General features: G+C 31.9%; 2 protein-coding genes across 7 annotated transcripts; both read right to left on the bottom strand.

Annotated features, from left to right (window-relative positions):
* Positions 1–45583: 45583 nt before the first annotated feature.
* Positions 45584–52299, bottom strand: LOC115959505 (inactive disease resistance protein RPS4-like). Of its 6 annotated transcripts, none has more exons than XR_004084890.1 (4): positions 51122–52299; positions 48301–48466; positions 47266–47583; positions 45584–46038 (listed from the first exon to the last, which is right to left on the bottom strand). XR_004084890.1 is itself a non-coding variant. In XM_031077926.1 (2 exons), the coding sequence occupies exon 1, from the start codon at positions 51905–51907 to the stop codon at positions 51137–51139; it is 771 nt and encodes a 256-aa protein (XP_030933786.1). In that variant the 5' UTR covers positions 51908–52299; the 3' UTR covers positions 45584–46038; positions 51122–51136. The 6 variants fall into 6 exon arrangements, 2 of the variants coding, with proteins under 2 accessions (XP_030933786.1, XP_030933784.1); XR_004084891.1 differs by having other exon boundaries at positions 47266–47505; XR_004084893.1 differs by lacking the exon at positions 47266–47583.
* A 752-nt stretch (positions 52300–53051) lies between these two features.
* On the bottom strand, positions 53052–63685 carry LOC115961073 (TMV resistance protein N-like). The gene is made up of 4 exons (XM_031080117.1): positions 63596–63685; positions 58574–59086; positions 53476–54568; positions 53052–53339 (listed from the first exon to the last, which is right to left on the bottom strand). Exons 2-4 carry the CDS (start codon positions 59074–59076, stop codon positions 53052–53054), a joined length of 1884 nt encoding a protein of 627 aa, XP_030935977.1. The 5' UTR covers positions 59077–59086; positions 63596–63685.
* Between the last annotated feature and the right edge of the window lie 8404 nt (positions 63686–72089).

Here is a 72089-nt window from a genome sequence, read left to right as displayed (position 1 = left end):
CCCAAACCATTTTACCAAAAAAAAAAAAAAAAAAAAAAAAACCTAATGACAAAATACCTATAGGGTTGGGAGTACATGTCTAAGATTTACAAAACCAACCATCAATTACAAAAAAGGACCAAGGCACAACATAAGCTCACAAAACCAGTCATTGAAAAATAAATAAATAAATAAAGGCTAAGAGCACTAAATTCAACTCACAACATCAGTAATATGTGGGGAAAAAATGTGTTGGCTGGGAGCACAAATTAATGAGAGAGAGAGAGAGAGAGAGAGAGAGAGAGAGAGAGAGAGAGAACTTCGTTTCGATATTACTCAGTAATTGATTCTCGTGTAATCAAGTAATGTTTGAATAAATAGAAGTGATATGGTTGGTTTTGTTTACACGGCATCAAGTACATTTTAAAAAAATTGAGAAATGATATGACCATAACATTTTCACATTTTTAAAACAAATCTTAAGTGGCATGTTGTTATTATTGTGGCAAAAAAGTAATCTTGGTGTTAGATTCAAATTTAAAATAATAACAACTAATTACCTATGATTTGTCGTGAAATGTTGTAAAAATGTTGTGGACATAATCTCTCTTTAAAAAATACATGCAAAAAATTATTATGTGCTCTACATACTGAAATGAGTTTGTTTTAGTATTACTGTTGAATTTTTTTATTATTAAATATCATGATTTATATATATATATATATATATTATATCAAATTATCAATCATCTAACAAAATTTAAAAAAAAAAATAGAATTACTTTTGAAAAAATTGGAAAAGAAATTGCATGATTTAAAAAAAATTATTTTAATCATCTGACATAATTTTCTTAAAAAATTAATTATAAAAGTTAAATTAATAAATTTTGTCTATTTTATTTTGTCAAGAAACTAAGATTTGGGTGACCAAAAAAACACATATTAAACCAAGTAATCGATAATTATCTCATCTGGGTAACCAAAATATATCAAACCTGAGCTTTCACGAAATAGCTAAAAGCAGATTCCAGTGTGAGAGTGAGAGAGACTAGAGACTGAGAGTGATGAATGTGCGAAACATGGCTGTGGTAGATTTAGACGAGACTTTATTTCTTAGAAATCAAGTATCCTGAAAAAAAAAAAAAAAAAATCTATTGGCCATGTAACCCAACCTTATGGGCCTGACGATAAATCTAATATGAGTTGAAACAGGCCAGTTTGGGAATTTAGATTCATGGTTCATTAATTGTTTAATCTCTTTAAACAAAAATTTGTATTTTGTATTTTATTTTCTGAATAAGATATTTCCTTAAGAATATTTTTTTCATTAAATTTTAAATCAAAATTTATTCATTGCTTTCAAATTGGTTAATTTGTTATAAAATAATTGATGGATTACGTTACAAAAAATAATTAATCCATTTCTATATAAAATGGTTGATAACTTTTTTCTTTTTATTGAAAACAATAACTATCCCTTATTAGATGTAACAAGTTTGGTATTTATATATGGACTACTATATATCATGTAGATAAAAACCTTTATCATAGAAAATTTTTTTTTTTTTGGCCACAAATTTAAATCATGCAAACTTAATAATTTTATATTATGTGTTAGCATCTTCTTTGCTTCTACTTCTTCTTCTCCTCAAAAATATTATGTATCATCTTTAAAGAATGCCAACAATATTGATCTTATGGAAAATGTTACCTAAAATATTGAGAAATTTTTATTTTTTTATTTTATATATTGCAATCTACTAAAAATTATTTTTAAATATTTAAACCTTTCTATTTTGTATATCACTAACATGTTTTACAACCACCACTTGTTGTAACTTAATTCTTAATAATATAAAGTTTTTTTGGCAAATTTTTTTTTTAAAAAAATTGTCACAAAAGAGGAGTTTATGTAAAGTTTTTTGCAAAAAAAAAAAAAATAATAAAAAAGATCTTTTACATTTCCTTGGAAATTCATTTTCTTAAAAAAAAAAAATTTGATATACCATTTATTGAACCACTTCCTACATTAAAAATATTTAAGGCTCATTATTACTTCCGTTAAGATATTATAGTTGCCTTAATTAATTGACACTAATTAGAGAAATGCCTTCTATATTTCCTTGAAAATTCAGAAGAAAAAAAAAATTAAAACCTTTGACATACCACTTACGTAACTATATTAATAACCATTTAAGACATCTATGATATCTATTTCTTTTCTTTTTTTTCTTTTTCTTTTGAGAAGGATATCCATTTCTTATTGATAACCATAAAAATTACTGTTCTTTGTTGAGTAAATGCTTTGAATATTATATAGGAAAAATTGGAAATAAAAAGGACAATGACATGGCTACTAGTGTGACTCATCTGGACCATAATAATAATAATTAGTCGCTAACCCGTGCGATGCACGGGATTGTTTTAAATTAAATGTTAACATGTTCAAGTTTAAACATTTCTCTAATTTCAATTATTAAGAGCTAAAAAGTCCCCAATATAAGATCGTCCCTAAATCATCAAATTATTGTAGCAATATTACTATTTAAACCAAAAAAAAAAAAATCAGCAATACAAAAAAAATTCACTCAACTAAATCAAAAACTTTCATCCAACCAAATCAAGACACTCCTCCATTTTCATACACAGCCAAGTCTACCTTAGGCTTGAACTCAAAATGATTTCATTTCTTTAAGTGCTACACAAAATTAAATTTGCTTGTCTCAATATTATTTTACAATATAAAATTATTATGATAGTTGATTAAAATAATTAAAATAAAATCTAATGTCTGGGAAATTTTTTGAAATAGAATTTTAAATTTCTTAAAACTTAGTTAATAGAGTTTCTATTTTAACTAAAAGTGAAGATAACCATAGGCCGGATTTTTATTTTATACCATAGGATGTTATAGTTAGCTTCGTATCATGTATAATACGTTAGTTCATTATGATAGTTCCAAATAATATCCTAATACCTATTGTAAGGACACGATTCCTGCGCGGCCCAGTGACATTTTTGGGTTCACGCGGGAGAGATCCCTCACAATACGATTTGTAGAGAGTGGGCTTGAAAAGCTTGGGCTTGGTCATGGGGCGATGGTCCGGTCTGGATTTCAGAAGGGTCCCTGTGGAAAATGGACTGGGCCTAAACGTTTAAAGCCCCACCATGTTGCAACTTCTGAGATTGGGCTCCTCGGACTTGATCCGAGGACCCTTGTGGTCCTTTCCGGCTGTCCAACGGAGGACTTTCTCTGTTCTGTGCATGGATCGTTCCGGCGATCTTATTCATGAAGTCTCTCTTTTCTCTTTTTCCCCCCCTTTGCTAGATTCACTTACTTCTCCTTTTATACTAGTGTGCGTTCGCTGTCCTTCGTCCACGTGTAGGGTCAGTCTTTACAAATACTGACATTTGTCCCATCAGTCTAATCCCGGAATTGTTGGGGATGACTTGATAAAGCTGCAGAGTACGGCTCTGTCAGGCGCTGGGCCTTATCCAGAAGGGTAGTTAGGGTAATCGCCCCAAGGTATCTTGGATTCCCTTACGAATTTATCCCTTCATTCTGGGGGGATTAGGGGCCTGCCGAGGACTAAACTGTCCTCGGCTGCCTCCCAAAATTGGTCTGTGCTCTGCGTCATAGAGCTTGGGCCACAGTTCTCCTCGGATTGGGCTCTCGGACTCTCTAAGGGCAAATGGGCTTTGGCCCATAACTCATTGGGCCCCACACCTATCTATATGAGTTTTCTTTTTAATGATGCCATAAAGGATGGAGTCTAATAGAAGTAATTTAAGATCCAACATATCCAATAATTTGTTTTTAAAAAAAATTTAATTTCAAGTCTTTTAATTATAAATTTTTTTAATCATAAAATAAACTCTATCTAAACTCTAAAGAAAAGCATTTGAAATGATCACATCATTGATACCAAATTATGATGGTTGCAAATAACAATATTATTATTCATGATTAAGAGATGAACAATGAAACTGTGAATTAACAATTTAACAATTCAAATACCAAGTTTAAACTAAAACAACACATATACAGAAGACTTCAAATAAAACTTTAAAATACAACCCTAGGTACCTGTCCATTCACTTATAGTAAAAGTAACAAAAGTTACAAAGAACAATATGCCAAGCACAAAGTATTCTCATATCAAGTCATCGACAGAAACCTTAAGCTAAGAAATCACTTTGCACATACCCATCTTTTGCAAGGTCATACACAACCTCCTTCACTCTTCAAATCATAAGGAACCAAATATCGAACTACATAAACTAATAAGGACAATAGTCTAATGTCCACCATAACAATGTGCAACTTAAGGCTGCTCTACTTTCTCCACCACTTCTGCAGCTTCTAAAACACCAAAAATACCCAACTTATTAAAATGAAGTTGTTTAATGAAATATCTTTTAAATTAAATCATTAAAACAATAAAAAAATTATTGAAAAAGATAATGACTTTGTGATAAAAAAAATCAAACATTTAAAAAACTCAAACTTTTGCACTCACCAAGGGCCATCAAATCCTTATGTTTCGACTTAGCGTGTCACATCTTCATTGAGCATTATCTTTGTGAAAAAGTTCAAATCATGAGTCCAAGGTTGAGGTCGATCTAATAATAGCCTAAATAAACTGCTTTGTGAACTTGAAGATACCAAACAAAGAAACAAACTCAATCATTATCAAAACAATTAAACAACCAAAAAGAGGCAACAATTTCATTCAAATGAGTAAACAACCTTTTAAAATCATAGCAGATGAAGAGGAATAGTTCTAAATCAAAACCTTAATTAAAACAAAATCTAACCCAATCACCTAAATCAAATCCAACAGATCAAAATACCAAAAACTAAATCCTATTAAACCCCCAAATTTAAAATAAAATTTTACTTTTTAAGCCTCTATATGTTTTGATGAAGATTCAGTCTTTCAAAGATGGAAAACTCATAGCTTGTGTATAATTATCTTATGGGCAAAATCTAATATAACAAAACAATAACTAACTAACATTGACATCCAAAAATCTATTATGTATCTAGAACCTTATTCAAAAGTTTTGAATTAAAAGAATACAATTTAAAAATATTAGTAAACCAAAGTGCCAAATTTGACCTAAAAACCACAATTTCACTCCCACTAACAAATAAAGATATCTAGTAAGGAGGAAATCCTAAAATTAAAGTAAAAAATTGCTAACTATTCTTTAAAGCCCATGTAGAATTTGATCTTCTATGATGTTTCCCAAGATTCTACTAAAAAGAATAGACAGGAAAAAGGATGCTTGGTCATGTCGCTATAATCTTTGGTTTTAATGCCTTTAAATCATGTTACTTGTTGATCTTTAGCAATGTATTATTCTTACCGTTAAAATTAATACCTTTAAACCATGTTACTTGCTAGTATCACAGTTCACATTTTGTATATTTAAGTAGGATGGAAAGCTAATGCAGTTGAATTTTATTCTTTATTTAACCAAAGTTAGAACAACATGATTTTTATTACTCATTTTATGATTCATATGGTTACAGAAACTAAAGCCACAAACTGAGAATCATGGCCAACCTATTTTAATAAAGAAATAAATATAGTGAATTAAAATAATTACCTATTTAGGTTTGAAAATTTTCAATAACTTCACTAAAAAATCGTCAAATATCAAAGGAATCAGCTGTGCCCATAATGAAGCCATTCTTGAAAAGGAGCAACTCTTCTGCTAATGCCTTGTTGTGATCTTTATCCATGCCAAACTATCTGATATAAGTTTGAGAATATACAAAAATAAGCATATAAATGAAAGAAAAAAAAATTTACCACTAATTTTTTCAATAGAGGCTTACATAATTGCATTATCGACTCGCTCCTTCATCTATCTTAAAGTTTTTAGCAAGCCAATCGACTATTCTCTATTAAAAATTACAGAATGTAATATATATATATATATATATATATATATATTTTTTTTTCCTTAAGTGATGAGATATTTGAATAATAAATTTGAAACTTATAAAGTTTAGTTGTATATTAGGCAAATATAATACACTACAACAGAAGTTAAAATATAGTTTACCTTAAAAAATATTAATTAAACACATAGAAAATAATAAAATAATATATTTGTAGAGATTAAAAGATATAAAATACTTTTAGAAATCTTTTTTTAAAAATAAACAATATTTGAAATAATTGTTATTTTTTATATATTACATCTTTGCATAATATTTATATTCTCATGCATCGCGTGGGCTTGCGACTAGTTTGATTAAATTGCGTGAGGATTACCTCTAGAAAAATTGAATTTAAATTTGAATGTAATCCATTATGTCCAAATTCACCATGCTCTGTAGTAGGCCATGAAACTGGACTTGGTTCTCCTAAATTAGAAGAACCAAAATTATTCTCATTTCTATTATTCCTCATTTTTCTTGTAAGGACTGGCACGTACTCCCATTGTGGTCGCCAATTTGTTTTGAGAATACAAACTATCTTGTAAACTATAATTGTTCACACAAAAGAACTATTTGCGAGACAAGACTTCGCACCCAAAAAAAAATTACAATTAGCTTCAACAAATCCTTACAGTTTAATGGAACTTAAATATAAAGTTGTACAAGGATACTAAAATTACCTTTGCTCATTTCCAAAGTCGATCAATGTAGCTATCGCACATGTAAAGTTCAATAAGCTCATTTGATTGGAAATTTAATGGCAAAGATTTTGAAGGGTACCCACTCCACTGAAGAAATCTTAAGCTATTAGGAAGATGTTTGGGTTCATGGAGAAGTTGAACATTATTAATTATGAGTAATTTAAGATGATGAATCTTTGAAAAAGATTCAGATTTCAATTTGCCTCTTTCGATTCATGCAACTTTTAGTACTATGCCTTGAATTACTTTTGTTCCCTACGAAATATGAACAAAAGGGGTTAGTGAATTGCAAAATGTATTATTGCAAAGCTACTTAAGCTGAAATTTATTGTATTTTCTAAATATACACTTGACTTGCTCTTTCAGATATAAAGTTTTGTTAAAAAATTCACGGTACTTTATCTTTCAGATATAAAGTTTTGTTAAATACATAGACGGTACTTTATCTTTCAGATATAAAGTTTTGTTAAGAAATTCACGGTACTTTATCTTTAAGATATAAAGTTTTGTTAAATACATAGACGGTATTTTATCTTTCTGATATAAAGTTTTGTTAAGAAATTCACGGTACTTTATCTTTGAGATATAAAGTTTGGTTAAAAAAATACACGGTACTTTATCTTTAAGATATAAAGTTTTGTTAAAAACATAGACGGTACTTTTATCTTTCAGATATAAAGTTTTGTTAAAAAATACACGGTACTTTATCTTTCAGATATAAAGTTTTGTTTAAAAAAATAGCTGACCCGTTTGTTAGGTTTTTTGGGGGTAATTATCATATCATATGGGCCGAATCACAGTTGTGGATGGAACAAACTCAACAAAGCACTCATTTTATAATAATGTAACTTACATTCAACACTTTTATTTTCTTTTTTTAAATAAATTGGATTCAATTAAAACTTTCATTCAACACTTTTATTGTTTAAACTAGTTATGGCAACACGTGCTTACCATGAAAAAAGAACAATGATTATGGTCAATTTAAGATTTTATTTGTATCACAAAAAATATATATAAATCATTTATTTTTTAAAGTACATAAAAATTTACATTAATTAAAAGAGACATTAATTTTAAGAATTTTGATAATTATATTGTAAAAGTTAATCTCATTCATATAAGAATTTCGATCAACCACAAAGATAAAGCACTCATTCTCATGTTGATTCAAATTTCCAATTCAAAGTTTGCAGTATTAGATAAAATGCAACAAAAAAAGAAAAAAAAAGTTGTCTCGAATGAAATATATTAATATTTGTTTTGAATTTCCTATATCAACTAGATCTTCTTTTATCTTTACTAACATCTCTTTTATCTTGTATTTTTATGTTTTTGTGTTTTTGGAGAAGGGAGACATAAAAGTGTAACAAAATTACATATCTAGTCATGTTTTTAACAGATGTGGGTTACAAAACTTTAACTAAGATAATCTCAGGTGAATAAAGTGTCAAATCATAAGTCACAGATAAGCAACTTAAATTTCAGTTAAACCATAAGTGGGTAAATTATATTTTTCCCTTAAAATAATGCAAAGTTTTAATATGCTAACATAATAACACATGTCAAGGTTTTTACAGCAATAATACATAATCATACAATCCACTAATAATAACAATAATAATACAAACCACAAATTTTATAGAATCCGTTTAACAAAACAATAAAACAATGTCCCAATGTATCAAACAATCCATTAAAATAAAATGAATATAGAAAATTTATACAATAGTTATTTTGTAATTATAAAAAATAATAATAATGGCACTTAAATAAGTATATTCGTGGTTGGCAACCAACCAACATTAAAAAATAAAATAAAATAAAAAAAGTAAAACCGCTTATATCAATTTATGAAATAAATATTTTTCTTTGAATTTATAATACATTAAATAATCTATATATATATATATATATATTAATAGGTAAAATATGGAGAAAATCCAATTAGATTCTGTTAGGACATATGTGATTCACTTGTTAGGAAACATATGTCACTATTTTATGTAATTGGTTTATCCTTTTACAAAACGCACTTTACTTGTATTTGGGTAAATCTAAGATGTGTTTAATACTTCAATAAACGAAGTTTCAAGATCAAGTTTTGAAGACATCCAAGTTTGTCTAAGATTCAAGCTGAAGAAGTGCTTTTCATTAAAGCAAGCTCGACAGATCCATCGAGCTTAAGAAGTTGTTTCAATCCTGTGGCTCGACAGCATCTCGACATACATCATCTTGAATTTCGGCCGGTATTTACCGAAATGTTCCGAAACATCCGAAATAGACCAAAAATGACCTGAAATTTTTTCAAAGTAAAATAGGAACACCCTGGACAAAATTCCTGGAATCGCCACTAGCTGTGTGGTGTTGAAGAAGAAAATGATGATGAAGATGCGACTTTTTGAGTGGTAATGTAAGCCCTTAGAAATATTTTTGACAAATCTAGATCTACAATCAAGATAACATACACACACACATTCAACTAAAATTGAAAGAAAAATTAATGAAGAAGAGAATGATTTGACGTGGATTTTTCATTTCAAGGAGGGAGTGAAAGGAGAGAAATAAAAGAGATGGAACTGAAATTGTGGAAGTGATTGAAAAACTCAAAAAATATAGGAAAAGAAATGCTGGATTCAGATCCTATTACATAATTGCCTTTTTAATAAAGGAATGGCCACTATTATTTATGTGTTTGTGAAAGATAGAAGAGAGGGGGATTCACATTCTCTGTTTTCAGTCAACAACACTCATTTATTTAAATGGCCCTTTCTTTCCAGGAATTTCCCTGGCAAGACAGCGACTGAAACTTATTTTTTAACTCTAATGATAAACTCTTCCCCATGTATTGTTTGGCTGTTTAGAGGGCTGAACATTTACATGCTCTCCTTCTAGGCATCTTCTAGTCAAAACTCTAAAGGCGGACTCGAAGTTATCAAATCCATAAGGAAAAAAGAAAACAAAATGAAAAAAAATAAAAGCCGGATTCAGTTTATCTTTATGTAATTTGCATGTTAAAAAAGAAAGAGAAAAAAAGACTCTATTTGCATGTAATTTGTGTAAACGATACCATTCTACTAATAAATTTAAGAATGGGCATTGGGTATTGGAATCAAAGAGACATAGACAACAATATATATATATATATATATATTTTCTTTTTTTTAATTTTTGAGAAGGATTCAACAAATTAATTGTTTAAACAAAGTGAGTGTGAAAGTGAGAAAACAAAGACAAATAATTATTCAACTATGTTAAATGAAATGGAAGATAATTACGAGAGACTAAAATAACAGCTTGACTGTTTGTCGTCATCAACATATATAATAAGGAATTTTTCTCTAAATAGCAAATGTAATCTTAAAATTTTACAGGTTTCTATTTCTTTCTAAATTCTTTTTAATGTATGTTTTTTATGTATATAATAAAGTTATATTTATTTTTTGAATCATATTTTAAAGTTATGTTAAATTTTCTATAATAAATTTTTTTTGGAGCATAAAATTTCCTATAATATCTTAAGATTTCTAATAGCAGTTTCTCAAAAAAAAAGAAAAAAGAAAAAAAAAGTTTTCTAATAGCAAGTTTTTAGGGGCAATAGGCTTGTAAAAAAAAAGAAAAAAGAAATCGTGGGACAATAAATTTAGCTTCATACTTATCCGCTGTAAAGTTTGTTAATATTACTTTCTTCAATTTAGACGTTGTCGTATCGTGGAGGGCATAAATACTCTAGTGGAAATTTATTTATTTATTTATAAATACCAGGTTTAGTGTAAAGTTGAAAAGCTAAGTGGAAAATTATGTCATGGAGCGAGGTAAATTGTATGGGCTTTTAGTGCTCTTTTTGATTATTGTGTTGACCTTGCATTGACCCATTTTTCAGTACGATTATCTAATGGGATAAAACTATTTTCAAACATGTGAGAGAATGAGACACGAGATTAGGTAAGGGAAATAAACACAAGATTTTGATTCCTAACACATACCAATCTTCAAACCCCCCATCAAGTCTAAATCACAAAATCTACTGGCAAGACCAATGGCTTCCAACTCCACCATCATTCAAGTTGTAACTCCGTGCTCCTCAATGTCAACAATGGATAACCTCATTGATCCAACTACAAGATCGTGGCGAGTATCCATGATTGATCATGTATTCCTCCCACATGAAGTTGAGGTTATTAAATCCATCCCTTTGGGTAATAGAGCGGTGCAAGACATCCAAATTTGGGCATACAAAAGCACAGGTGAATATTCGGTAAAAAGTGCATATAGGATGATCCAAACGCAACATCTGAGATCTTCTCATAGCCAATCATCCAATCACTCATAAAGCAATAAAGTTTGGAAAGGAATTTGGGCGGCCAAGGTATGTAACAAAATCAAAACTTTCATTTGGAGAGCATGTAGAGATATATTGCCAACTAAAGCTAATCTAGCTAGAAGGAAAATTTTGTTTGATGCTGGATGTGATTGTTGTGAGGATGGGGTGGAGTCAACAGACCATGTCCTACTAAGCTGTACATATTTTGATATGGTTTGGAAGTCCACATGCTTGAGGGAGATCATGACTCATTGCACAAATCTTTCATTTGTGGATGTGGCGGATCAAATAATGCAAAGAAAAAATGACCTAGAGATTGCAATATTTTTCACAACCAGTTGGATGATTTGGAATAAGTGGAATGAGACTCGCTACGGTACTCCACGTTCGGATCCCCCTGTTCTAGCTAGGTCTATTGTTGCCCATGCTTTAGAATACTAGGAAGCTAATTTTGGAGTTTTGTCTTGAGTTTTAGTAAAATAGTCTTGTTTTCTCTTGGGCATTTTTTGATGTAACTTTGATTACAGTTGCAGTTTTTGTTAGGTGGTGAGAAAGCTATGTGGCTATTTCAAATTTAGCATGGTTGTTCTATGTTGCCTTGCTTTTTTATAAACTTATTATTTCTTTGAATAAAATTTTGGCGTTTACTCTCAAAAAAAAAAAAAAAAAAAGTTCTTCCACATGTACTTAAAAATGAGTTTATTTGGCAAAAGTCTAGTGTTAGACGAGACTTTATTTCTTAGTGTGGGTTTGGATACAAGTCCACGTCCATGTTTGGCACTGTAGCGTGTTTTCAGCTTTTTTTTTTTTTTTTTTTTTTTTTTAAAATCAAAATTTATTCCTCTCTTTCAAATTGGTTAATTTGTTATAAAATAATTGATGGATTATGTTACAAAAAATAATTAATCCATTTCTATGTAAAATGGTTGCTAACTTTTTTTTTTTTTTTTTGGAAAACAATAACTATCCCTTATTAGGTGTAACAAGTTTGGTATTTATATATGGACTACTATATATCATGTAGATAAAAACCTTTATCATGGATATATTATTATTGTCTTTGCCACAAATTTAAATCATGCAAACTTAATAATTTTATATTGTGTGTTAGCATCTTTTTTGCTTTTTCTTCTTCTTCTCCTCAAAAATATTATGTATCATCTTTAAAAGGATGCCAACAATATTGATCTTGTCAATTCCCCCCATCCCCCAAACTCCTATAATGCGAACATTGTTAAACTCTATGGCCAAATATGTCTTCAATTCCTTCACTTGAGATTCTATCCCTACAAGGTCTTCGATATCTTCTAACAATGCATAACTCAATTTATGCCATAACTCTCCCACAATGTTTTGGATAAATTTTGACCCGAACGTGCAATAGAGAGATATTTGGTGAGTTTAAGAAAGAAATTTAAGGTTCTATTGTATTGGGTAAAACCAGAAAAATGTAAATATCTTTGCTTAAGACATAATTGAAAGAAATATGAAAATATAAATTAATTGGATCAAGTGAAAATGAAAGAACCATGAACGTGTATCTAGGTATGCCAAAGGATCAAAACAAGAATAATGATAAGAAGTGTATTTTTTTGAACCTTTAAAAGTAAAAAAATATTTTCAGATTGGATTTACTATTTTGGAAATGCCACCCTTTAAGATTGGCCACTTCTTTCAGAGTAGCTCTTCAGGTTTGCACCTTCTCTATGTGATCCTTGAAATTCTCCTCATGTGTAGCAAAGGCTTGGGCAAAACTTCCCATTTGTTTCTGCACATTAGATGGACCCACATCATAAAAAATTGGCAAAACTGTTATTCCTATCTCTTTCATGCATTGAATGATTTTTGCAAGTTCATCCAAGCACCATGTAGAAGATGCATAATTTTTTGAGAGAATGAAAATTGCAAACCAGGATTCTTTTATTACTTTCAAGAGATCTGGTGAAATGGACGTACATCTCTCAAGTTTTTCCTCATCTCTACATGTGACAATGCCCATCTGTTTCAAGGCAGCATATAGATAGTCTATAAAACCATAGCGAGCATCCTCACCTCTAAAACTGAGAAAGGTATCATATTTCCATCGTGGTGTTAAAGAAGAAGATGATGATGAAAATGAAGCTTTTTCAATGTTTATGGATCGGAAGCCATCAGAAAAATACTGGATAACGTGTAAAAATCCTAAGTGGAAGGTTGTTATAGGTTATTATTAGTGGTCAAAAAAGAAATTTCAGTAGTGGCTTCAAATTAGAATTAATAACAACTAACACTTGTGAAAAAGTTGTGAATGGTAGTACTTCTCAACAAAAAGAAAAAGAGTAATACACAAAAAATTTCACAACATTTTTTACAGCTTTGAGTTGACAAACTTTTACTAATTCTTATCTATGTCAACTACTAACACCACTTTTTTATGTACCACTATCAATCTGCCACATCAACATGTGTGAAAAGTTTTGTCAAATTTTTAATGTTGATAGACTTTAAAAAAAAAAATTATGTGGTTCATGTTAATTAGTAATTTTGTATCTAAAATAAGATAAGAGAGTTTAATTAATATTAAAATTTTTTTATTAAAAAAGTCATATTTAAATATATAAAATGCTTCAATTCAATTTTCACCTTAGGCCCCAAATGCATCAAGCCGCCCCTTGTAGAGAAGAGGGAAACAAATTTTTCATGGATATTTTATTTCAAGGAGAGAAATAAAAGACATGGATGTGTGCAAGAAAAGTAAAAAGTTACGTGTTTGAGAATTCCAGCAATTGGTTCTTGTAAAGCTCTAAAACCTCTCTCAAGGTTTTGGGCATGGGCAATGCTTTCAAATATGATCCCAACTTTTTCTTGTATCCGTACACTGCAACTAGTTATTCTTGAATACATTTACTTTTTGTTAGACTGTGAGTTATGCCATTTCACCTCAAAACTAATTGGTGATGAGGAAGATACACTCTAGTTTTTTATGACATTCGAAATCATGCCCTGCGGGCCTGGTTTTAGGGTGGTTGTAGGGAGTCAAATTGTGGTCCTCCCGACAATCCCTCACTCACAATGACACTCCCGCGACTCGAAGCCATGATCTTAGTTCTGGTACATTTATTGGACCGTGAATCATGCCATTTCACCACAAAACCAACTGATAATGAGGAAGACACACTCAAATTTTTTATAACATTCGACGTCATGCCTTGCGAGCCTGTTTTTAGAGGGGTTATAGAGAGTTGAATTGTGGTCCTCCTAATACTCTTGACTTTACTTTTTTGGTTTTTTTAAACGTGTTACATGGGATGAACTTGATTAGTGCAAATTTAGTGCAAAATTAATTATAAATTATTTCATGACTTAAAAAGGACATCAAATTCAATTTTAACAAATGACTGATTAAAAATATATTAGAAAACAAATAAGTTGTATATATTTTAATTAAAATTTTGTAATGCTGATTGGATATTAATTCTATTTTTCATAATATATTTAGTCTTTAATTTTACATATTTTTAATTCTTTTAACTCTAAATTTTTTTGGCTTATGCCTTTTGGCCCCCCTAAACTAGAATTTTTTTTTAGAGGAACCCTAAACTAGAATTCTGATTTCATCCCTAGTATTAAACGATTTTTATTTTTTTATTATTTAACGATCACCACAAGAGGAGAAATTCATACATAAAACAACAGGAAACACAAAAATTCAATAAACAAATTTTCTGTTTCTCACCTTTCCCTCTGCATTCTCATCGATCAAATTAAATTAAACACAAATTACATATATATATATATATATATATATATTTATATTATATATAAAGAGAATTCTGAATTCACATAATGAAAGCATTGCATTAGAGAAGAGAGAGGACCTTGAGGATACGGATCAGATGTCAAGAACAACTTTGTGTGTTCTCTGTTTGAGAAAAGAGAAGATAACGGTGACTAACTTTTAATGAAGTGTGGGTTTTATTCTTGTTAGAAAGTTTAGGAAAGTTCCAGGAAGTGTTCTGATTGACTCTAAAAATATCAAAATTATAATTTTATTTCTTTTCATTCCTAAAATCTCTAAAAAATTACTAAAATAAAAATCAAATTAGTGTCTGACTATTAAACTTATATATTGAGAGTTGTGAAGACGAAATTTTAACAAATCCAGCTATTCTATGCTTTACAATAAGTTTACTAATTAGTTGGTCACTTTGGTTTGGTGGAGCAACCATTAAACATACGACACAACCCCTTACTACTTAGCTCATTGGTAGTTTGGTACTATCAGTTACACAAGAACAATGATGGCAGGAATTAACTTTGAGGTCCTGCAATAGAAACAACTGGTTCTGTTATAAGTGCTTAAGTTAACACCCCTAGTGCTTGACTTGTCTTCTTTCAGAGTAGTGGTCTTAAGTTTTCTAATAGCAAGTTTTTGGGGCAATACTCAATAGGCTTAAAAATAAATAAAATTATTTCGTGCGACAATAGGTTTAGCTTCATGGTTCTCCACTGTAATTTATTTTATTTTATTTTTTAAGTTGAGATAGAATTCTATTCGAAGCCTAATTCAAGTACATGTGTATAAAGCTTTTTTCAGGAGACTTGAATCTCAACTCTTGCCCTCCCCCACACTGTACTTATATTTGTAGAGTGACTATCATGCCAAGGGTGCATTGAAATCATCGATGTAATTTAGATGTCATTGTATCGTGGACTCCAAAAATGCTCAAGGAAAACTTTATTAATTTTTTTTAAAAAACCAACTTAGTGGAAAGTCAACAGTAGAATCTTAATCACCAATAAATATTAAATGCCAGTACTTTCTAAGAAGAAAATTCTACCCTCTTTGATTTTAAAGTAATGCTATAGACAAACTACTTTATAACATTTTTACAAAGTGTTGATGTAGTCAAACTTTAATTGGTTTTTATCTAAACTCTTTATTAATATTATTTTTTTATTTACCAATAATCACTTAGCACATTAGTAGTTTGCAAAAAAAAATTTGTCGAATAATTTGTATCTCTAGCATTATTTTTGATCTTATAATGCTTTACTTTGGCTCACTTCCACTTCCTGGGGAAATTATCTCATGGAATAAGGTAAATTCTATGGACTTTAATTTACACCCTCCAATAAAAATATGACACATCATCATATTACTAAAACATAAATACATATAATCATGCTGGATAACATCTCAATAAACACTGTATTTCAAGTTTTAAATAAAATGTTGATGTGGTAAGATGTATTAAATTTTAAGTAAAAGTCTGATGAGATAATCTTTTATTGGATGATGTAAAATTAAATGACATTTATATTATTCTTACCAAATTTTGACTATTGCTAATATTCTAACTCTTTGATTTTAATGCTTTACTCTGGCTCACTTCCGCTTCCAGGGAAAATTATAAGGAGCGAGGTAAATACACGGTACTTTATCTTAAAGTTTTGTAAAAAAAAATACACGGTACTTTATCTTTGTGATATAAAGTTTTGTTAAAAAAAATACACGCTACTTGATCTTTCTGATCTAAAGTTTTCTTAAAAAAATACACGGTACTTTATATTTAAGATATAAGTTTTCTAAAAAAAATACACGGTACTTTATTTTTGATCTAAAGTTTTGTTCAAAAAATTCACACACGGTATTTGATTAAAAAAATACACGGTACTTGATCTTCCAGATATAAATTTTTGTTAAATATAAAGTTTTCTAAAAAAATACACGGTACTTTATTTTTCAGATCTAAAGTTTTGCCAAAAAAATAGCTCAACAGTTTTTACGTTTTTTTGGGGTAATTATCATATCGTATGGGCCGAATCACAGTTGGGGATGGAACAAACTCAACAAAGCACTGATTTTATAATAATGTAACTTACATTCAACACTATTATTTTTTAAAAATAAATTGGATTCAATTAAAACTTTCATTCAATACTTTTATTGTTTAAAAAATATAAATCGTTTAATTTTTTTTTTGATATAAGATAGAATTCTACTCTAGAATAATCTAAGTGTATATGTGTGTGATGTTCGCTCCTGGAGACTTGAACCCCGGCCCTTGCCCCCCTCACTCCACAAGCACTTATACTTGTGGAGTGACCATCGCACCAAGGAAGTGTGGATTTATATTAATTAAAAGAGACATTAATTTTAAGAATTTTGATAATTATGTTATAAAAAATTAATCTCATTTGTATAAGAATTTCGATTAACTACAAAGTTAATAGGGTAGCTATTTAACATATAAATATCTATTTTACTATAATAGTTTTTTAGTACTTATTTGTTAAAGTTAATATATCCACTCACTAAAAACTTCTAAGAATGATAATGATTATCATCATTTTCCAACAATAAATTTGCTAAGAAAGAAAGAAAAAAAAAGATAACAAAAGGCATGTATCATCGAATTTTCCATTAGATAAATTATAAGTTTCAAAAATCTAAACCTAAAAAATCAATGTTCTTTAGATAAAAATAAAACACCATATATCATCATTTCAACTTTCCAAGAATTACTATTATCTAAAACTCAAAACATGTGAAGAAATTTTTTGAAATGTTAAAATTTAGTGGGAGTATTTTAGACATTACACAATAAAATATGTTAAAAATCATAAGCTTTCATTAGGGTTTAGCTAAGAGAATAACAATATGATATATTTGCTGTGGGGCTAGAGAATTCACAGCCCAGGCCCACTCTACATTAGGGCCCAAGGCCCAAGCCGAGGAGAGCCATTTGCCGGGGACGCGTAATGAAATCCCAAAAGGATCATAAGGATATTGCCGAGGACGACCTCATGCTCAGCACCTCACAAATTGCCTGAAGAAAGGGGCAAACTCAGTATAGGGGCAGGACAAGGGAAAAAGCTGCCAACATCATAATACAAAACCCTGTATCTGACAAGCCCATACTCTAAACCATGCCCTTTCACTTTCCCAACGACCCCTAACCATTCTAGGTATGGGTTGACAGGACAGGTCTGCACCCCAGAAAGTAAAACTTACACGTGGATCCTAAAAGGGGAAACGAACACTAGTATAAAAGGGGAGACCCCTCGGAAGGAAAGGGGGCCCCTGAAAAAGGAAAAAACAGGAAGGATACAAGGCTCCTCGGACGCTGTCCGAGGACTTAAGTCCTACAACCCGTACTAATGGAGGGCTTAGCTAGTCAAGCCAAGTCCGTCTATACATAAGCTCCCATAGAAACTACGACTAAACCGCTTACTTGTGCCCAAGGTCATGCCTTTCAAGCCCACTCTCTATAAATCATATTGTTAGGGCCCTTTACATATGAGCCCAACGTCATCCCTAGGCCGCTAAAAATCGTGCCCCTACATTTGCTATTTTCAAAAATATTAAAGAAAAAATTGCTTGAGTTTAAAGTTTAGGAAGGAATTATAAACTACCCCAAACATAAAAGATGAAAAGTGTTTTTATGCTAAGTTTTTGTTTTTGTTTTTCTGTGTAAAACTGTGTTGTTTTACTTAAAAATGGTGCGCAAAGAAAAATAATACAAAAAGTCAACTCAAGAAAATTGTATGTGAAATAGTAAATTTTGGCTCAACAAAACTGACTAAACAAACAAAAAATTTCTAAAAACACAATATAATGGCACAACATTTTTATAATACCTTTATAATTTTGTTATATTTTATTTTGACTTTTAAAGAATTAACAGTTCAATAGTTTTGAAAATATTGTGACGAAAGCAAGATGTCTTAATATTTTCACAAAACAAATGCTATGTCCAAGACATTTTCACAACAAATTATAAGTAATAGGTTGTTACAGATTGTTATTGGTAGGCAAAAAAGTTGTTTCGTTGGTAAGTTTAAATTAGAACCAAAGAAAGTTTACCACCTATAATTTGTTATGAAAGTATTGTGAAATATATTGTGGATATAGCAGTTCTTTTTTCACAATAACGTTATTTTTAGTTATGGTTGGTTCTAGTATGATATTTTATCATTTAATTTCTTTCTGTAAGGAATTAACATGTATACCTCAACAATTGTGGAAATATTGTGCCAATCAATTTGTTGTTTAATATTTTATTATAATGTGAAACGGCGCAAATTGGACAAACCAAAAATAATGTAGCAAATCTATTGTAGCTTTACGCATTCACAAAAAAAAAAAAAAAAAAAAAAAAAAAAAAAAAAGAAAAGCGGCCAGCAAAACAATGAAAATTGAACAAGCCAAAACTATTGTAATGAAGTTACAGTAGCTTTTCCCCTTCACTCTTTTTATATATAGATTACTAAATTTGACTAAACCAAAAAAAAAAAAAAGGTCTAAATACAACAAAATATTACAACGTTTTCACAATGCCTCTATTTTCAGCCGTAGTGGATCTTAGTCTAATATTTTATTATTTTATTTTGACCTATAAAGAATTTACACCCCAGTAGTTGTAAAAATACTGTGATAATAACAAAAAGTCATGACATTTTCACAATACAATACCTTTATTTTTGGTTGTGCTAGATCTTGGTATGATATTTTATTATTTTATTTTGACCCATAAGGAAGTGACACATGCCTCATTACTTTTTCACAATATCTCTATGTATATATTGTACTTACAATATAAATTTATATTGTAGACACAACAATTGGCAAATTTTGTAAACATTTGCAAAATTTGTACAATATTTACACTTTTTTTTGCAAATGTGTATAATATTGCCCCTTTCTATATGTCTACAATGTAAGCCTACATTGCAAGTACGCAGTAAACATATAAAGATCCTTAAAAAAACAAAAATAAAGCTCAAACCAACTGCGTATCTGAAGGAAAAAAAAAAAAAAAAGAAGAAGAAGAAGAAGAAGAAGAAGAAGAAGAAGAAGAAAGAAAGAAAGAAAGAAAGAAAAGAAAAGAAAATGTGCAGCTCACCAATTGAATAAACCAAAAACACTATTCATGAGCCTATTAGCTCTTTTTATATAGTTAATATAAATAAATTGGATTCAATTAAACTTTTTCTCAAAATTTGATGCACTCAAATGATTAATAACTAGCCTAATCACATGCATGATGAGTCTCTCTTTTTTTTTTTTTTTTTTTGGGATTGTAGAGAGGGAAAATTCCCGACTTATCATAAGTTGACATGTCACACTATCAAGTCCACAAAATACAGCCAATTACAAAACACCACGTATTGCTGCTAGGTTTTGCCATCACTATTTAGAAACCAACAGAAATTTGCCAAATGTCATGCAAAAAAACAATCACACATCAGCGCATGTAAGCGATGACATAAGCAGTCTGGCACATGTAAACGATGACACAAGCAATCCAGCACATGTAAGTGATGACTTAAACGAACCAATCAGGCTGTGACATGTATCACTAATCAGACTCTGCCATGTGTCGCTCACCCACCCCCAAACTCCTATAAATAGAAGCCTTCCTAAGGCATTTAAAGGGGAGACCAAGATTTAGAAGTACAAAAGCTCTACAAGAATCAAACCTCAAAGCCTTCAAGAACTTCAACCCCAAAATCGAAAAACATTCGAAGCAGAATCATCCAAATTATCTGCCAAGATCCTAAAGTTTGCGGAAATCAAGTTCAAAAGCCTCCGGAAACATCAACAAATTACAAATCAGTGAAGCTCTATGGATCCAAGCTTCTAAAGCCCTGAAGAACTTCCACCATAAACCTTCGAAGACGAAGAACATACGAAGAACACAAAGAATGTGAAGAACAAAGGATTTCTTACAAGCTTATAGCCAGAGATTCATTCTAATTCCATTTCAGCAATCTTCAATCCATCCCTTAAACAAATTGTAGGATATTTTGTGTTCAAGTCAAAATTACATTACCACAAATCCAATCAATAAAGTCTTGCAAGGAGATCGAATCAGAGGATCACTCTTTTGTAATTTTAGAGAATTGTATCACATAATCATCAATACAAAATTCGCATTTGTGAAACTATATTACTTGTTTGATTTATTTCGAACTAGAAATTTAGTCCTCTACAAATTCTAGCACGCCCAGTGGGACCTCTTTGCCTCTCATCTCTTTCTCCTTCAAAAGAAAAGAAATTTGACATCATTTTGCTACTAGCTTCAATGGCCTCTAGCAAGAATGTTCGAAAATCAGTAGTTGATGCTTCTAGTGCTGATGATTATGTCGGCCCAATCACTTGCAGTCGATCCAAGGCTCTTGATCGACTTCAACCCCAACCAACCAAAGAAGGCAAGCTTCATGCTACCATCTCTCTAGAATTTTTTGCAAATAGGAAAGCTATCGCTAAGGATTCATCTGTCTCAAAAGATTTGGAGATCAGTAATGAATCATCCCCAACAAAGACCTTTTCTATCAACTCTTCACCCGTGATGAGAAACTTAAGGAGTGAAGTACCTTTGATTTATCCTGTTTCATCATTTTCTCCATCATATATAGAGGTCATGCCAGTGATGATGACTAACACCTCTACCATGGAAGAAAAGATGGCTGAAATGGAACAAAGTGTCATCCTTCTTACAAAAGCACTTGAAGAAAAGGGCGTCAAGATTGCAACCCTAATGAACAAGCTGGAGGTACAAGATTCGGGTGAATCAAGTCTTGGCCTTGAGCATCCGCCTGGCTTTACCTTGAAAGGAGAAAACGCTAGGGTTGATAAAGGAAAAGGAGGTGAAGTCACTTCTCAACATGGACATTCCACCTCAATGGCCTTGATATCTGTCCAACAACTGCAAGACACAATAACAAATACCATTCGAGCAAAATATGGAGGTTCTTCTACAAGTTCTCTCATATATTCAAAACCCTACACAAAGCACATCGATAACATGAGAATGCCAAATGGGTATCAACCCCCCAAGTTCTTGCAATTTGATGGCAAAGGAAACCCTAAGCAACACATTACTCACTTTGTAGAAACTTGTGAGAATGCAAGGACTCAAGGAGGCCTCTTTGTAAAGCAGTTTGTTCGTTCACTAAAGGGGAATGCCTTTAATTGGTATATAGACTTAGAACCCGAGTCAATCGATAGTTGGGAACAACTTGAAGGGAGTTTCTTAATCGATTCTACAGCACATGGCGCACGGTAGGCATGATGGAGCTTACCAATATTAAATAGTGGAAGGATGAGCTCGTCGTTGATTATATCAATCGGTGGCATTCTTTGAGTCTAGATTGCAAGGATAGGCTTTCTGAAATATCTGCTCTAGAGATGTGCATCCAAGGTATGCATTGGGGACTTCTTTACATCCTTAAAGGGATAAAGCCCCGAATATTTGAAGAGTTAGCAACTTGTGTGCATGATATGGAATTGAGTATCTCTAGCCATGGAAATACGAAACCTCCCATACCTGAGGAAAGGAAAGAAAGACGGGAAATAAAGAAAATTGACAGGAATGCAAAAAGTAATATCAAAGACTCAATGAATGTCAACCCTGCCCTAGTCAAAATTTCAAGAAGAAATGTGAAGGCTAATGAGAAGAGGCCCGAGGGAGGCCAACAGTGTGAGACGCGTCACTCATCACTTAAGGAATGGGAACAAAAGGTGTATCCTTTCCTAGATGCCGACATGCCCGAAATGCTAGAACAACTGCTTAAGTTGAAATTAATTGAATTTCCAGAATGCAAATGACCTAAAGAGATGAGAAAAGTTGATGACCCGAACTATTGTAAGTATCATCGCATCATAAGCCATCCAATCCAAAAATGTTTTGTTCTTAAAGAACTCATCATGAAGCTAGCTAAGGAAAGGAAAATCAACTTGGATTTTAATGATGTTGCTCAGTCAAACCTTGCAAAATTTGCCTGTGGGTTACCTAGTTGCATGTCTCCAACTACTAAGCAGGGGGCAAATACCGCGCTCATCCAGTCTGGTTCTCTAGAACCTGTTCAAGCTCAGCTCTTACAAAAAGCATCTGATCATAATTCAAATGATGATAAAAGGTCAACAATGGATGAGGAAGAGGGCTGGACGATGGTTGCTCGTAGGAGATGGAAGAAGAAACGAGCATTCCCTCTTCATTTGATCACCCAAGAGTCTGGAAGAGCACAAAACCAAATTCAGCCTTGGTTAAAAAGAAGGAGTGATAAGAGGCAAGGGAGATTGGGAACAAAAGTGTATAAAGATTCAGCACAAACCTAAAAACCTCGAAAGCTCATTACATTGGAAAAATTCTTCCCCAGAAAATTCTTTCAAAATGACTCAGCAGAGGTCGTTCACACAGTCTCTCGTTACGAAATTCATGACAAAAAAGAGGAAGTTGATTATAGTGGTCCAAATGAGACTTTGACGTCTTTAAAGGAACTCCAATCTCAAGTTGATAAAGTTGAACCCTCGCAATCCTCCACCTCACCAAAAGAAGTGCTCACCCAAGCTCTTGAAAAGCCAGAGATATACACCCCTCATACCAACATGCTTCAACAAACATAGGGATGTTATGCATGCTTTCTGGACTTAACTTTCACTGATGAGGATCTGTTGTTAGGCTCTAATCCCCACAATCATCCACTTTATGTCTCTGGTTATGCTCGTGAACAAAAGATCGAGTGTATTCTCATTGACAAAGGTTAGTTGTTGTTGTTGTTTTTATTTAATTTTTATTGATAGGAATATGGGGTAGTGGGAACTAGGTGGTTTTTTTTTTTTTTTTTTTTTTTTTAATTTTTAATTTTTAATCTATATACTATCTAGTGAGGAGTTTTTGACCTTGTAGTTTTATTTATTTATTTATTTAAATTCTTGTTTATTTATGGTTTAATCTTTTTAATTTTTTTTTTTTAGAAATAAGGATAATTTATCAATAAAGACAAGATAAAAGGAATATGTTAACTATAAACATGGACATGATATATATGATCTAGATCGTTTGCATTGCATCACCATCCTTGCAAAAAAAAAATATATATATATATATATATATATATATTAATGGCTATCATATAATTGGATAGAGGAAAATTTTTCTATAATTTTTAGGGTATGACCATTATAAGTAAGTATTATGATCATAATCATGTGTTTTAAAATATTTTAGTGTCTATCACTCCCTCACTGAGTATAAATAAAATGATAAGATTAAAATAATTGAAATAAAAAATTTTCATCAGAGTGGATATCATGTCCTAGGTATACCATAGAAGATGTATTATTTGATTCACTTTAGCATATCTTTGAGAGAAAAGATTCAAAGAAAAGAAGAAGAAAAAAAACTTTGTAAAAGGAAAATCATTCCATCAATGATAATTGGAAAAAAAAAAAAACACGTTTAGTCCTAGTTTTGGTTGTAAATTAGGTTGTGTTTGATTCGGCAGTAATTGATCTTTGGAAAATGTTTTACATCATTGATGGTGTTTGGCATCTTAGGAAATTATGGTCAAACTAAAAATACATTTAGTTGACCGTAAAATACCCCCCTCAAAGTGGAAAATGTTTTACGCTTTGAAATTACGTTCAAACCATTTCCACTCCACACAAAAATCCTCTTTTCACTCACACTTTCATCATTCACACCATGCCCAAGCCAAAGGAAGGAGAGAGGCATCATCGGTGAAGCCCGGAACTAGCTATCGACCCACAGCTTCGCTGTTGTGCCTGCAAGCCCCGCCGCCGGTGAAGGTAGTTTGGGCACTTCTCTCTTTCTCCCCCGACCCATCCCTCTTCCTCCCCTGACCCACCTCCACTGATGCATCCATTTTCCTCCACCAACCCACCTCCACCTCCACCAACCCATCCCTCTTCCTACCCTAACCCACCTCCACTGACCCATCCCTTTTCCACCACTGACCCATCTTCCTCATTTCTTTTCCCTCGAGACCCACATCCCCTAATTGAGATCTTGAGATCTGGGTTTTAATGGGGTTGTTCCCATTTCTAGTGTAGTGTTTTTCTAGTTTTGTTTTCATAATTTGCTTGAGGTAATAACAATGATTTTTTCTTGGGTTGCAATTGATTTGTTTTTGTATGTCAAAAATTGATAACTATAACTGATCCATAGATTTTATCAATCAATCCATTGAAAATTTATAATACAATTGTATTATAGGTATTTTTTGACATTTTCTCTGGAAAATGTTTTACATTGGAGAACCAAACATCGGAAATACTTTTTTGGCGAATTTCCTAGAACACAACCAAACAGATGAAAATGTTTTCCTTTTCGTAAATTATTTTACACTCAGAAATTATTTTACATGTTGCCAAACACAACCTTAGTTGTTGTTAAGTTATGATTTTTCTCATAACATTAGTGTTGGCTTATTCCATGACAAAAAGTGTTGTAATTGCATAAATTTATTTCCTTGTATTTTTGTGGGATTTTATTGTATTGGGTTTAGTATTAAGTTGATGAAGACTCAAGCTTAAATGAAGATTAGTGCATTTCATGATTAGCTAGCAAGAAGTTCACGAAAAGGGTTCCCGCGAAAAGGGCATGTGAGAAGCACATGACTGGAAGCTGAAGAGTCGTGTCAGGTTGTCAATTTTACGAGTATTTCGTGGGTAAGGCCTTCTTGCGAGATACATGCGAGACTTTCTGCCTGGAGGAATTTTGAGTGTGACTTTCTTACCTTTCACCCCCTCATTACCCACAAATTATAAGCATGCCATTTAAAGAGAAAAACCCTAGATAGGTTTTCTACAACACACACCCATCCTTTAGAGAGAGAGAGCTACTCATCCTTAATGAGAAATCATTCTAGCCTCTTCTCCTTCCCTCTCCTGTTGTCATACCTTGAGAGGAGATTTGTACCCAAATACAACCCACACCTTTTCAAAGTGTAGAGAGTTTTTTGGAGCTTGGGAAGCTTTGGGAATTTACCAAAAGAAGCCGATGAGGCTTGGTGGATGCAATTGGGAGTATTACGAGATCTGGAAAGCTAGACAAGACAGGGTTCCGAGAAGCCTTGTTGGAGTAGGAGCTTGGAGAGCTTCGGTACATTGGATAGATTAGGCTTGGAGGGTCTCTTGCTATTCATGTATCCCAACTTATTGTCTAGTGGATGAATTTCTTGCTTGGAGGATGGCGAAAAGGTTTTTTGCCGAGTTCTTCGGTTTCCTCTACAATAACACATCGGCGTATTATCTTGTGTTTGCATTCTCTCTTCCCTTACTCTTGTACTTTACTTTTATTGTTTATTGTACCTGTTTATGCATTAGATTAGTATCGGTTGATTGTGCTTTATTTACTCTTATTTCCGGGCTTAGATAAGTTAGAGTAAAAGCAATCTAGCCGTAATTTTTAATTGGGGGTCTAAACAAGCTCTTATGTTTTAACACATAATCGAGCTTTCAATTGGTATCAGAGCGAGTACACTTGTTGTGGTTTAAATACCTAAGTGTGATCCTTGACCCTTATGTGTTTTGCCATGGATAGTGCTTTGTATGCTTCTATGGTTGTTGATGATTGTAGCATGCCATGTGTTTGTGAAAATGCCTCTATGAGTGTTTATCCTCATGATTGTGATGCCATGTTACATGAATCTTTGGGTGTTGTTGATATTCCTAACATCAAACTCTTGAAGAAAGAGACTAAGAAGTTTCATAAGAATTTGAGCAAGTTTCATTGTGAAAAGATGATTTGATTGCTAAGCTCAATGAATCCAACAAATTGGTTGAGAAATATAAAAAACTTGCTGAAATTTCTCTTAAAAAGCTGAAAGAGTTTGAATGTTTGATTATGGACTTGGATGCTAAACTTGTTTTGTCTAACAAACTTGTTGATGATCTTAAATATGAAAATGAATCTCTTAAGATGTATGCTAAGTGTTTGATTGCTGAACCTGTTGCTAAAAAGGAAGATAATATATGTTGCAATCATGTTGTGGTGCTCGATTTTGTGCCCAATGTGAATTCTACCTCTAAAGACAAATTGGTGTACATTCCTCCACACAAAAGAAACCAAAAAGTGGAGAGAAAGGGTCTTAAGCCTAAGCCTCTGTTTAGGTCCCATCTTAGGGAATTGATTGGATCTAAGTTTGTTCCTAATTGCCACCATTGCAGTGTGATCGGTTACATAACACCTCAATGCCCTATGTTGAAGAAAGAACAAAATCATAGTGCTAGATCCCTCCCTAAAAGCCTAGTGGACTTAAACCCATTGCTTGTCACCATTATGGTGCCTTCGGTCATCTTAGACCTCATTGCTCTAAGTTTCAAGTTCTTAAAAGAATCAAAAGAAAAGAAAAACTTGAGCTTCTTGGAAGTTGTGCTATGAAAGCTAAACTGGTTTTGGGGGAAATGGTAAGTTTTTGGAAAAAGTTTTTGATGTTCTTACCTCCTTGTCGATGTGCATCTCTGGTTCTTATTTTTCCAACCCTCGTCTCACTTCTCATGAGACACTCATTCCAAACAATTGTTTCATTTGGATAAGGAAGGGTTCGTATGGTTGAGCTTTTGCTCTTTTGGTCCTTGATCTAATTCTTTCAATCTTTGTAGGACCCTTCATGCATTAGATGCTTCATTGTCATGCATTTGTGCATCATGCATCTCTTTATGTGCATTGTTTTTGCTGTTTTTGCATTTGATCTTACTTTTATGCTTTTGTTTTTGTGTGTGTAAAAAATCCAAAACCACATAAAAAGTGAAAAATTTAAAAAGTTTGATCATATATGTTTGAGCACATATCTCATGTGAGTTTGACATAGTACCTTCATACTAATGGCATAGTGCATTTACGAGCTGAGCATGTTATATATGCACATTTATCTTTGTGGGAAAAATCTTGAAATTTAAGTGTGACTGTTGCAAATCAATTTTCAAGCTTGTCATGAATGATTGGTCAATAGTCTTGTTGATTTTGATACTTGCATAGACTTGTGCCTATATATCTTCCCACATTTTGTTTTGTTTTTGCTTAAAGAGCTCAAGAAATGTAAATCTCAAAATGAAAGAGATAATGTAAATCTCAAAATGAAAAGAGATAATGAGCTGCAAAAGCCGTCACACATACTAGTATTTGACTAGGAAAAAGAGAGAGTGACTTGTATTGAAGTGTATGGTGCTCAAAAAGCCCAAGGCTTATTCTCAATATTGAAATATAAAAAATTTCAAGCATCGATCTTAAAATGAGATGTATTGTTCATTATGATCAAATGTTATGATTTGTAAAGAAGCCAAATGAAAAGTTTCAACGATGTGTAATCATTTTCTTGTAGGAGGTCTTATATGTTCATTTCTATAATTGTGATATACTACTTGACTTAGTACTAGTTGTGTATGACTTGATTGAATTGATCAATGAAACTTCATTCTAGACTAAGGACAATTCCACATTTGATACACACACACAACACACAAGCATAATGCATAATGTATGAGTTGTATTTATATATTAAAGTTATATTTATTTTTAAAAATATATTCTAAAGTTATGTTAAATACTCTATAATAACTTAAGTTATGTAATAGCAAGTTTTTATTTATTTAATACTTTACTTTGGCTCACTTCCACTTCCAAGGAAAATTATTATCTAATGGAGCGAGGTAAAATTCTATGGGTTTTCGGTTCTCTTTTTTTATTTTTGTGTTAACCTTGCATTAACCCAGTTTTTAGAAAGATTAACTAATGTGGCAACTATTTTCAAACATGTGAGAGAGTGAGACACATGTATGTGTATATTTTAATGAATCAAAATCTTCTCGTGGTGATATCATATGTGATGAACTTAATTAGTGCAATAGGCAAATAATTTACTCCCCATTAAAAAAATAGAAGAGAAGAAAGTGTAAGTTCGTGGTAACTAGTATAAAGTTTTGATTACACTTTTTTTTTTTTGTTGGAAATTTGATGACAATTACTCTACCCTTTCTATGTGGTACTAGTCGAAAAGAAGGAAAAGAGTAACTTTTTAGTGGTTAGCTATAAAGTCCTGTTTATATTGCTTTTTGACCAACCATAGAGTTCTATGGAGGAAGTTTGGGTCCAATGTCCAGTTGCACTGGACCCGTTGAGATTATAACACATGTTCACTTTTGAACATATGTCACCATCTTAACAGGTCCAGTGCACTACATGCACTAGACCTAAGTCTCACCCAAGTTTTATTCATATTGCTTTCTTTTTATCTATTAAGAATCAATATTTGAGCTTGATGAGAGAGTGTAATTAAGCCTGTGTGTATTTAACAGTTAGTTTGTTTCTAGAAAAAAAGAAAAAAAGAATCAGCTTGCCATTGTGATGAGTTACTCATTAATGCTTTAGTGGAATCTATAAAATTTATGACCAATAATGTACCCACTAATTAATTTAGTATAAGCAGTGAGTAAAGTAGCTGAAGAAAAGGGTACAAGCACAGCTAATTATGCACTTCAGATCGTTGATAAGGACATAGCTGTAACTTTGTTTACACTCGGTTTCTGTTGTGCTTTTTTTTTTTTTTTTCTTTTTTGTTTAAATTAATTTCATTTGGGTTTCTTAGTATTGCTGATTTTTGTTTTTTGGGTCTCTATTTGATAAAGTATGAAACTTTGTTTTGTCAAAAGCGGAGGGTGCAATCAAAATATAGAAGTATACAGATAGGGTGGCCTAGAAATTACGAAACTGAAAATGAAGAGATCAAAAAATAATGAGTAAAAAAAAAAAAATGTAAGAGCTAGGAGCAAGCAAACTTTGTAATCAAGAACAAGATCATTGATGTCAGAGCTGCTTTGACATTAACTAAAGAATGTTTACCCTTTCAAAATAATGAATTATGCCTTTTTAAAGTGAATAATGGGATCACTCTGTAAATAATGTGATTGTTCTTTGAAAAACTGAACATGCTAATTAATGTAAGGGTGCACAAAAAAACCAGGCTGGTAATAATAGCAACTTAATCTGTTCCGTGCCTTCTCATTGAATTGTTTGTTGATTTTTCAATCTTTAGAACAAGACTTTTAAGATTTTTATGAGACAAAAAGTAAAAATGTTACCAGATATATAGGATTGTATTAGGTTTAATTCTCTGCAGGGTATGTGTATAGTTGTGTTGTTTGTCGATTTTGGATCTTTGTGAGTGATGATGCCATTAATCTTGCCCTTTTGTATAAAGGTAATACCTTTCATTATGACAGTGTGTAACACATGATGAAGATATTTTCTATTTGCTTTATGTGCAAAGCAATGTTTACCTGTGAGATTTGTGAACTAAATTTTTTATATTTAACTTGTATTGCTAGTAATAAATTTATTTAGAGATATTTTTTTAAACAATTAATTATTTTTTAATTATGTTGGCCCAAAAAAAATTTAAGGTGGTCACAAATATTTTTTAAGGATAAAAAATCATAATATTTTTAAAATTTATATATAATAATTACTTTTTTTCCAAGCTAACCAGTAGTACCAAAAAGAAGGAAAATAACTTTTATTTAGAGAAGTTGAAAAATTAAAAAATTAATTAAATTTTTTTAAATGACACAATATGATTTTAATATATTTTTTAATTATATATATAGCTCTTTTTTAATGGCAAAACAATGTTAACTCCATCGTGCCATTAAATTATAAAACTGTGTTGTTTAATGTAAAGAGCCATTAAATTCAAAGACAGGAAGTGGGCTTTCTGTGTTTTAAAGAAAGCAGCATTATAAACAACAACTAGGACTATTCTAGTAATAAATTTAAGAATGGGCATTGGGTATTGCCATATTGAAATCAAAGAGAGAGTCAACAAATCAATTGTTAAAATAGAGTAAGTAGCTGTGAAAGTGAGAAAATTATTCAACTATGTTAAACGAAATAGAAGATAATTATGAGAGACTAAAATGACAGCCTCACCATTTGTCATCATCAACATATATAACTAGTCGCTAACCCGTGCGATGCATGGAATATATTTCACTTTGCTTAAAATAAAATTTAAAATGAAAAAACATCATAACTTATCAAAATAAACATAAAATATACAATATTCATCGCAAAATGTTATTTGAGAATAAAATTACTATCAAAATGATATAAAGAAAAATTTCATGTCCAAACAACTCATCAAGGTGGAATTTGGTTATTACTAAGATCTTATATGTAATTTACCAAAAAGATATCATGTTAGTTTTGATCTTCATTCTCTTTTTGCATATTAGTTATTACTTTTAACTTCTATGTAAAATTTTGCTTTAACTCAATTGTTATCTTGAGATAAAACTATAGTTATCTCATCTTTACTACTAGTACTCATCCCATGTCTATTGCCATTGTAACCGTAAAACATAAAATCATACCTATTGAAGAAGAAATTCAAAGTAGTTCATTTGGCATTACACCAACAACATTCAAGGCAAAATCCTTCCTGTGAAGGGAAAAAAAAAATCAATCAACCATGAAAACAAAGATTCATAAACTGAAGAAGCTCAAGATAATTTTAGAACTTGTCAAGATATATAACCACATACCAAAAATTTTAAGAACCAAAAGGGGATTATCATAAGAAATAAATGTGCCTTACTTTGTATATGAATTTAATTTGTGGAAAATATATAACCACATACCAAAATTTAAGAACCAAAGGGGGGTTATCATAAGAAATAATTGTGCTTTAGAGTTTGTAGAGATTTATTGGAAATTCAACGGTGATTTATGAATGGCACACTTGATTATCAAAATCAAATTCCTAACTTCAAATTAAAGGGTTGCATGTTCTCTAACTCAAATTCCTATATCACAACTGCAAATAATTATATAAAACTGATACAAACCATGTATAGACAATCAATAGGCTTTGTTGTTGGTCTTTAGCACTAAGATTTGAATCGCATTGTTATCATAACTGCTTTCTAGGGCTTCACATATACTTCTTTCGGATCCTCTACAACATTTGAAGCAATGCAAAAGTTAAACAAATAAAAAAGAAAAAGAAAGTAGTAGAGATTGCAAACAGAGAAGAGAGAGTATCAAGTTTTTGTTGGGTTTTTGTTTCCAACTGTAATTCTCAATAAAAGCGTGAGAGGAGTGGGTTTTGTAGTATGTGAGGAGTAGGTTTTGCAGCCATACAGTTTTAGTCAGATGAAACTTTATATTTTTAAATCAGATTTTATTTTTTTATTTTTTATTTTTAGGATTAAGGAAAAAAGAGAGAGAGACTCATGTTAGGATTCTCTCACTATTTAGTTTAAAAAATTAAATTTTTTTATAAACTAAAATGATGATGTGGAAAATTGTGGGAGCTTCAGAAGCTTCGGTTTTATATATATTACTAGTCGCTAACCCGTGCGATGCACGGGAAAACTATTGGAAAATAATAAAGCATGCATATATTAAAAGACAATTTAAGTTTATGTGTGCTTGCAAGGGATACATACCTAAATAGTTCTTGCGGTAGAAATAAAAGCCTTATCTTTGAGATAAAGAACTGATGTAAAACCAAGAATCTTGCGGTATAGGACTATTTACTTCCATACGCTGATAATATTGAAATTTAAAACCAAGAATCTGTGAAGCATGAGACTGCAAAGAATGACAAAAGTATTAGTAAAATAAAGCTATTCAATTAGTATACTATAACTTGAAGACCAGTCAACCTACGACACATCCTTACCTTGGGAAAAATTGGAATCAGTTCATATTGAAATTTAAAACCAAGAATCTGTGAAGCATGAGACTGCAAAGAATGACAGAAGTATTAGTAAAATAAAGCTATTCAATTGGTATACTATAACTTGAAGACCAGTCAAATCTGTGAAGCATGAGGAAAACAAGACCTACTGGTTTATGGAGAAGTTGTATATAGGTTTTCGTTTATGGAACAGTTGTATTACTAAGGGAGACAACACATACAAAGCACCAAAGACACTGACCTTTCCTTTGACTGAACCCCTCATGCCTTGAAAATCAACCACAACATAAGCACATGTTAAAATTGTACCTTCACTACTACATTTGCTCCTAAAATGTTATCATAACAAAAGCATATAAGATTTTTTTTTTATAAAGAACCAATTGGAATTGTTGTGGTCTGTTTGATTTAAGAACATACTAAATAAAACCCAATTCTCAGTTTTGTATTTTAAGAAAGACCCACAAAGAAAGAATCAATTTAAACTTTAGCTACATTTGCTCCTAAAATTTATCATAACAGCATATAAGATTTTTTATTTATAAAGAACCAATTGGAATTGTTGTGTTCTGTTTGATTTCAGAACATACTAAATAAAACCCAATTCTCAGTTTTCTATTTCAAGAAAGACCCACAAAGAAAGAATCAAAATTTAAACTTTAATACTTCTCAATTATACCAAAAAGAAAAAAAAAAAAAAAAAAAAAAAGCAAAGAAGTGGTAAAAGAATCAAAACCCAGAAAAGAAAATTAGAAGCTTACTGGAATTTGAGTTGCTATTGGCATACAAAAGACCCGACCCGGCAGAAGCGATTGCTATGATCCGAAGGAGAGAGTTTCTATTGGAAACTGAGAGCTTTCTCTGCCACAAAATTGTTTCTGAAAAAATTAGATAAAAAATGAAAAAAAAAAATTTGGCACTGTGAGAATATTAATGAAAGGAGGTTCGGAAATAAAAATGAGAAGATGAAACAGAAGAAGAGTACCAGAAAAATGGACATAGCTTCGATGAAAGCAGAAGACCACAAAAGAAAGAGCAGCTGTGCTTGATTCAAAACCCTAGTTAAAACCCTGGTTTATGCAAGAGAAGGCGCATAAATATTTAGTCCTTATGTTTAGGTTTAGGTTTAGGTTTAGGTTTTAAGAGGTTTATATATTATTACTATGTGGCTGAATTTCCTATGACATCAGTTTTATTTTTATTTTTTTAATTTGTTTTTATATTATATTTAAAAAATGTGCTGACATGGAAAATTGTGGAAGCTTCTTTTCTCATCATACCCATATCTGTGAGAAGGCCATTTGGTGTTTGGGAAGCAGTTAGGAAGGGACCAATTTCATATTGGTTGATGCTATGGTCAAGTAGTGGAATTCGGTAAACTAAAGAAGAAATAGGTTTGGCATAACCTCATTGGAGTAGGAGTTTGGAAGGCTTAGTTACATTGGGTAGATTAGGCTTAGAGAGTCTTCTGCTGTTCTTGTATTCCAACTACATTCTTTAGTGGATTATTTACCGCTTTGAGGGTGGCGGAGAGCGTTTAGGTTTAGGTTTAGGTTTTAAGAGGTTTATATATTACTACTATGTGGCTGAATTTCCTATGACATCAGTTTTTTTTTTTTTTTAATTTGTTTTTATATTATATTTAAAAAATGTGCTGACATGGAAAATTGTGGAAACTTCAAAAGCTTCGGTTTTATATATATATATATATATATAGATTACTAGTCGCTAACCCGTGCAATGCACGGGCTAGTTGTGAAATTGGATTACTTGTAAAAATTAAATTACCTAATTTACTTAAAATTTATTTATGGGAAATCAATTCTAATTTGATCAAAATTTATTTAGTATTGGTCCTTTTGGATTAATAAATGAAATAATATTCTCGCATTTGTTTATAGTGTAATATGAGGCTAGTCATACCACGTCAACCACTTTATCAGGAGCTTAAAATAAAGCTAAGAAAAGAAGAACATTATCAAACTTTTCAATTCAAAATTAACAATAATACTTCAGAAAGGAACTCATAATCTTAGCCAAAGAATAAAAGAAACTTAGAAACTCATATGGTCCAGGCATATTTGATAAATCAAAGGATATACATCCCTTAATTTGCCACAGTCATGTTTAGTATTGGCCAAATATATAGGTTAAATTTGTTGTGTGGATTCTCTCTAGATTAATTCTTGGAGAATTATATGCAAGTGAAAAACTCATAAACAACGTTTCAAATCACATGAATATGGTATAAGCATATTTGATAACTCAAAGGATATGCATCCCTAAATTTGCCTTGGTCATGTTTAGTTTAGGCCAAGTATATAGCTTAAATTTGCTTTTGTTGTGTGGATTTCTAGATTAATTTCCTAGATAAATAAAAGAATTACATGAAAAACTCATAAACAACATTTCAAATCGCATGAATATTTTACAGATTAATCAAAGAATCACAATGCAGCATACTATGCAACTTTCCTTTTCCTACGTGCATTGATTTAATAACCATTCAAAGCACAAACCTCATTGATTCAAGTGAAAACCAAAAAATTGGTGGCATTAAGTTAGGTAACGTTTGGATTGGGCTGAAACGCAGTGCGTCTACGTTTTAGCCCTTTTTTTTTTAAAGCCGATTTTGTTGACTTTCAGCACGTGAACAGTGCACTCGTGTACTATTTACGGACCCACAAATATCACTTTTCAGCAACTTTTTTTATTAAAAATGGGTTCCACGGTACTATTTATACATTTAAAATTATTTTGCTACAGTGTTTTCAGTTTTCAGTTTTCAGTTTTTAGCTGTATCCAAACGGACTCTTAGTATCATACATGTATTTCATACTCACCCTAAAGCTATATTTTTTAGTTGTTTAATATTCAATGTACTTACCAATCACTCAACTCTTCTACAAAAATTCAACTTTCTTATCTAAGTTTTATTTGAATAAATTTTCATTGCTCCAGTTAATTGTATACTTTGAAATAGATTTTCTATTTACATTGAATGAAGGCCAAACACGAAAAACATAATCTTTCATGACTGAACAAATGATACTACAATTCCATTATCAAATTCCTCCCATTTCCTAAATTATTAAAGCAAAATTTAACAATTATTCAAGTTTTGAGATAAAATAAGGAGGGAATCCTAGAAAACAGCATGAATGGACAACTAATATCTATATAAATAGTAATCACAAACCTAATTGAAGAATCAAAGTCATGGATTTCACTTCCGAGATTTATTGGCAAAAAAATTCATATTATGACCATCCATTATAAGCCCATCATATTCATGGGCAGTAAAGTAAAGAAATAATTTTTTTTTAAGAACAAAGAAGTATTCACCTCATACCTCAAAGAATGTTCACAAATTCTTCACTTAGTTATCTCAGGCCTTGTGAAGAAGTAGAATGTTGAATGGAGGGAGAGGTATAGTGCAGAAGCCAAGAGTAAGGAATAAGCTCCACCGCCACAGATGGAGACAGAGTTTCAAAGAATAATTGCATGATTTGGCAAGGTGAGATTTTATAAGGACATATAAACATGACCATGTTCCTATAATTGAACTGAAAGATATATAAAACAATCCCTACAGTAACTAAATTTTATTTGTTTATTTTTTTAAAAAAGCCATTAAAACAAATTGCATTGTTCAAACGTATTATGGTGCAAAGTCCTGCATCATACATACACATGCATTTATTTTTTGTTGAAAATGTAACTTGATCTAAAATATAACTCAGTTAAATATGATTATACAGGATGAGAATGGTATTAGATATTATCTTAAAATAAGTAAGATTGCAAGATTAAATAATTTCTACTTGGCTCAAGACATACCAGCAATATTTCAAGATCAAAGAAGGTATTGTCGTTCATCTATTTGTAAGCTTATAAGATTCAAAGATAAAGTACGTATAGTGAGGCTAAACTGTCTACAATACAAAAATAAATATGAACATAGTGGCATAACTTTCAGGAATATTTTAACCTCTGTCCTAATGCCTGAGCTTATCTAATGTATATCAAAAAGAGAAAAACATTTTGTTGTGGCATAAGAATGTCAACAGAGAAATCAATGACTGGGAAAAAAAAATAGTTATTTCACCAATATGAGTTTTAGTCTCATACTGTATAGTAGTTTTCCTTAGCCTTATTGAAAATAGATAGATACCCAAACCAATTTAATCCAAATACCCAAAAGGGGAAAAAGAGAGTTATTTTAGCAATATAAATTTAAGTCTCATTTCACTGCATTATTTGAACATGGTAGAAGAGAGTTCACTATTCTAATATGTTTTAACATCGTAGTAATTTTTTTAATGGTATTACTCAGGGGTTGATCTTTTGTCTCAATGAATCTTATGTAAAGGTTTGGAATTTTGAAATAAGGAACCATACAATTCAATGTGATCCAAAATCTACAAACTAAAAATGGAAATTGATGATTTAAACTATAAAATAGGAACATAAAAATACAATGCATCCAATAATTTGAATTATCAAAACCTTCTACATCCAACTCATCAATCTATGAATTCAATTTCTAATTCACCCCTGATCCAATTCTATGCATCTCATATGAAAATAATAATATATAACAATAATAAGAAAGTAATGCAAATCATAAACCAATAACCAAAAACTAAAGAAAAATATAGAAGAATCTTCAACCTGTAGAGGAAGAAGCCCAAGTTTGAAAAAAGGGAATGAAAAGAAAAATGTAAGAGTGAGTGAGATATTTTGTCAAATACATGGTGTACATGTTCTAAATGGGATTGTAAGGACAGTTTAACAACATGAATCCCTCAAAAAAATACAAAACTGAAGAAAAAACCTTTAAAATGATCCATTAAAAAAACAAAATCAACATTAGAATGTTCTATTATCGAAGAGTAATCTGACTTCTAATGAGAAATTAATAGTCTATTAGATATTTTTCTTAGAGTAAAAATCAAGCCACATACACATTGTTCTAATCATGTAGAAATTGATGGTCTCCTCCATGTGCTTGATCAAACCCGACAAAAATCACATTAGATTGTGGTTCCTGAATCGCACAGATCTTGTTGTTCAATTGAAGGAACTCGCAAGAAGGTCATTGATGGTCTCCTCCATGTGCTTGATCAAACCCGACAAAAATCACATTAGATTGCAGTTCCCAAATCGCATAGATCTTGTTGTTCAATTGAAGGAACTCGCAAGAAGGTCATTGCTATAGCTTCTATTGTTCTTTCAATCATACAGCCAACTCGGTTAGTGCTTCTTCTCTCATCGCAAAGGGAGAGCCATTGGCGGAAGAGAAGGGTATAGACATTAAAGAAGTAAGAAAGGGTGTTGTTTGGTCTTTTATAACTACTGTCCAAGGGACCAAATGGGTGGTCTGAGGAAGGAGATCAATTCTGAGGAAGAAGATGTCTGTTGGTGGGTATGGTGGGTTTTTAGATGCGTTGCGATGTGATGCTTTGCTGTTGGCTTGCTGGGTTTGATCGAGGAGGAGCTCATAGAGGAAAGCAAGGAAGAGAAGGTACAGTATCGTGAAAGGGAAAGGGAAAGGCAGAGTCGGGTTTTAGAAAAGTTCAATTAAGTTTTTTTTTTTGTTTTTTTTTTTTAATATTGTGCTGACGTGGAAAATTGTGGGAGTTTCAAAGACTTCGGTTATATATATATATATATATATATATATATAGATTATTATTAATATAGATAAGGAATTTCTCTTTAAACAGCAAACTGTAATCTTAAAATTCTATGAATTTCTATTTCTTTCTAAATTATTTTTAATGTATGTTTGGTATATATATATTAAAGTTACAATTATATTTTGAAACATATTCTAAAGTTATGTTAGGGGAAATAGGCTTTAAAATAAATAAATAAATCGTGGGACAATAAATTCAGCTTCATGGTTATCCGCCGTAAAGTTTGTTAATATTGCTTTCTTTCAATCTAGACGTCATCGTATCGTGGACAGCATAAATGCTCTAGTGGAAAAGTTTTTATTTATTTTATTTATAAATACCAGGCTTAGTGGAAAGTTGAAAAGCTTAGTAGAAAATAATCTCATGGAGCGAGGTAAATTCTATGGGCTTTCGGTGTTCTTTTTGATTTTTGTGTTAACCTTGCATGCATTGACCCATTTTTCAGTAAGATTATCTAATGGGACAAAACTATTTTCAAACTTGTGAGAGAGTGAGACACAAGATTAGGTAAGGAAAAATAAACGCAAGATTTTGATTCCTAACACATACCAATCTTCAAACCCCCATTAAGTCCAAATCACAAAATCTACTGACCACTACACCTAACCCACAGTTTCAAAGGAATAAATCATAATATATCTGTTAGACTTATGGTTAAATGATTAAATTTACCATTTCCTAACAGTTTAAACTTTTGAGACAATCGGTAATTTAACATGGTATCAGAGCAGGAGATCCTGAGTTCGATCCCTGATTTTACTCTACCTCCCATTTAAAATGTTAAATTCCCACTTGTTGGACCCCCACTTATAAAGGGAAAGTTTAGGCCCACAAGTGAGGGGGAGTGTTAGACTTATGGTTAAATGATTAAATTTACCATTTCCTAACGGCTGAAGCTTTTGTTGCTTGCTCACTCCCAAGTGCAGGAGATCGTAGCAATATCATTCTCGGAGTACTGAGGTTCGAAGAAGCGAGGTAAATTCAAAGACAATGTAATTAAAAAAACTTTTCGTGAAGATGAAGGATAATTTTTGTCTGGTAATTGTAAATAAGAATAACAATGATAACTTATTTAAATCAATAATATAAATACTAGGGCATCGGGGTGTTTCCCTATATCGATATGAAATTCTTTGTGATCTAAGAAAATATCTATTTCATAATTGATTGTTCTTATACAATTAAAAACTTATGATTCGGTTGAATTGAGACAATTCAAGAATGCATGATAACCTCGATTAATAATGCGGTTAGAAAAGTTTTCAGAAAAATCCATTCACTTTAAAACCTGATTTCTATTTGAAACTATTAGAAATTCATCTAAACAATAAGAAAAACATGATTGAACGTATTGAAAGCATGGAAGAACTAATACATCAAAAGAAATCTAATTGAACAATCAAATATGTTATTGATAAAATCCTAGAAAGAATCATATTGAATATTCATATCGTATAGAAGAAACATAACCCCTAGCCCTAGCAAAGAGTTTAGGCTGCCATTAGAGAAAGAAAAATACAAGTTTTTTCTGCCAAAATTCGTTCTCCACGGCCTCCCTTAAAACCCTAATGTCTAAGTGTCCAAAGAAAATAAAACATTTACTATTTTAATTTCCGTCCAGGTTTACAGCGGTAACTTGTGAGTTAATTTCGGCCTTCAAAAATTGAGAATTTCGAAAAACTCAAAACTGGAAAGTTGTAGATATTTAAGTCACAGTTCCAACCCATCTGGCTTGTGTCAATTGGATTTTTGAGGGGAGAGATACACCCAAAATACTGATTAGTACTCAAATCAGATTTTTCCTTTTCAGATTTTGCTTCTTTGATTTCTTTCCTTATTTGAAGCTTCCAATCATGGTAGACGATCCAAGCACTCTAGCTGCACCTCCTTAGACATTTTAGCCTCCATCCTCTCACAAATTCCTGTAAACTCATCTTTCTCACATAATTTCCTGAAAGTAGAAAATTGCACATAATGAATAGCATTTTATTCCAGAAATTATGTAAAGATAAACAATAGGGACTAATGCAAATCATGGCTTAATTATACACATTAAGCATAATAATAAGGAGATAATGCCCATATAAATATATAACAAGTATACATTTTAAGGCGTTATCACTAACCCGTGCGATGCACGGGATAGTTAAATAAAAAATATAAAAACATATTTTTCTATTATAACTTGGCTATAAAAAAAATGCTATGGTGATAACTTCACACAATGCTCAACTGCAATTAAATCTACCATTCACTACCAATATAATCTATGTTATCTTGCACATTTGTTTGCATAACAAACAAGTTGTTTTCATCTTTTTAATAAAACAATCTATGATAGAGGAAAGAGATAAATTGTTCCATTGCAGGATGCATGATGAATGTCAACTTTCCCAACTTGTGTAAAATGATGTTCTCTTTCCTCTTCTTTTGCACTGCACTACATTTGATGGTGACTTGTTTCACAAAACTTTTAATTTTTTTTTTTTTTTACAGTGAACATCCTAAAGTTGTTAACCAATACAGAAACTTGTATCGAATCGTATATACCAAGTAGGGTAAATGCCTCTATATCACCTAGAGCCCAATTGTTTTAAAGCATTTTGAATCACAAAAGCATCTGATGGCTAAAGTGCTTTTTCCAAACATGATCAAATAGTTCTAAGCAACAAACTTTTAATATGCAATCATAGTTCTTGTAAATCTGACAATCTTAGGCAATTGATACTGAATCAATGGATTATGGATCATCTTTGCATACAATCTATAATAAATAAACGACAAAAAAAAAAAAAAAAAAGGAAGAAAGAAAAGGGTTTAAATTAATCAATAAACAAATTAGGCTAACTAAGTTGGAGAAACATGTTTCATAGAAAGAGAATCTTGTATTTGCTAATTAACCTTTCATGGTGCTACCTCAATACACAACAAAGATACGAAATTTTCATTGATCTAAATGCTCAAAGAAATATAGAGTTGAGAACTATTATATCATTTAATTATATGTGTCTCAAATTACTTCGTTTCTATAAGGTTTTGATCTTCACTACTTACATCAACAAAAGAATTGCTAAGCAAGAACCACCATTAAATTTTGGCTTCAAAAAGATTTATATGCTTATATAACAGTGGCTGTGCACATTAGAAAGTGCTGACCATTATAAAATAAGTACATTCAAATAAAATTTAAAACTGCTACACATTCTGTGTAATTTTTAGGAAGTCCTACTCTAATTGCTTTTTGATGACAATTACTCCTCACATTCTGTGTAATTTCCTTGAAGTCCTGCTCTAATTGCTTTATGAAAAACTATAAAATTATTTTTATTTAAATGCTTAGTGGAATCTGGAAACTTTATAACTAATACATCCACTAATTAATTTAATATAAGTAGAGTGCAAAATATTATGCACTTCAGGTCAGTGATAACAATAATAATGATGTGTAATTGTGTTTGTACTCGGATTCTGTTTTACTCTTTTTTATTTCTTATTTAGAGTCATTTCATTTGGGGCTTCTTAGTAAGGCTGATTTTTATTTTTTGGTCTCTCTATAATAAGTAGGAATAATTTTATGACAAAAGGCAAAGATTGCAAATAAACTTTAGAAGTACACAGATAGATAGGGAGACTTAGACATTTATGATAGGCCAAAAACGAATTGACCCCTTGTGATAAATTAACCAATTAATTTAGTCAAGTGAATTAATTAAGTTAATTAACATGCAAACGCGTGGTAGCAGAAACAAATCACTAATAAGCTAAGTATGTAGCGGAAAATAAATTTGACATGGTGATTTGTTTACAAATGGGGAAAATCTAATGGCAAAAACCCCATTGGGTGATTTTCAAGTCATCACTCCCGAAATTCTACTATTATCACAACAAGCGGTTACAAGTAAAGGAATCTTAGTACCTTCTACCAACTTACAGTTGAATCCTTACCCCAATACCCAATTGGACTTCTTCTGTAGTGACAATTTCACCTTTCGATGCACGGCTCCCAAGTACGTGACTAACCAATTGCGCGGATCCCAGTACACAACTTCAATCACCAACTAGAGAAGGTTGTTGGCTGCAAGTTCTTCAGTTCATTCCAAAGATGAAAATCAAGAAGATGTTTGGTCACAAAACCCTACGGTGCACATACACAACAACTTCTTCAAGAATGATGAACTAGAGCAAAACTTTGTCTTCGGTCACAATTTGCTTGAACAAACTTTGCTCAACATTTGTGCAACTTATGAACTCTTTGACGGCCCTTAAAATAATCCTTTTATATGTCTATAGTTAGGAGAAAAGAAGTCCCAAAGACACATACATGGATTCCAAGAAAACAGAATAGAAAATTTGTTTTTCTTAAACCTTGACAAATAGGAGTTGTCGAGAAGCTGTAGAGCAGGTGTTGAGCACACGGGCTGAAACAGCTTTCTTAAGCTCGATAGATGCAGCTATCGAGCTTGCTTTAATGAATTTGCACTATTCAGCTTGTTTTTTGGATAGACTTGAATGACTTCAACACTTGATCTTGAAACCTTGTTTCTTGAAGTATTAAAAACACCTAGATCTACCCAATTACAAGTAAAGTGCGTTTTGTCAAAAGATTAGCCAATTACATAAAATAGTGACATATGTTCCTAACAAGTGAATCACATATGTCCTAACAATTTAGAAATTGAAAATGAAGAGAGTAAAAAATAATGTGGGGGAAAAATAGTGAAGGCTAGGAGCAAGCAAAGTTTGTAATAGGCATCAAGGTTATTTATATTAAAGCTACTTTGACATCAACTAAAGAATCTTTATGATTCTCAAAAAAAAACTAAAGAATCTTTACCCTTGCAAATTAATGCCTATGCTTCTTTAAAATGAATAATGGGATCACTCTGCAAATAATGTAATTGTTCTTTAAAAAATTGAACTTGCCAATTAATGAAGGGGTGTACAAAAAATCAAGGTTGGTAATAGCAACTTAATCTATTCCAGGCCTTCTCATGAAGTGACTTCATTGGTTCCATTTCTTTTCATTGAATTGTTTGTTGAATTTTCGAATTTTAGAATAGAACTTTTACATTTATATGTGGTACAAATTAAAAATGTCACCAAATAGGATTATATTGGGCTTAATTCTTTGCAGATGGTAGAGTATGTATATAATTGCATTGTTTGTCAATTTTTTTTATCTTTGTGAGTGATGTTGCCATTAATCTTTTCCCTTTTGTACAAAGGTCAAACCTTTCACTATGACAATGCATGATGAAGATACTGAAAGGCAATGCTTCTGCCTTATAGCTAGATTCGTTTATAAAACTGTTTTATAAGACCCTAGTCACTTTATTTTATAAAACTGTTTTTAATTTTTAATTGTTATTTTTTGATTGATTGAGTAGCTTCAAGAGAGAGATGATTATCAACTGATTTTAAAAATATGATAAACAATTAGATTTAGACCCCTATGTGATTAAGAACAAAGAGACTGACACGGTAATTTGGTTACGAAGTGGAAAACCATAGGAGAACTTCTCGAATGGAAAAACTAGTAAGGGGACACCTTTGAGGCACAACCTCTATAAAACCTCTACAAGTGCGCCGCTTGCCTTCCTACCGTAATTGTTCTAGAATCTCTAGAATCCTTCAATAGTGACTTCTTCCAGTACTCCTTGCTTGCAAAAGACCAGAACCCCATCTAGTGATGTTCAATACAGTCAAAACTTCAGGCTCACTAACACTTACTATGGGGTTGAAATATAAATGGGCTAATAATATGGTTATTTCAAAGAAGCATAAGGCATTGGGTTCTCTGGGTGATTCAAAGAAGCAAGAACCAATTAAAGAGTGGGGAAAATTTTAGGAAGCTAAAGGGAAAGCTCTCTCTGTTTCATTGAAGGAGCAAAAATGGGCAAGGCTCTCTTAATCTTGCTCTGCACCAAAATCAAAGGTTACTAAAAACCCAAGCTGACTTCAACTCAAAGACCACAAAGGTCTCACTCTTTTCTCATAACCATAGACCCAAGGAAGCTTCTCAAGAGCTGGAGAGAACTGAGGCTCAGCAATGAATTAAGATTATATTTGAGTCCTCACCAAAATTCATTAATAAATCATTAGCTGAATATCAATAATATGTCAGAATAAAATTTTATTATTTTTAATCTTCATATATATATATATATATATATATCTGTTGAATTTATAATAGAAGACGATAGTATATAAGGATTGAGCACTATTTCTTAAGGCAGACACTTTAAAGTATAAACCAACTAAAATCTAAATATCTCAAATTTACATCTTTGCAACTTAAACGGTTGGATTTTTCCATAAGATAAATCAAAATTGTTATTGCTTTGAGCTTTCATAATCACAAAGAATACCTAATGCACATATACAACTATTATTTTAGTAACCTATCATCCCAAACAGTATTTCCCATTATGAAAGAAGTTGCCACGTTATCAACATTTAAGCATTGAAATCAACTGTGAAATGGATCACATCATATAAGTTGCAAAGGGAAAATCAAGTGAAAATTTGATTCAATAGCATGACTTTAAAAATAAGGCTTTTGTTCACAGGTGTCTAGACAATGGTTAAAGAGGCTTCAAAGTTCAAACAGACTCTACCGACTTCGGGAAATAGAAAAAGTTCATAAAAATATGAACTTTTAAGTTAAGAGGGCCTTGACTCCCTAAAAAAAAGTGACTTGATTGTATTATAAAATTTTAACCTAACAGAGTAACAGGTGTGAGTGCCTAACAAGACCTATAAAATAATAGTGAGAAGTATTATCAAATCAAATTGTTAACCAATTAAACTTTTTCTAGAAAGCTTATTCGTAGTTGAGTTAGTATAATATGATAGAATGTTTTACAAAATGTTTACTCAGCCCACGAGTTTGCTGTAAAGACGAAAAATTTCGGGCGAAGCTCGAAGTCACAAAGCAGTTTATAGCTGAGATTGACCCTTAGCTTGGCTACAACTTTCACTGTAACTACCAGGCGTCTATTTTCTATTTTGTGGGCGTTTAATTAATTTTTGGATTACATTTTTTTTTTATTCACCAAAAAAAAAAAAAAGAAAAAAAAAAGAGAGAATTCTTGCTTGCTTACTTGTTGGTTGTCCACAGTTTAGGTCTTTGTCATTAGTGGTGAACCCTTTTAGTAGCATTGATAGTTGGGTAAATAAATGGTTGTTCTTGATTGTTTCAAATAATTTTGAATTATGCGTTACATCATAGATTGTAAATGTTAAATGATGATTTGGGAATAATGTGAGCTCTGTAGAGATTTCCAAGTTTAAGAAGTCCTATATTCTACCAGTGTCTGATGTGTTGCAACTCTTTAATATTACTCTGGGTTAGGGAACTTAAAACCTTAATATTAATACACTTAACCAAAATTGAAAAGAATTTTTTTTTTTTTTTAAGAAGGAAACAAAAAAGGAAATGTCATGCTGTTTCATACACTTTCTTTCATGTATAGCAAATAAGAAATTCAATAGGGGATACTCCTTATTGTAGTTAACAAGAAAATATGCTTGTAGAAGTTTCTTCTAGATTCTTATGAATTGAAACATTATATGCTCAACAATCAGCACCCCATCCAAGCCAAGTTCTTCTACTGGAAATTTCTTTAATGTTACAAGAGATGAATGATGCAAAGCAAAACAGCTAGGCTTCTAGCAGCTACTCAGCTGCATGGCAGAACTGCAACGCCTTCAAAATTTTCTTGCCAGCACATGATTTAGGCAAAACCACTCCATCTGCACCGTCTTTGCAAGTGTTGCTTAACTGTTAGCAACACTAGCTATCCCTCCACAACTGGACACACTCGCCTCGGTACTCTCCTACAGTTACTCTGATCCAAATTTGCATGATAGGCTTGTGCATACCTGGAAAACAAAGCTTTACTGAGCATTAACAATTCATAAGCCAGCCTGTTTTGCACCCTCAAACATCACTTTGTTGAGGTTGTACCACAAGGCCAACAGACTTATGATATGACAATCCAGAGAACATCACATATTCCTGCTATTGAAAATGTAGATCCTCCATTCACCAAGTCAACAACTGCTTCAAAGAGCAAGGATAAATGCACAAAGTTCTAAGGGTCTAATCTGACCAAAACCATACAGCCCAAGAAAGACTACACTTCAGGAATAAATGATCCAAGTTTTCCTCTTCCTCATAGCATAAGATATAGTTTCACTCACCATGTTTATGAGTTGTATGAGGCCATACCAGCTAAACAGTAAACCGATATAATTAAACTGAACAATCCTGCATAAAAGGAGTTTTTAGCCATCTATATTACAAATTAACAGGGCACTTACATGTGGCAGCACCCATTTCCATCAAAACTTGACATTAGAGACACATATATGATGCAACCTATTAAACTCCTAAATGTCTAGGGAAAAAAAAAAAAAAAAAAAAAAAAAAAAAAAAAAAAAAAAAAAAAAAAAATAATAAAACTATGAAAAAGCAGAGGAAAAAGATATGTCTGTTCTAAATAAGATTCAAATATTATTGAGGACTCACCAATGCTTCTGCACAAGCATCACATGAAAAAACGAGGTTTATGGTGATTTCCTAACTTTAAAAATAAAAGCAGGACATGGCCAAGGCCATTTAGTAATACTTACCATTCAATATGATATATTAATGTTTGCAAAAAGATACTTCTTTCATGGTAAATCACTGATATGACAAATCAAGTCTACAATAAGTAAAATGTAGCCAATCACAACATTTTTTTTTTTTTTTTTGGTGACTGATAAAATGGAAGTATATGATTTTAGCTTTTTAGAATGGCTGTATGAGGGATTCTTATTTTTTTGGACAGATCAAACCAAAAAAAAAAAAAAAAGCCTTTTAAAAGTTCCAAGTAAGTAAAACCCCTTTGCATACTTTAACATAAAGCAAACCATACTATATGGAAAGGACAAGAAGGAAATATATACAAATTAGAATTCAAGTTTATTCATTTTGAACTACCTGTCTATTTCTCATGACTTTACTAATGAGCTTGTGTTTATGGACTTCTAAATAAGGACAACCCAGAAGCCTAATTCTGAATGTAAGAAAAAAACATGGGATAGAACAATAAATCAATATACCTTTGGCAGTGAGAGCTTCCAGTGTCGATGTTTACTTGCTTTCCAGCACATGATTTCTACTTCTATTTAAACCACCAACGAAAAGCTTTGTCTTGCCATTCTTTTTTTGCACATTGAAACCAAAGCAGCGCAAGAAGAAAAGTGTACAAGATTCAGAGTTTGCCGCCTGTTATCCAAGCTATTGTTCATAAAGAACTTAGGGTAACTAGGGATCAAGGCTCTGCTAGGACATATGTCCACCTGTCAAACCCAAACATTTGTAAGCTGTTGAATGTCCTTCACCACAACCTCTCAATTGGCCAACTTTGCCACCTATTTCTTAATTATAAGAATACAAACAGAGAGAAATCTCAAAGCCTGAAGATGCTATAAAGGAAGAGCTGAACAAACTAGAAGAAGTGATGTAATAGCCAATAGGGAACATCCTGAAAGTTGGAATATATATTTTTGTCGTTTAGTTAATATGTGCCATTCTCATGATCCCCATTTCTATTTCAATGTGTGTGTGTGTCAAAGACATTCACATTTTTTTAAGGGGAGGCTGTCATTTTGACCATCCAAATGGTTTGAAGTTAAAGAATGGATGGCATGTCAAGTAGGCTTTCTTGGAGCTTCTAGATCAATAATAGATTCTTTTGCTTAAAATTTTCATTTTATTTATTTATTTATTTTATGTTATTTACAATCCTCCTTTGATATTATAGATATGGGGATCACTTCTAGGTGTGATGCCTGTCAATCTATATGTGAATAGCAATCATTTAACGATGTTTTGAAAAGGTACAAAGTCACTTGCTTGGTGTTAGGACTTAGGAGGTTCAAAGAGGAATGCAATATCTACATAGAGCTTCTGTTCATGTATAATATGTATTTGGCTTGCATGCATGCATGCACATACAATTAATGGAATTTATTCTTGAAAATCTGTGGCAATATCTACTAGTGGCAGTGTCATGTTATTTTGTGAATATCCACAAAAAGATTAAAAATGAAGAAAAAGCTCAGCTGAAACAACAGCCATGGACATGCACCTACTCTATTTTTTCAAAAGAAGCTTGGATCCCCTGTATTTCCTTCTCCTACCCCCTTGTAGCTCGACTCCAACAGGATTGGTTGCCAGTTGTGACACACTCTAAAGGTCTACACTTGCTTATCCTGTTGCTGTCAAGGTTTTTCTTTGTTTTTTGTAATGTTGGTTACCCTGCACATTGAAATCAAATTTTACAATACAAGACCACATTAGTGGCATGGAAAGGTTCTTTCTTCACGGTTACCTTGTTCTTGTAAGTCCAAACAAAAAATAGAGAAAGAAAGCAATGATAAGTACTTTAAGATCCCCAAATCCCCTTCCCCTTCGTCCAGCTCTTCAACCATGCCTGAATAAAATAAGGTTGGATGAAATCAGTTCTAATGTACAGATCAAACCAAACCAGATTTCTCTACATGAAAAGGAAAAAAATATACGGTCTTCAGTATCTTTGACTCGAAGGACTAAGTCCTCAAATGCCTTCTCAATTCTACCCTCACAAGAAGAAAATTCAATAAAATTCTCCAAAGAACAACAATCATTTTAGAAGGAAATTGTAACCTACATAACTAGTTCCAAAGCTCAGCCTACTCAGGGTCTTCACTTATGGTTGTGCTAGTAAGATTAATAAAAGACCTGCTAGCTTGGTTTCTACAATTCCTAGTATGCAATAGCCACTATCCTTTTCAACCAAATAAACCCTAGATTTGGAATGAGGCCTTATGAGCTTGGCAGTAACACAGAGGAATTTGTAAAATTCCCTTGGAATCATTTTGGCTATAGGGTTTTCAAACTAATTCAGAATTCCACCTGAAAGTATCTTTGACTAGCACATATTCCATAACATGTAGAGAACCTAAGCAATTTCATTTGACATCATTTTTCCTTTGGGGACAACCAATAAAATAGGAACCCTATATAACACACACACACACACTTTGATGTCTATAAAGGTGTATTATCAATTCACTATGAAATGTATATTATTAGGTTAAAATGACAAAGCAACAATTGCATCAACAACGATAACAAGTAGAGCAAGTTTTACAAATCTAATCAGCTCTCCAATTTTCAACCTTGTCTACACAATTGTTTGCTTGCATGAGTCTAAATAATAAGACAAATGAAATGAACATGTATGGTTTTCCTTGGTTATGATTTGAAATAAGTCTGGAAAATTTCAAGAATATCAACGGCCCAAAGCACAAAAGTCATATGGTAATAATTTCCATAATTAACGAAAAATGTTATGTATAAAATGAGTTTAAACATTTAATATTACAAATCAATGGGGCAATGCAAGTGATAGGCTGATACTAGCCTTTCCACTCAAAATTGACATTACAAATATTTTATTATACTCCTAAATGTCTGAAAAATATATACACTGGGGGGAAACAAAATAAAGAAAGGAACAAAAAATCTAATTTACAAAAATTTATGTCACTTTTAAATGAGATTCAAATATTATTAAGATCTAACCCATGCCTTTGCACAAGCATTACATGGGATGATGAGGTGTAAGATGTTTTCCAAACATTGCAAAAACAATGGAAGCACATGACTAAGGCCACTTTGTAATACATCGTGTTCAATACTATTTATTATTCACAGAATTTGTTGATTTCCATTAGTGACATTACTATACTTTTTTACTGTTTTTTCAATTGCAATTATTAATTCATGGTGCATGCCTCTTGCATCTTCATCTAATTGATGATTACAATTAGTGACATTATTAACTTTTCGAACTTTTTCCTCAATCGCAATCATAAATTCATGGAATTCTACTTTATTCATTTTGAAGAACCTGCCATGGAAACAAAATGAAGTTGTGCTTGTGGATTCCTAAAATGAGGACAGGGAGGGCAGTGAGGAGGGTGGGGAGAGATTCAGAGTTTGCATACCCTGCAGATCCAAGCACTAGAATCCTTAGATTTGGGAACCTAGAAGGAGGAGGATGATTGAGAAAAATATTACCAATCAAATTCAGGGGCACTAACATTGTATAAAAGAAGAGACAGAAAGGCAGCCCCACCAAAGGATTAGTAATGGTTAGATCAAGCTTTTGCATAACATGTGGAATGGTGGTGTAGACCATGTGTTAATGTAGGAGGAAAGACATTTGGTTAAGCAACAGCTGCGCAATATGCGTAGGGGTATGGGATTGAAAATGGCATAGTGAAGAGTCTAAATTATGGACATTATATCCACAAAGCTAAGATTTTGATTCTGCGGCCCAAAGTATGGGCCTAAGTCAGGAATGGGGACAAGAGTTTAGAGATGCCTCCACTTGCTTGACAGAACACTTATGGAGATAGCACCTTGGGTTGGTAAAAACGAGAGGATGTGGTAGTGTTACTAAGGGCATTTTGTCAAGCAAAGGAGAGGGAACTCTGCAAGACCTTGCTCTCAAATATCTCTCCCACTTTCTAATCTCTCTCCTCTCCACTCATTTTGCTTCCAATTCAGTATGTGTGTGTGTCACTTTGTGGAGAGTTTCTATGCTTAATGAAAATTAGAGGGAGTGAAGTATAACTTTAAATGGAAAGAAACAGCATGAGATAGAACAATAAACCAGTACGTTTGACAGCAAAAGCTTTCCAGATTGATGTATACTTGCTTTCAAGCAAATTATTTCTTTTGATTTTTAAACAACGAGAAGAAGCTTTTTGTTGCAATTCTTTGTTTGTCCTAGTCAAATTGCTAGAAGTCTCATTGACAACTCTAATCAAACATATGGTGGGCAATCCATCAATAAATGTACACAAGAAAAAGGTATTGTAGCAACCGACAGAAATTGAATTAAGAAGAAAGACAGTGACTTACAGAGGAAAAAGTTGATTAACCTTCAAGGTCACTTTCACTTAGCTCTTCATGACAGTCTTTGTACTCACTTGACTCCTCACAGTTATAGTTACCAATCCTTTTTGGGTGAGGTTCATCGTTAGAGCTTCCAGCCTCATCATAGTCATCTCGGGTTCGCTTGGCCTTGTAACCTTCTGCTGCCGTCATCGAATTGTCGAAATTATGATGTCTTTGAGTCATAGTTTGATTAAGATCTTCGATGTCTTTCTTGTATACCAATCGCAACCCACATTTCTTCACCTCCAATCCCTTACAAATGTTTCCAATTCTAACCCCAATCTGATTGAATCCATTTGCATCACATTCCCACGCTGATTTTATGTCTTCCTCCTTGTAGTATTGAGGAAGCAAATAAATTAGCCAAATATGATCTGATAAAGCAACAATTTTTCTAGTGATCGGATTGTAAGACATTTGTTTTCCGTTGGCTATCAAGTAACAGGCAAGAGAACGGTCTTTGTGGATTTGGTGATGTGGAAGAGAACAAAATACAACGCAAACAGCAATCCCCATCCACTCGTTACACAAAAGAGAATAAGGTTCTTGTATACTAACTTCATTCCCAATACTTTGATGCCTAAACCAATTTGGAATTTCACTTCCAGGAATAACAATGTCAAATCTGCTGTCAAGAAAGTGTCCCTGAAACACACCACGCATGTTGTTTAGAACTCTGAGAGAGAGAGAGAGAGAGAGAGAGAGAGAGAAAGAGACCTGATGGTGCCTTCTAATCAGTGCAAATAACATGTCGATGAAGCATTGTTTGTTAGCCAATTTACTGCAATTTGAAAGGAGTAGCGCTGAGTAACCTAAAGAATTTAGCTTCAATAGATGCGGTACGGGTATGGTTTCCAGTGAGGTACAACCATATCCCCAAATATGACAAATATTTAATGGAGGCTTTGGCAATAATCGAAGATTCTTGCAATTCTCCACGCCTAAAAACCTCAAATTAGATAATTGAGAAATGCTTTCCGGAAGGCAACCAAAATTATTTCCACTTAAGTTTAACTCTTTTAGAAAGAATAAGCAACCAACATCACTGGGGATTGCCTTGAGATTGCAATAACTTAGATCCAAATTGGTCAAAGAACACAATCCCGATAGAGAAGTCGATAACAAGCTCACGGGATCGGGACTTCTTGCCTTAAATCCATTGAAAAATAGTTTTTTAAGAGTTTGAAAAGGAGCATTAGAATAAGACATAAGTCTTGTAGCAATGCCACTTAGATCAACGTTCTCTACACTTTCAACAGTCCCCAAGTTCTCTAGTAGTTTGCAAAGTTTTGAGCATCCCGAAAGATTGACATTTTCAAGCTTCTTCATATTAAAAAATGTACTAGATAGAGACATGAGATTTTTGCAATCTCTTAAACCCAATGAGGTGAGACTAGTCAAATTCCCAATTGATGTTGGTAATTTTGTAATAGCAGTGCCATCCAAGTAAAACTCTAATACACGTTCCATGTTCATCCCAAATTCTGGAATTGTTTTTACTTTTGAGCAATCAGAAAGAATAAGGATCTCAAGAGATTCCATTTCAAACTTGCTTGGAAGCCTTCTGAGGTTTTTGCAACCCTTTAGATTAAGAAGTGTGAGATTTTTATGAACACTGATAGATGGATGAATCTCACATAAATTGATACAATCTTCAAGATCCAATTTCTCAAGAACTAAGGCTTCGGTGATGTCTGGGCTTTCAATAAGTTTTTGAGACCCATTCAATTCGATGAATTTCAACCTCCCAAAAGACTGATAAAAGGTAAAAGCACCCCCCCCCCCCCCCCCCCCCCCCCCCCCCCCCAAAAAAAAATTATTTCTACAAATTATTAGAGTTTAATGAAATTATAAATTAAAAAAAAAAAAAAAAAAAAAAACTGTGTAAGGGTTCCTAAATTACCTTTGCTCCTTTCCATAGTCGTTCAATGTAGCTATTTCTCAAGCGAAGTTTTACAAGTTTATTTGATTGGAAGCTTGATGGCAAAGATTTCGAAGAGTACCCACTCCAATCAAGAAATCTTAAACTATTAGGAAGATGTTTGAGGTCGTGCATAAGGTGAACACTATCAATTTTGAGAAATTTCAGATATTGCATCTTTGAGAAGGCTTCAGGATTCCATTTGACCATTTCTTGTTGTTCAAGCAACTCTAGCACTATGCCTTGAATTTCCTTTGTCCCCTAATAATTAGAAAAAAAGGGATTGGTATAAAATGCTTGATTATTAGAGCTATTATAATTTAAACTCTTTTGATCCCAAAAGAAAATTGAAGAATACAATAAAGTATTTGCTCAGGTTCTTTAAATAACATCATACCGTATTTTTTGTCAGCACGTCATCAATGTCCTTATATAACCACAGTCTACTACGCTTCCCAGGATCTTCACGGCACTCTTGATGAACTATGTCCTTACCCATGTCTTGTAGTAAATCATGCATCCACAATTGATTTTCTTGCAATTTGATGAGAGATTTATCAATAAGAACCCTTAATCCAATTTTAGGGTAAAGCTCAAGATAATCTAATATTTCTATGATAGTTTCTTCATTCATGTGATTAAAGAAACATGAAATATTCAGGAAAATTTCCTTCTCTGTTTCTTGTAGTCCATCATAGCTTATTTGAAGCACATTTAGAATTTCTCTTTCAGGATATTCTTTTAGCCTATCTAATGCACTTTTCCATTCATCTTTACCTTTGCTGAACAAAAAGGAACCTAAAATCTCAATGGCTAAGGGAAGGCCATTAGCATAGTGTACAAAGGCTTTGGACAACTCTAGATAATCTGCAATAGGATGCTCATCTCCAAAAGCTTTCAAATTAAAAAGATGAAAGGCTTCAACATCATTCAATCCTTTAGCCTCATATATTACATCTACTTTACGTGTCCTTAACAAATGCTCATCCCTTGTTGTTATGATAATCCTACTACCTGGACCAAACCAATCATTCTCCCTAGCTATTTTGTTTAATTGGTCTAATTTATTTACATCATCGAGAACAAGAAGAATCTTTTTGTAACGTAACCACTTCTTGATCATGAGAATGCCGCTGTCAATATCTGGTATATTCATATCACTGCCCATCATAAGCTCTTTCAAAATTTTTTGTTGTAACCAAAGTAAACTCTTTTTCTCAGAATCCTCCCTAACATTAGCAATAAAACTACAAGCCTCAAATTGATCGGAAATCATACCATAAACAACTCTAGCAAGAGTTGTCTTGCCCATTCCTCCCATCCCCCAAATTCCTATAATGCGAACAGTGTTTGACTCTAAATCTAAAAGTGGCATCAATTCCTCACCTCGGCAATTTATTCCAATTAGTCCCTTGGTATCTACTATATATGTAGAACTCAATTTATTAACTATCTCTTGCACAATTTCTTGTATAACTTTTGTTTCAGTGCTGCAAAGAAAAAAGAACAATAGGCAGTGAGTTTGACCTACCATGACAGGATCCAAAAGAAAAATTAGTAGATGTATGGCATTCAGTTTAGTAGGTTCACACTGAAATTGGGACGTATAAATTTAATTGAATGCTTCAAGCAAAACTCTAAAGAACTACCCATATAAGTATTTTGTTATAGTTCATTTTAACAATACAATTAAGAATCTCTCCTTGACTCATTTATAAATTTCCATAGATAATTGCATTTGAAGGTTACTAGATCTTACACCTTCAATTAATATTTTGTTTTGCCTCTTTAGATAATAGATATAGTTTCATATGAAACGTTTTTGGTTTTCCTACTTCCCAATATCTTGACCTTGTAATACAAGATCTACTTTCACATAATTTTGTATTCGTATTGAGTTTCATTATATATTGTCCACCAGGCAAATATATAGTTTCTAGAGGTTGTGATTGGGTCCAATGGATGTCCTGTTGTTTATTTTTTATTTATCTCCCTATGTCATGTGGACAATATAAATAGGCTAAAAATATTGACCTGGTTTAATATAATTTTCGTAATATAATCAAACTCTATTGTCAAAGCGTCTAACATGTGCTTGTTCCATGTCAGTTAATAGATTCAATAAAATGTAAGCGAGAAGTCATTTCTGATTGTAAGCCTGTAAGGGCAAAACTTGAGATTGTCTACTTTTTTTTTTTTTTTTTTTTTTTTTTTTTTTTTTTTTAATAATACTTTTTCATTTTTTCTTCAGTTGCTTAGCCGGAAACCAGTTAGTTAAAATAAATGATAAAAGAAAATTATTATTATTATTATTATTATTTTGAGAGATCGCATTGTGTGGGTTATTGGCAAGTTATTAATGTTATTTTTGCACAATGGTAATTGCACAACTTTGCTATGAACATTACTTATTCCACAATTTTTTTTTTTTTAATTATAAAAATATACTTTCACATGAACCAACAACTAAAGTCACTTTTATTTTTCACCACTAAAATCAAAAAGAAGTTTTGATTTAAAAGATAACCATCTCTTCATCACTCTTTCTGTTTTCCTCCCACCTTTCAACATTTAAGATTGTTCCTCTCTCTCTCTCTCTCTCTATATATATATATATATTGTATCTTTTTATGTCTATAAGTTTAAGCTCATCATAGTCTATTTTTGATTTTTTTTTTTTTAAAGTAAATTTATCATATTTTGTAACTCAAATTTTGTCATCTTACCTTTTAACTATTTAATGATAACTTTTTTGGTAATTAAATGATTAAACCATCATATCATATTTTGTTTTTATATTAGTATAAATTACATTTTATACTATGTAATAAAAGTTTGTCTTAGCAAGGTATAGATTACATTATTAGCTTTATTAATGCCAGTCAGATTCAAGATTTTTCAAAATTGACTAACTTGGTCTCTAAATTAGTAAATCCAATTTGAATCCTAATCTGTTACTCATTTTCTCCTTTCTCACAATAATTAGGGACCAAGTTGGTAAGTTTTGAAAAATCTTGAACCTGACTGGCCTTAACTAAAATTGTCCAAAGCAGCTAAATTTTATTTAAATATTAATATTTTGAATTAAATTACCTTTTTGGTAAATGCCATCCTGAGGTATTGGCCATTTTTTTTTCTCATTTTTCATTTTTTCATCAGTTGCTTAGCCGGAAACCAGTTAGTTAAAATAAATGATAAAAGGAAATTATTATTATTATTATTATTATTTTGAGAGATCGCATTGTGTGGGCTATTGGCAAGTTATTAATGTTATTTTTGCACAATGGTAATCACAAAACTTTGCTATGAACATAACTTATTCCAAATTTTTTTTTTTATAAATATACTTTCACATGAACCAACAACTAATGTCACTTTTATTTTTCACCACTAAAATCAATAAGAAGTTTTGATTTAAAAGATAACCATCTCTTCATGATCACTCTTTTTGTTTTCCTCCCACCTTTCAATATTTAAGATTGTTCCTCTCTCTCTCTCTCTCTCTCTCTCTCTCTCTCTGTCTGTGTGTAAAGTTGTAATTTACAACTAGTTTATGTTGGCTTTAATTCCGTGCCAAGTTTGATTGTAATTTTGTTCAATTTTATGTACCCTATATTTTATGTGGGTTTTATTTGTAAGGGTTGTGTGTGATAGAGAGAGAGAGTGTGAAGACTAAAGGCAATTGAAGACTGAAGTAGGTTTCGAGGTAGCTCATGAGTAAGCTTCCCACGAAGTGAAGCATGTGCTTCGCACATGACTAGAATGCGAAGAGCCAGGACAGGATGGAGACAGCTGGTTTTCGCAAGTGTCTCGCGGCTAAGGCCTTCCCGCAAGATACCCGCGAAACATTCTATTTTGCTGAACTGTCATATCTGATACACATTTTTTTTACCCACACTATATATACCCTCATTACCCACGGATGTTGAGTAGTGCTTCTGAGAGAAAACCCTAACCACAAACCTTGAGAGTTAGAGATTGTTATGCCCACATTTCTCTACACAATCCATTGTGGTTTTTCCTCAACTCCTACCTCTCCATTTCCATATCCTTGAGAGGTTGATAGCCCAAACACTTATCACACCCATTCTAAGTGTCAAGTGAGGTTTTGGTGCTATTGGAAAGCATTGGAAGAAGTCAAGCTTTGGCGGGTGCAATTGGGCATATTGCGGGGTCCAGAGAGATAGACAAGACATGATTTCGAGAAGTTTTGTTGGAGTAGGAGCTTGGAGGGCTTAGGTGTATTGGGTAGATTAGGCTTGGAGAGTCTCTTGTTATTCGTGTATCCCAACTAATTGTTTAGTGGATCGATTTATCGCTTGGAGGGCGGCAGAGAGGTTTTACGCCAAGTACTTCAGTTTCCTCTTCGATAACACATCAGCATGTTATCTTGTGTTTGCATTCTTCTTCTCTACTCTTTTAGCTTTCATTTTACTGCTATGTTTTATTGATTATGACTTAGAGTAGTTATATTATTTATCTGCTCGCATTTACTCTATTCTGCACTTAATATAAGTTAGACTAATATTAATCGAGCCATAATTTTTGATTTGGGGATCTGAACTGCTCTTGTGTTTTTAACACATCTCTCTCTCTCTCTCTCTCTCTCTCTCTCTCTCTCTCTCTCTCTCTCTCTCTCTCTCTCTCTCTCTCTCTCTCTCTCTCTCTCTCTCTCTCTCTCTCTCTCTTATTTTTATAAGTTTAAGCTCATCATAGTCTCTTTTTGATTTTTTTTTAAAAGTAAATTTTTATCATATTTTGTACCTCAAATTTTGTCATCTTACCTTTTAACTATTTAATGATAACTTTTTTGGTAATTAAAATATTAAAACATCCCTATCAAAAAAGAAAAAGAAAAAAAGAAGAAGAAAGAATAACCATCATATCATATTTTGTTTTTATATTAGTATAAATTACATTTTATACTATGTAATAAAAGTTTGTCTTAACAGGTATGGGAGGAACAAATCTTTCCCTAATCAGGTATTGTCCGCTATGGGATGGGCAGAGTCAACCCTTACTCCCACCTACACGAATTTGCTCAATCCCACATTGGGGAGAGATGCCTCCCACCCTTGCCTTATAAGCACTACGGTACACCCTTCCTTCGGCCAAGTGCTTGTAAGGCAAGGGTGGGAGGTGTCTCTCCCCGATGTGGGATTGAGCAAATCCGTACAGGTGGGAGCAAGGGTTGACCCTGCCCATCCCAATGCGGACAATACCTGATTAGGGAAAGATTTGTTCCTCCAGGGTATAGATTACATTATTAAATTTATTAATGCCATTCAGATTCAAGATTTTCAAAATTGACTAACTTGGTCTCTAAATTGGTAAATCCAACTTGGACCCTAATTAGTGAGTCATTTTCCCCTTTCTCACAATAATTAGGGACCAAGTTGGTAATTTTTGAAAAATCTTGAACTTGACTGGCAATAACTAAAACTATCCAAAGCAGCTAAATTTTATATAAATAATAATATTTTAAATTAAATTACCTTTTTGGTAAATGCCATCCTGAGGTATTGGCCACTTCTTTCAAAATAGCTCTCCATTTCTGCACCTTCTCTATGTTCTCCTTGAAACGTAGTTCATGTTCATCAAAAGCTTGTTTGAAAGTTCCTATCTGCTTTCGTACATCAGATGGGTCCACACAATAAAAAATAGGTAAAACTGTCATTCCTGTCTTGGTTATGCATCCAATAATCTCTTCAAGTTCCTCTAGGCACCACGTTGAAGATGCATAATTTTTTGAGAGAATGACAATACCAACCCTCGATTCTTTTATTGCTTTCATGAGTGTAGGTGAAATTGATTCTCCTCTTTCAAGTTTTTCATCATCTATAAAGGTGTAAATGCCCTTTTGATCCAACGCAGTATATAAATGGCTCGTAAAACTATTCCGGGTGTCCTCACCTCTAAAATTGAGGAATACTTCGTATGTCAATCGATGGGTGGAAGAGGAAGATGATGAGGCTCTTTCGTTGTTCATGGAAGCCATTGAAAATATCCTGATAAATTTTCAATCACAATTTAGATAAAAGCTACACTCAATTAAAACTGAAGATCAAATTATAAGGAAAATAAATTAGGAAATAGGAAAAGAAAGAAATAAAAGATATGGAAGCACGAAACAGAAGTGAGAACTTGCAGATTTGGTGAATTACAATGAGGATTATAAAGCTGTAAAATCTCTCGAAACAATGCGATCGAGTGGATATCTGATGCTAGAAAAAGTTTATACTAGAAGAAATTGGAGAAAGAGAAACTTCCTGTTTCCAGTTGTAATGCCCTATCTTTTATTCTTTTTGACTAACTTAACTTCTTTTCATATTGCTTTCATTCTATCTGTTCAGAATTCAGATGCCATTATGATGTGATATGCATAAATGCTGAAGAAGGGGTACAAGCAGCGCATGATTTCTTCATTTTTTCTGATATGCCATTATGATGTGATTAACCTAGGCAAGGACCATATAAGAATATCATACCTTAATTATCAATTTTAGGAAACTTTTTATAAAAAATTGAAAAAGGCTGTAATAAAAAAAGAGCATTGATTTGTTACAAACTAAATTGTAATAACTCCTGCAAAATGCACACATGCCAAGTGGCCATTTGGTAAAAAATTCAATCTTGTCAAGGAAGTTTTCATTTAAATATAAGATTGAACATGTGTCTATTTAAGTCATTGACATGTATGCATTTTTGCAGAAGTTGCTGCAACTTAGTTTGCAGCAAATCATTTTCCATAAAAAAATGAGTTATTTTTTTTTTTTTGAGAATAGAATGAGTTACTTTTAAGTTTCTATAAAAAGTTTTCTAGAGTAAAACCCGAGTTCTACTTATATTGCTTTGTTCTATCTCTTTGGATACCAAATGTAATGTGAACAGCATAAATGCTTCACTGGAAACTTACACATCCACTAGGATTATGTTTGGTACGTAATTCTACTTTGGGAATGTATTCCGTTGAGAGAAAAAATTATTGATTTGTGGTTGAGAACCCTTTCTCTATTAGTAACTTCCTCATTTTAATTTATATACCAAAAAAAAAAAAAAAGTATTATTTCTTACTATATAACCAACCACTCCATAATGCAAGGAATTAATTTTTCCTAATATATAAGAGCATCTCCAATAAATAAGGCATTTTCTCACGCAAATTGTAAGGAATTAACCATATAAGAGCATCTTCTTCTTCCCAGAAAAAAACCATATTAAGAGCATCTCCATTAGATTAGGTATCAATTAAAGCTGAAGGAAAAAAAAAAATTAAATGGAAAATAGAGTAAGAAAGATGAAAAAACGATTTGATTTGGATTTTTTTTTTTTTTTTTTTTTTTTTTTAATTTCAAGAAGGAAGTGAAATGAGAGAAACAAATGACATAAATGCGTGCAAGAAGAATTGCAGCAATTGGTTGATGTAAAGCTCTAAAACCTCTTGAAACAATGCTCAAGCGTACAGTTCTAATAGAAGAATTTCTTCTTTTGTAGTATTTGTTATTGTACTTACTCTCACCTTTGTATGAGGAAAACGATTCCAACCTTTTATTTTTTTTATTTTTTTATTCCAACCTTTTCTTTTATCCTTACTACCACAGTCTTCTTAATGCATTTACTCTTGACTTTTCTTTTTTGGTTTCTTTAGGCGTGGTACATGGGATGCAAGTAATGTACTCCCCCACTAAGAAAAGAAAAGAGACAAAAGAGTAAGTTCCTGGTAACTAATCTAAAGTTTTGTTTACACTTTGTTTTTCTTTTTTTATCCACTTTTTTACTTGCTTTAGTCTAGAGGAAACTTTTTTATTTTTTGGGATAAGTACTTTGAGAAGTGCAACGTCCACATGCAACTTTTTCACAATAAATTTTAGGTGGCAAGTTGTTACGGGTTTTTAATCTAAATCCATCATTGAATTTTTTTTTTTTTTTTTTTTTTCCAACTAGTAACGGCAAGTAACAACTTGTCACCTAGAATTTGTTATAAAAATATTGTAAAACATTGGTGGAAATTTGATTGGAAATTTGATGACAATTACTCCTACACATTCTACGTGGTGGAAATGAAGAGAAAGGGAAACTTCAAGGTGGCTAGCTATAAAGTCCTATTTATTTATATTATTTTTGACAAACTACAAAGCTCTATTCATTTTGCTTTCTTTCTATCTATTCAAAATCCATATGCCATCATATGTGACATAGATAAATGCTTTGGTGGAGTCTGGAAACTTTACTACTAATAATACATCCACTAATTACTTTAGTATAAGCAGTGTGTGAAGTTGCTAAAGAAAGGACATAAGCAGTGCATAATTATTTTAATTTTCTTTTATCCAAATGATGCACTTTAAATCATTTAAGAAAACAATCTTTTCATAAACAATATATTAAGGCCAAATTGAAAAATAAGGGACTAATGCTTTAAGCGAACTTGCTCTTTCATTTCTATTTAAAATTAATTTCTTGCCTTATATGTGTTTGTGCACGCATATTCTTGTAACACACGTGTTCTTTATTCATCATATTTTTTTTCTAATTTTGTGTGAAGTGGTTAGCAAAGTTTAAGAAATATCAACAACCTACTAACTTGATTATAAGTGATTGTATCTTATACTTACTATTCTTGCTCCTGTTTCTACTACAAATATAACACGAACATTATCAATAATAAATTTTGTTAGAAGTATATGGTTAAATTATTAAATATTATATCATTTCCTTATAATTTAAACTTTTCATTTCTTTGAGTGAAAGTATTAAATAAAAGAGATGGACATGTGTGAAAAGTGAAAACTTACAAATATGAGAAATGAATTTGCAGCAGTGATTGTAAAGCTCACTATTCTAAGAGATAACGGGCCTATCACTATCTCTTAGAAAGTAGAAATAACACATAATTCAATTCCTATTATATAATTTATTGTTTAATAAATGAATGATCATCATTCTTTCTTTTATTTGCGAGTTTGTGAGAGAGAGGAGGGAGGCATTACTAAAACTAATGTCACCACAAAATTCACAACAATCTTACAATTACGCTCAATTTGCCAACTACCTTGCACATGGGCCTTTCCTCAAAAAAAAAACCTTGCACATGGGCCATTTAAAAAAAAATAATTAATTAATAGTGATAGGCCCAAGTGAAGGGTAGTAGTGAAATTGGGTATTGTAAATTCTTATGAATTTTGTGGTGATCCGAGCATTGTTTTCAGTGCAGTCTACATTTTTTTCTTTTTCTTTTTGTTTATTTTTTTTAACAAAGTGGATGTGGAAGACTCCCTCTCTTTCCAGGGGCGAAAATGGCCAACTGGCCTTAAAATCATAACTATCTAGTTAGTAGGCGCTGTTTAGAAACATATTTTGTTTATAGCATCTCGAGTCTTAAAGAGTCGATTTTGGGCTTCAAAATCGACTCTTTGAGGCTCGATTTGTATGTTTAGACCAGTTCTGATCACTTTGTCCACATGGATGTCCACCTGGAAATCGAGTCTCTAATACTCGATTTCAAACCCAAAATTTTTTAAAAAAAAACTCTAAGTCACTACGCAGATCAGATCAGATCAGAGGGAGAGAAAGAGAAACACACAGTCAGATCAGATCAGAGGGAGAGAAACAGAGAACCTCACCGGCGCGTCCTGGGGCTTGCGCTGGCCAGCGTCGCGCGCGAGCCCCTGGCACGCGACCCAGGCTCGCGCGCGAGCCCCTGGCCGCGCTCGACGCTGGCCGGCGCGAGCCCCAAGCCGCTTGGGTCGCTGGTCAGTTTTTGGTCATGCCACGCGCGCTTGGGTCACCGATCTCGATCTTCTCTCCCTCTCTGTTTCTGGTTTTCTTTTCTTTTTTCTTTTTTCTTTTCTCTGGGTTTTTCCTCTGATGCTCTGGTGTTTGGTTTGGTCTGAGTGATGTATATAGGGCTTAGAAATCGAGTCTTAGAGACTCGATTTCCATGTAAATGCCATGTGGCATTTCTGCCACATCAGAGTTAGTCCAAGCTACAAATCGAGCCTTAAAGACTCGATTTTGAAGACCAAAATCGACCCTTTAAGACTCAAGATGCTATAAACAAAATATGTTTCTAAACAACGCCTACTAACTAGATAGTTACGATTTTAAGGCCAGTTGGCCATTTTCGCCCTTTCCAGGAATCTCAAACTGAAAATTATTTAACTCCCGTTATTATGATTATTACTTTTGCAGAAATTTAATTAACTAACGTTAAATAAATACAAAAGCATCCTCTGTGTTTTTAATGATTTCTTTAAGCATCAATCCTCTTGATCCTATATACAGGTAACTTTTCACAAAACAGTATTAAGAGAAGAACGTTTGTAATTTAACAATCGCAGTGGGTATGAGACGAGAATTTCAAATACTAATACTATAAAACAAAAGTGAAACACAAAACCCAGGATAATATCTTTGTCATCATCCAAATATAAATTGAATCGCAAACTAAATATCAATTCAAAATAATAAAAACCAAAGAATTCACACAAAGCATTGAATAAGAGAAAAGATAGGACCTTGAGTATGCGGATCACGTTGTCAAGATCGAGGAGACAAATAAGCTTGAACAATTGGTGGTACAAAACTTTCCGTGAGCTCCGTTTGAGAAGAGAAGAAATAGTGAGACAAAAATTGAAGAGGAAAACTACTAGTATTAGAATGTGTTTGGATTGTGCGTTTACGTTTTCTATTTCACGTTTCCTTCTTTTTTTTTTCAGCGCATGAACAGTAAAATCATATGGATTTACTGTGCAGAGACAATTATCATTGTTCACGCAATGTAGTAGCACTGTTCATGTATTTAAAAATATTAAAAATAGGTCCCACAGTACTATTTACACATTTAAAAATTATTTTACTACAGTGTTTTCAGTTTTTAGTTTTCAGTTTTTAGTTTCAACAAAAATAAATTGTATCCAAACTAACTCTTAGTCATAGCAACTTATCTTTTACTAAGTTGCTATGACTAAGTAATAGCAACTTAGTCATGGCAACTTATCTTTTACTAAGTCGCTATGAATTAGTCATAAGTTGCTATGACTAAGTAATAGCAACTTATCTTTTACTAAGTTGCTATTGCTTAGCAAATCCGTTTGGATACAACTTATTTTTGCTAAAACTGAAAACACTGTAGCAAAATAATTTTTAAATGTGTGAATAGTACCGTGGGACCCATTTTTAATATTTTTAAATGCATGAACAGTGCTGCTACAATGTGTGAACAGTGATAATTGTCTCCTGCACAGTAAATCAATATGATTTTACTGTTCATGCGCTAAAAAAAAAAAGAAAAAAAAAGAAACGTGAAATAGAAAACGTAGACGCACAATCCAAACACATACTAAGTAATATTACTTAGTTGCTAAGTAATAGCGACTTAGTAAAAGATAAGTTGCTATGACTAAGTTGCTATTAGTCATAGCAACTTATCTTTTGGATCCTATAAATAATAATAATAATAATAATAATATAACACTTTAAGAAATAATTCATTGACTATTATTCAAAGCAATTATGTGACTACGTGACAGTGATTAAATTAAAAAAAAAAGTCACTCGTTGGGATAATGGTGATTTGTTTAATGCTATATACAGGCTAGCTCAAGCTATTTGGGGCCAAAGGTGATATTTTTAAAGGAATTATATATATATATATATATTTAGTATTTAAATGTCAATTAAATATTAATAATTTTTTATTTAAAATTTATTTTTCTTAATATTTTGATGTTCTTACTGAGAATTTTTATATTACAATCTATTTGAACATCATTATAATTATTTTTTATCCTCATTTTCATGTTATATCTGATAGTTTTTAGACCCCTTAAGAACACAATTGGATTAACCTAGGTAATTAGCCAAGTTGTTACTTAGTCCAATTTAACAAATCTAAGTTATCACAATCACAACAATCATATCATACATAACAGCAGAAAGATAAATGACATAAAGATATGATCACCCAAGAAACCAAACCGGTAAAAACCTAGGGAGGATTTAACCTAGCTATCCTCAAGGTAAATCTGAATCCACTATCTTGAAAGAATCAAAGTTCGTACAATAAGATTTACAAGCCCCCACGCTCGACTTCTTATTGCTATCTATCAGTAGAACTTACTGACACAACCACGTGCAAGCTTTGAATTCACGGACTTCTTCTTTCTTGGATTCACCACCAGATACAAGCATACCTGCTTGTATTTCTTTAAACTCCAATGGCAGCAACTAAATTGATCATCAAGGTGTAGATAATATCTCATCATTGAAAACCCTAAGTTTGTGTAAAGGAAAGCTCCTCTAGATCTCACAAGAGATTTACACAAATAACAATATGAGCAACAATACAACTCTCAAGCAACCAAGACTTTAGAGAGGTTTGTGTACAAAACCCTAAAACCAAAAGAGGCACAAGAGGCACTCTAATCTCTCTCTTTTCAGTCTCAAAAATGTGGCTTAGGGTTTCCTTTATATAGTGGAAGAAGTAGATCTGAAACTCTAATCCTTAATGGGCTTAAGCTGCTGTTTGGGTCGACTTAAAATTTTGCAGATATGATTTTCGGTTAATCGAGTCTGTTCTTCGATCGATCGAACCAGGCAAAATATGAAGTCTTCTTCCTACAGCTTGTATGTTCTTGAATCACCTTGAGCATTGTCTAATAAAACCTATAGACTCTAAGATCTATATCTAGACAAGTTTGTGTTCACGATTTGCCAATTGTTCTAAACATTTAGAACCTAACAATATCGTTTCATTTTATTCTAACAATTTTTTTATATAAATTTCTTGTTTACTTGTGAGATTCGTGAACTAAATATTTTGTTTTAACTTGTTTATTGCTAGTAAAAAATTTATAAATAATGTTAGAGATACAAACTTTTTTACAAATTTTTTTATAAATTGCTGATATAGTGAATTATTATTGATAAATGAAAAAGTAATGTAATAATGGGTCTAAATGAAAACTTATAAGAACAGTTTTTAAAAATGCTGTAAAATAATTTGTAGTTGTAGCATTACTTAAAATTTATTTAGAGATCTTTTTCTAAATTCAATTAATTGTTTTCTAATTATGTTGGTCCTAAAAAATTTTTGGGTGATCACAAATATTTTTTAAAGATAAAAAAATCATAATATTTTTAAAATTTATATATGGTAATTACTTTTTTCCAGGTTGGACAAGAAAATAAGTATTATTCAGAGAAGCTGAAAAAGTAAAAAATTAATTTTTTTTTAAATGACACAATATGATTTTAATATGAGAGAGAGAGAGAGAGGATATGTGATTAGCTAGAAATTAATTTACAACTGCCTAAACTGATCTACTTAACTAACCAAATGTCAAACTAGCCATTGTTGCTCTAGCTAATAGAACCAACTGAATTTACAAATAACATGGATCCAATGACCCATTGACATAGTATCAAATTAATGAAAGTGTGTTGCTTGCTCTTCTTTAATGGCAAAACAATGTCGACTTGTCGTGCCATTAAATTACAAAATGGTGCTGTTTAACGTAAAGAGTCGTTAAATTCAAAAATAGGAAGTGGGCTTTTCGTGTTTTAAAGAAAGCATAATCATAAACAATTAGGACTATTCTACTAATAAATTTATGAATGGGCATTTTTAGCATTGGAATCAAAGAGATTGAATCAACAAATCAATTGTTTAAACAAAGTAGGCATGAAAGTGAGAAAAATTTTTCAACTATGTAAAACGAAATGAAAGATAATTATGAGAGATTAAAATGACAGTGTAACTGTTTATCGTAATCAACATATATAATAAGGAATTTCTCTCTAAACAACAAATGTAATTTTAAAATTCTATAGATTTCTATTTCTTTCTAAATTCTTTTTAATGTATGTTTTGTTTGTATATATTACACAAGGCCGGTTGAATGGTAGAACAAGAGATGCGGTCGCCTAACGCCCCAAGTAAAAAAAAGGCTCCCAAATTTTAACCAATAGGGTTATTTATAATCAATAAATAAAATAATATTTTTTTTACCAGATGAAAAATAAATAAAAAAGAGAGAAAAATGCAATGTCTACAATATTTTTCACAATACTTTTACAATTAATGCTAAGTAGTAGGTTGTTATAGCTTGTTATTGATGGAAAAAAAAAATAAGTATAGTTATATTTTCAAATAGAAAACAAAAGCAACTTAAAACCTATGATTTGTTGTAAAAAATATTGTGAATGTTGCACTTCTAAAAAAAAAATAGAATAATAATAAGAGTTCAATATTTAGCAAATTTTTACTAGTTCTCATCTAAGTCTACCACTAACACCACTCTTTTACTTATCACTATTAATCTGCCACATCAACAAGTATGAAAAATTTTGTCAAATTTTTTCTGTCTATAAAATTTCTAAAGAAAGAAAAAAATTATGTAGTTCATGTTAATTAGTAGTTATTTTGCAGACGACTAGGACATTTTGCAAAAAATTGCCCAAAAAAGGAGAAAGTAGCAAAGCTTCTTGAACAAGCCCAGATCCATGTAGATGACACTCCTTTCTCGGATGTAGAATCACTCTTTTCATTGGATGATGACTACTCTCCTCAAGCTTTGGTAGTTATGGTGTTTGGTATATAAGTGCATCACCAATAGATTAGACATTTTCTTATCCAAATGGTAAGGAATTAACCATATAAGAGCAAAGATTAGCTATCAATTAAAACTGAAGAAAATAAATGAAAGGAAAATTAATTAAGGAATAAGAAAAAAATCGATTTGATGTGGTTTTTTTTTTTTTTTTTTCAAAAAGGGAATAAATTGGTAAAAGGAGAGACAAAAGATATGGATGCGTACAAGAAGAGTAAGAACTTACAGATATGGAGAATTGCAGCAATTGGTTGTTGTAAAGTAAAGCTCTAAAACCTCTTGAAACGACGCTCTTGGATAATTATTATAAAAGAAGAATTTTTTATTTTGTAGTATTTGTTATTGTGCTTAGGCAATGCTCTCACCTTTGTATGAGGAAAAAACGATTCCAATGTCTTCTTTTATCCTTACTACCACTGACTATTAAATGCATTCACTCTTGACTTTGCATTTTTGATTTCTTTAGGTGTGGGATGAACCTTAATTTACTCCTCCACTAAGAAAATAAAAGAGAAGAATGAGTAAGTTCCTAGTAACTAGTATAAAGTTTTGTTTACACTTTATTTTGCTTTTTTATCCACTTTTTTACTTGCTTTAGTCTAGAGGAAACTTTTTTTTTTTTTTCAGGATAAGTACTTTAGTGGAAATTTGATGACAATTACTTCTACACATTCTGCGATGTTGAAAAGAAAAAAAAGATTAACTTTATGGTGGCCAGCTACCAAGTCAAAATTTTAAACTTATATATTGAGACTTGTGAAGGCGATATTTTAACAATGAAATTGTTGAACAATTTTAGATTCTTCTCATAATCCTTATGCGATTCTATGCCTTACAATAAGTTTACTAATAAGTTGGTCACTTTGGTTTGGTGGAGCAACCATTAAAAACTATTACACAACCCTTTACTACTTAGCTCATTGTTACTATCAATCACACAAGAACAATGCTTGATGGAATTAACTTTGAAGTCCTGCAATTGAAACAGTTGATTCTATTATTGAGTGCTAATTAATCTTAATTAACTCCTAGAGCTTGACTTTTCTTCTTTTAGTGTACAGTGGTCGTTTTTCAGAGGGAAATACTAATTTGCATCTTATAGCGTGGAAGGCTTGTTAGTGTATTTTGCCATAACGGTCCATCATTAGAAAAGAGTGATACAAAATTTTCTTTTGAGACTGCTCCTATCATATTTTGGAGTCATTAAATTATTTTGCAACGTATGTTTGTATACTAAGGTTATATCTTTTTTTTTTTTTTTTGAGAAACTACTAAGGTTATATCTAATAGTATGTTTTTAAGGACCATAGGCTTTAAATAAAAAATCTGGGGAATGGGGACAATAGGTGTAGTAGCTTCATGGTTATCGATCTGCTAAGTATGTTGATATTGCTTTCTTCCATTTAGACGTTTTCAAATAGAAGAAATATGAGGACATAATTTGTCACGTTTTCAAATAGAGGAAATATGAGACAGACATTATCATGTGAATATCAAGTAACATGTTAATGTTAGAAAACCTATAAAAATATAGTGCATTTATTTACTAATTTTTTTAAATATCTGAATAAGTTGCATTGTATTTTTTTCATAGTCAAAATTCCACATATAATTCTCAGTAAATATTTTTAATAATTCGATAAGCCTCAAGGTGACAATGCCCTTTTGAGTTTTGATCCATGCCATTTTTAATTTTTTCCCTCATCTCTAAAGGTGACAATACTCTTTCGTTTTAAAGCAGCATATAGATGATTCGTAAAACTATCGCGGGTATCCTCATCTCTAAAACCATGAAAGACATCGTAGTTCCATTGTGGTGTTGAAGAAGAAAATGATAATGAAGATACGGCTTTTTGAGTAGTAAGCCATTAGAAATATTTTTGACAAATCTAGATCTACAATCAAGATTATATATACACACACATTCAACTAAAATTGAAAGAAAAATTAGAGAAGAAGAGAATGATTTGACGTGGATTTTTCATTTCAAGGAGGGAGTGAAAGATAATTATGAAAGACTAAAATAATAGCTTGTCCGTTTGTCGTCATCAACATATATAATAAGGAATTTCTCTCTAAATAGCAAATGTAATTTTAAAATTTTACAGATTTCTATTTCTTTCTAAATTCTTTTTAATGTATGTTTTGTATGTATATATTAAAGTTATATTTATTTTTTGAATCATATTTTAAAGTTATGTTAAATTTTCTATAATAACTTTTTTTGGGGGCATAAAATTTCCTATATATCTTAAGATTTCTAATAGAAGTTTCTCAAAAAAGAAAAAAGAAAAAAAAAAAAAAAAAAAAATTTCTAATAGCAAGTTTTTAGGGGCAATAGGCTTTAAAAAAAAAAAAAAAAAAGTCGTGGGACAATAAATTTAGCTTCATACTTATCCGTTGTAAAGTTTCTTAATATCGCTTTCTTCAATTTAGATGTTGTCGTCAAGGTTTTCAGACCCGAACCATTCATTGAACTGTTAAAGGGAGAGGTTCAAGGGTTTTAAGGGCGAACCGAGGTAGAACCGAGATCGAATTGTGATGACGTCATAATTAATTAAAGCCTAAATATAGATATTAAATTTATAAAACTAGCAAAATTGACAATATATCTATATATGTGAGGGAAATTTAATGATTTTCAATCATATATTTAATAATTAAATAAGAAAGTTAATAAAATAAAATAATAACCATGAAAACATTAAAGTTGAATATCTTTGAAGGATTTTAATTATAATTTTTTTTATTCCTTGTAAGAGATGGATAATTTAATTAAGTAGAATAAAACTGTTAAAAAAAAAAAATTGCTAAGGGGTTGGACCGCACGGTTCTCACCGGTTCATACGGTCTAACCCCGGTTTTAGCGGTTCACGAAATTAACAAAAAGTCTAGTTCTTTATGCTTAAAAAACCAGTTTTCATCCCAGTTCCCGATTTTCATGGTCCAACCTCCCGGTCCAGTCCGATTCTGAAAACTATGTTTGTTGTATCGTGGAGGGCATAAATACTCTAGTGGAAAACTTTTTATTTATTTATTTATAAATACCACGTTTAGTGTAAAGTTGAAAAGCTTAGTGGAAAATTATGCCATGGAGCAAGGTAAATTGTATGGGCTTTTAGTGCTATTTTTTATTATTGTGTTGACCTTGCATTGACCCATTTTTCAGTAAGATTATCTAATGGGATAAAACTATTTTCAAACATGTGAGAGAGTGAGACACGAGATTAGGTAAGGGAAATAAACACAAGATTTTGATTCCTAACACATACCAATCTTCAAACCCCCCATCAAGTCCGAATCACAAAATCTATGGACCCACTACACCCAACTCATAGTTTTAGAGGAATCAGGGGTGTTTGGTAGAGTAGTTTGAGTAACGTTATTTGTAGTTTTTGAAATATGTGTGGGTGAAAAAGTGTGTAAAAATATGTGTAATCTTGTTTAAAACGTGAAAATGTGAAAATATATACAATATGTGTAATGTTCTTCCACATGTACTTAAAAATGAGTTTATTTGGCAAAAGTCTAGTTTTAGACGAGACTTTATATCTAAGACCTCAAGTATCGTGAAAAAAAAAAAAAAAAAAAAAGAAAACCGTTCCCAACTTTATGGGCCGAATTCTCCTTTTTCTTTTTCTTTTTTGTAATAATCATATGGGCTATGTAACCCAACCTTATGGGCCTGACGATAAATCTAATATAAGTTGAAACAGGCCAGTTTTGGAATTTAGATTCATGGTTCATCAATAGTTTAATCTCTTAAAAAAAATTGTATCTTTAATTTATTTTCTGAATAAGATATTTCCTTAAGAATATTTTTTCATTAAATTTAAATCAAAATTTATTCCTCTCTTTCAAATTGGTTAATTTGTTATAAAATAATTGATGGATTATATTACAAAAAATAATTAATCCATTTCTATGTAAAATGGTTGATAACTTTTTTTTTTTTTTTTTGAAGACAATAACTATCCCTTATTAGGTGTAACAAGTTTGGTATTTATATATGGACTACTATATATCATGTAGATAAAAACCTTTATCATAGATAGATAGAGATATATATATATATATATATATATATTTTGCCACAAATTTAAATCATGCAAACTTAATAATTTTATATTATTTGTTAGCATCTTTTTTGCTTCTTCTTCTTCTTCTCCTCAAAAATATTATGTATCAATTTTAATGGATGCCAACAATATTGATCTTTCCAATTCCCCCCATCCCCAAAACTCCTATAATGCGAACATTGTTAAACTCTATGGCCAAATATGTCTCCAATTCCTTCACTCGAGATTCTATCCCTACAAGGTCTTCGATATCTTCTAACAATGCATAACTCAATTTATGTCATAACTCTCCCACAATGTTTTGGATAAATTTTGACCCA

Source organism: Quercus lobata, chromosome 9, assembly GCF_001633185.2.
Source record: "Quercus lobata isolate SW786 chromosome 9, ValleyOak3.0 Primary Assembly, whole genome shotgun sequence".
Taxonomy (NCBI): domain Eukaryota; kingdom Viridiplantae; phylum Streptophyta; class Magnoliopsida; order Fagales; family Fagaceae; genus Quercus; species Quercus lobata.
The sequence above is the reverse complement of the archived record's forward strand: the minus strand, read 5'-3'. Positions and strand labels throughout refer to the sequence as shown.

Excerpts from the sequence above, each read along its gene's own strand:
- LOC115961073 (XM_031080117.1), bottom strand. The coding sequence starts at position 59,076 with ATGGCTTCCATGAACAACGAAAGAGCCTCATCATCTTCCTCTTCCACC. Across the intron at positions 54,569-58,573 it reads GGATGGCATTTACCAAAAAG|CACTGAAACAAAAGTTATAC; the intron begins GTAATTTAATTT and ends TTTTCTTTGCAG. Across the intron at positions 53,340-53,475 it reads ACGTGCTGACAAAAAATACG|GGGACAAAGGAAATTCAAGG; the intron begins GTATGATGTTAT and ends TCTAATTATTAG.
- LOC115959505 (XM_031077926.1), bottom strand. The coding sequence starts at position 51,907 with ATGTTATTTGCACTGATTAGAAGGCACCATCAGGTCTCTTTCTCTCTC.